The sequence below is a fragment of the Arachis hypogaea genome, chromosome 16 (genome assembly GCF_003086295.3).
Source record: "Arachis hypogaea cultivar Tifrunner chromosome 16, arahy.Tifrunner.gnm2.J5K5, whole genome shotgun sequence".
Classification (NCBI taxonomy): Eukaryota; Viridiplantae; Streptophyta; class Magnoliopsida; order Fabales; family Fabaceae; genus Arachis; species Arachis hypogaea.
In genome coordinates, this window is record NC_092051.1 from 17,041,869 (window position 1) to 17,113,957 (window position 72,089).

The 72,089-nt window shown below is 32.0% G+C and overlaps 4 protein-coding genes across 6 annotated transcripts; all 4 read right to left on the reverse strand.

Moving 5' to 3' along the window:
* Positions 1 to 1,228: 1,228 nt before the first annotated feature.
* On the reverse strand, positions 1,229 to 5,050 carry LOC112758111 (probable prefoldin subunit 4). Of its 2 annotated transcripts, XM_025806693.2 has the most exons (5): positions 4,571 to 5,050; positions 3,712 to 3,800; positions 2,877 to 2,972; positions 2,662 to 2,772; positions 1,229 to 1,640 (listed from the first exon to the last, which is right to left on the reverse strand). In XM_025806693.2, exons 3-5 carry the CDS (start codon positions 2,883 to 2,885, stop codon positions 1,380 to 1,382), a joined length of 381 nt encoding a protein of 126 aa, XP_025662478.1. In that variant the 5' UTR covers positions 2,886 to 2,972; positions 3,712 to 3,800; positions 4,571 to 5,050; the 3' UTR covers positions 1,229 to 1,379. The 2 variants fall into 2 exon arrangements, with proteins under 2 accessions (XP_025662478.1, XP_025662479.1); XM_025806694.2 differs by lacking the exon at positions 3,712 to 3,800 and having other exon boundaries at positions 4,571 to 5,023.
* A 2,858-nt stretch (positions 5,051 to 7,908) lies between these two features.
* On the reverse strand, positions 7,909 to 13,477 carry LOC112758112 (PWWP domain-containing protein 1). Its single transcript, XM_025806695.2, has 2 exons — positions 11,954 to 13,477; positions 7,909 to 10,687 (listed from the first exon to the last, which is right to left on the reverse strand). The coding sequence occupies exons 1-2, from the start codon at positions 13,095 to 13,097 to the stop codon at positions 8,373 to 8,375; spliced, it is 3,459 nt and encodes a 1,152-aa protein (XP_025662480.1). The 5' UTR covers positions 13,098 to 13,477; the 3' UTR covers positions 7,909 to 8,372.
* A 629-nt stretch (positions 13,478 to 14,106) lies between these two features.
* On the reverse strand, positions 14,107 to 21,761 carry LOC112758113 (acyl-CoA-binding domain-containing protein 4). Of its 2 annotated transcripts, none has more exons than XM_025806696.3 (18): positions 21,418 to 21,761; positions 20,816 to 20,886; positions 20,502 to 20,565; positions 20,338 to 20,409; positions 19,572 to 19,766; positions 19,373 to 19,450; positions 19,082 to 19,177; positions 18,903 to 18,969; positions 18,498 to 18,559; positions 18,140 to 18,279; positions 17,581 to 17,707; positions 17,386 to 17,500; positions 16,699 to 16,787; positions 16,515 to 16,598; positions 16,250 to 16,432; positions 15,607 to 15,747; positions 15,278 to 15,337; positions 14,107 to 14,836 (listed from the first exon to the last, which is right to left on the reverse strand). In XM_025806696.3, the coding sequence occupies exons 1-18, from the start codon at positions 21,574 to 21,576 to the stop codon at positions 14,654 to 14,656; spliced, it is 1,986 nt and encodes a 661-aa protein (XP_025662481.1). In that variant the 5' UTR covers positions 21,577 to 21,761; the 3' UTR covers positions 14,107 to 14,653. The 2 variants fall into 2 exon arrangements, with proteins under 2 accessions (XP_025662481.1, XP_072076018.1); XM_072219917.1 differs by having other exon boundaries at positions 20,816 to 20,876; positions 21,418 to 21,692.
* A 14,249-nt stretch (positions 21,762 to 36,010) lies between these two features.
* Positions 36,011 to 40,097, reverse strand: LOC112758114 (protein indeterminate-domain 7). The gene is made up of 3 exons (XM_025806699.3): positions 39,589 to 40,097; positions 37,685 to 38,081; positions 36,011 to 37,072 (listed from the first exon to the last, which is right to left on the reverse strand). Exons 1-3 carry the CDS (start codon positions 39,860 to 39,862, stop codon positions 36,175 to 36,177), a joined length of 1,569 nt encoding a protein of 522 aa, XP_025662484.1. The 5' UTR covers positions 39,863 to 40,097; the 3' UTR covers positions 36,011 to 36,174.
* Positions 40,098 to 72,089: the final 31,992 nt, after the last annotated feature.

Below are 72,089 nucleotides of genomic sequence, written 5' to 3' on the forward strand. Positions count from 1 at the left end.
AAAAATCGCACATTCAAAGAGTATAATATATGCACTCTCAATTGATAATGACAATAATGACTATTTTTACCGAATGCTAAAAAAAGATATATATCCCACTTACAATCCTAATAAATATACATGGCCATGAAATATGACTTGCTTATTATGTCTTAATGCAAAGTTATTAGAAATAAGAGATTAGCTAGTGTTCGGAAGCAGATACTAGGATGGGAACTGAAATTTAGTAATTTATTTAGAAATTAGAGACCGAAATTTATCGGACCACAATGCCAATTCCTTTATTAATACTGTTATTAGTACCTTTAATAAAAATAGAGTTACCAGGAATTAAAATTTTTGGGGACAAAAATTAAAATTTTATTAATATTTATTTTTAAAATTATTTTCATTTAATTTTTTAAATTTTAAATCTAGTCCAAGAGAAGTTAAATTTTAAATCTAGTCCAATTTTTTCTTTTCCAACAAGATACTGAGATTCCAAATCTAGTCCAAGAGAAGTTAAATTTTAAATCTAGTCCAATTTTTTCTTGAGATTCCAAATCTAGTCCAATTTTCTTTTTTCCAACAAGATACTGAGTCGTCTCAGTTCTGCACATTTTACACCCAAAACACTAAGACATAATTTTACATATTTTACACCAAACGCAATACAAAAATTTAATTTAGTCCTAGTCTTTATTTCTCAATCTTTTTTTTAAATACAACCTTAGTGACAATAAATTTAAATACTTTATACAAGGTCCTAACTGTCCCATGTTAACGGCGTACACAAAAGTAAGGTAAATTATTATTTTTAATCATGAAAAATTTAGTGCGAAGAATTCTAACAATGAAAAATATAAAATATATATCCACCAAAGATTGGAATAATTAGACAAAACTAACCCAATCTTTTGATAGTTGTGATGTTAATGGAAGAGTTCAAGTCCAATTGTTGAAGATATCAATCAACTGAATTACTGACATGAAACGCCAACTTATATTTGTCTAAAAAACGTACCATTCAATGCTCGACACAATTTTTTATTTTATTTTATTTTTCTAAATGACAGCCACTTCTATCTCAACAAGATTTAAGAGTAATGCAACTAAAACACATGCTGCACTCGCTGTTACTTATCCAAAGTGAGAGATTTTTTATAGTCATAATCAACAAAGGGGATTAAAAATTTTCTTTAGGATCAACTAGAGAAGAAAATGTTAGAGAATAATGAAACCAAAGACATGTAGAAAAAGAGGTCCATTTCCAATAGAGTTCAAGCAAGAAAATACTCTAAACATGAAATGAAATAAAACATGGGACAATCTGATTGAAAAATTCTCAAAGTCCAATAGAGTTCAAATCAACCCCAAAAGACCTATAAACAAGAAGGCTACTAATCCTCCTCGAGATTGATCGAGTCCTTGAACTTCCCATACAAAATCTTCTTCAGTTCAGCCATCTGAGCAACCACAGATTGTTTCTCCTCGTCAAGCTTTGTCAGTTTCTGGCTTGTCACCTCTTTCATGTTTTCTATTCTATTCTCGACTTCATCCTTTGGCACATGTGCAAAGACCTCACCTATTTGAAACCGAACCACATCTTCATCTGTGAGAATCAACTCATTGCTCGCATCTTCCAAATTATCATTTGTTTCCTGTAGAAGAAATCATCCCGTTGCATTTGTATCACGACATCAAAAACATGCCAACCAGGGGATTGCCTTTGCAAGAAGGTTGTATGGCTACAAAAATCAAACTAGGACAGGACTTGCAGAACAGAGGAGTTCATAAATTCCATATCTGATATACACAGTGTCACAACCAGTCGTCCACATACTTAATTTTAGAGGATATATAATGTAATAAGATTGAATATATTTTTCCTCTACCATTTCATATAATCTAATCGATTACTTAGGACTCTGTTGCTCTCAGTTTTGCATATTGGACAAACCGGCATGTTAGCCAATTGTTAATGAGTTTCAGGGGTAGGCAAAATGTTAAACCATTTCTCTTTTTTCTCTTTATTCAATTAGGCGCCTAGTTCTCCATAAAACTCATCACTAATGTATTCTCTGCAAGAGTGTACATTATCCAGGGATAGTATTGAATGTCAATATTGATACTGATCAATCCAGCTCTACTACGTCACTCATAACATTCTTGCCAAATGAAAACCAACACACTTGCAAGTAAACTGCATTTTGCCCATAATTACACTCCACCAGTACCCCTAGATGTTCCATTTTGGTAGAGTAAAAAACTATTCTGGCTGAGGAAATATTAGGTTGCCTACATACTGGTTCTTACTTTGGGTGGATTGATCAAGTGGAAGAATCTTTTAAGAATATTAGTCATTCAGGGACCATTTTTGTGAGCAAATTAATCAATCTTTAAAGATCAAAATTATGGTTTATTCTGCAAAGTCCTAGCTCCTAACTTATTATAGTGATGATTAAGGAATAAACTAAAACCCGGCCCTGTAAGTAAACAAGTAAATCAATGCATATCCTATGATTTCTTTTGTTCTTTCAATCCATTTCTACCATCAAGTTATAAACTATAAGGATGCATTTTAGTGCTTATTCTACTCATATACTAACAACTAAACTCAAAACGGAGCTAAATAAACAAAAATAAAAATGAAAAATGAAAAGAAACAAAAAATTTGGTTACCTTGGCAATTTTGATCTCATCCTCGAGCTCATGAAAGCGATTGTTCAATCTTCCGAACTTATTGATGTTCTGCTGGTCCTCCCATGTCACTTCCGTGTCGGATCCTCCTTCCTTCAACGACGAAAAATGGAATATCATAAATTAGGAGGGAAAATAATAGAAAGAAGATTGTGATTCCAAGGAACATTGATTCGAAGCTAGGGATTTTTTATTACCTGCTGCATGCTAATGACTCAATTTAGGGTTTCCTGATTCCGATCACAGTACGAGTTTCAGTACCACTGGGAGCTACTGTTGACAACTCTCGTTAACTAAAATTGGAGTGAAGATATATTAAACACAAAAATGAGATACTTTTTTTTAGTTAATTAAATGTTTATAACAGTAATAAACACAAGATTAATCGAGTATATTAGTATGTAATCGTTCTTTTTTGCTTGCTTTTGTTTAAAATGTCCAGAAACTAAAAGGTAAAATCAATAAAAGATCAAAAAAAGAAAAACACAATATTGAAAAAGTTCATTTGATAAAAGGTTATATATTATACTTCATATCCAAAGTGGGGTGGGGGTGGGCATGGTTTGGATTTTTAAAAATCTAAACTACATCCACTTTAAAACTAGTATTTTGGTTCGTGAAACCAAACTGGAACCGGATTAAAAAAGGAAATCGGTTCTAAATCGGTTTGGAAAAATTAAAACCGGTTTTTAATATTCAAATCCGTTTTTATATTCAAACCGGTTTTAAATCCGGTTTTTTTAACACTAAATTTAAAATCCAGTTTTTTTTTGGAAATCCAGTTTCAAAACCAAATTTTTTAAGGGAAAGTATTCCATTGTACAAATATTCCATTGGCTCCCTAGCAGGACTCTTATTAACCTCAAAACCAGATTTTTTAACCTCGAAACTAGATTTTTTAACCAAAAATCCAGTTTTAAAACTAGTTTTTAGAAATCCAATTTTCAAACTATATTTTTTTTAAAAGTAAAATTAATACTAAAGTTTTTTTAAACTGTATAGGTTCATTACAACTAGGATTTGGTTCTTTACCATAGTTATCCAAACCGAACCGGTAATTGATCCGTTCATATGACTGGGTTACTGGTTCAACCGGTGGGTTGCTAATTCACCTGGTTGACCTGGTCATAATTAAATAAAAATATAAAATTATAAAAATAAAATTAAAATCAAAAGTTAAAACTTAAAATGTATGTCTTCATAAATATATTAATAACAATCAAATATCAATTCTTAGACATAAATTATGCCAAAAAAAATAATAACTAGTCAATAGTGCAAAATACTTTCTCAATTTAAAGAACAAGAAAAACAAAAGATAACACAATTAGTAAATCAAATTCAAAAGGTGATCTGAAAGTCGGCATTTATATCTTCATAAAACAAATTTGAAGCTTGACCAACATTTCCTTCATTTTGATTTGCATCTATATCTACATTTGTGTATCTTTCACAAATCAATACCAAAAATAATTCATAATAATACAAACAGAAAGTATAGGACAACAGTTTAACTGAACAATTGCAGAGAGCATGAACCTCATTTTCAACAACAAATTCAACTATAATAATTTTTAGCAACAAATGATTTATCTCAAGAGATGGTTTACAGATTTACAACAACAAAAAATTTAGAAAAGTGATTATTTCTTCAGGACAACAATAGATTCAATCTTCAATGATGATAATAAGTAACAAATTCAACATGATTTACAGATTTACAACAACAACAAAAAAATTAATTAAGTGATTATTCAGTAAAACAACAATGATTTTCGGCAACGAACAAACTTAAGCTAAGTGATTATTTTGGCAGTCAACAGCAAATTCAAGGTTCATAATAATCACTAACAAATTTTAGCAACACATTCAACGAACAGGGGGAACTCACCAAATCGGGTTGCGCGAAGGAAGCTGATGGCGAAGGAGAAGCTGACGGCAAGGCTCGAAGCAAGAAGACGACAACGAAGACCAGCCTACCGGGATCTGTTGCCTCTGCTACCGGCGACGAAGAGCGCAGGGAAGGGAGAGATCGAGACCAGGTGCGAGACAGAGACCGTGAGAAGCAACAAGACGACCACCACCACCACCCGAGGGACCAGATGTGGTTCCGTCTGCTTCTGCCGCCGGCGAAGCGAGCGCAGTGAAGGGAGAGCTTGACCTGACGAGAGCTTGACAGACTGGAGACGAGAGGTGAGAGATCGGAGATGAGACAAGCTGACGAGAGCTTCAGCTCGTGTGAGAGAATGACGAGAAACTGAGAAAGAGAGTCGAGAGAGGAGATAGCGTTGGGGGCCGGGGGTGTCAGCAATTAGGGATTCAGAGAGGGAAAGGGGAAGGAGGGGGGGCAATGGAACGACGCCGTTCATTTAAAAAAAAATCATGACCAGGTCCGGGTCAAATAAACCGGTCGGATCACCGGTTTTTGCGGAAAGGGGAAGGGGATGGAACGACGCCGTTCATTTAAAAAAAAATCATGACCAGGTCCGGGTCAAATAAATCGGTCGGATTACCGGTTTTTTCTGAAAAACCGGCCAGGTAAATCCGGATTCCAGCAGATTTGATGCACCGGTCCAACGAGTGGCTCGGTCCGATCAGATGACTGGGTGACTGGATTTCTGGTCGAATTGATCAGGTCGAGCCAGGTTTGATAACTATGTTCTTTATAAATCTAATGACAATAACTAATTTATAATTCTATATAACATTTAATCATTCTCAAAATATCAAAAGGATGCCATCAGAAAATCTCTCTACAACAACAACCACAAAATATTAAAAGATGCCAACAAAATTATTGAACAATTACAACCTTTGAAAAAAATATATTTACAGATAACAAAATATATGTTTGTCATTTTAAAAGATAACAAAAGCTAAAAGTACAATATTTCCATGCTGAATCTTTTCTAGTTAAAACTGGAATGTGACCATTGGAAACATGGAAAATGACAATGTATTTAAGAATTAGAGTTTACAATATGACATACATTAGCCAGATATGAATTTAAATAGCTCCTCTGAGTACAAACAAAATCAACTATAACCTGAAGGATAGGATAGCACATAAGTTCACGCAAAAATTCTACAAGAAAATATGCAGTAACTATGTTTGCAGCACCTTCTTCAAAATGGAACCATATTCTTTATTTCTTTTCAAATGAAAACAGATTTCAAATAAACCATAAACCACAAGCAACTTCATATATAGTGCGCAATAAGTTTAACATGATCAATGAACATCTTACATACACCCTTTATGCCATCATATATAATCAAACAAAATTTTCAAAGGTTCCTGTTCTAATGTATTACAAAAAAATTTTCGTAGTGCTAAGATTAAGATCTCTAAATAGAGGAGCAAAAACCTCATCAAGTGAACTGAAATTATCAGCTATATAAGTGGGACTCTCAATTTGCTGAAAAGTTTCGCATTTGTTCTGCAGTCATAATTCTTCTATATATTTACCAAGAGGGAAGAGGCTGTGTTGTGTGTGTGAATTGGACTCGGTCTTTTTTTTTTTTTTTTTGGTCAAGTGGATTGGACAATCTCTAATTCTAGATCTTAGATGGGATTTGAATTCAGATGCTTATAAGAGGCATATAAATATGTCATTTATACTAGGCCTCTGTTACTATTCAAAGTCTCAAATTAGGAATTTTTGCAAGTTTGGATCATAATTTGGATCTAGATCTATATTCGGATTTGAATTATTTAAATAGTTGGATTAAAAAATCAAACCATAAAATAGATATAATTTGGTTTGGATTTTTTATTTAAAATTGGTTTTTTTTTTTTAAAATCCAAAATCTGAAATATTCTTTTGTACAGGCCTACCAACTAGTATGCTATTGTTTATATTTTGAATTTCTATAAAATATATGAAATTGACATTTTAAATATTTGAAATACTTTTAACAATGGTCTGTTTTTTTTGGCGGAGAGGGGGGAGGTTGGGTGGGGTTGTTCAAGCCTTTAGTACTGTAAAATTATTTAGGATTTTAAGTCCTAGGAAATATATAAATTTGGAGTTTTAAAACACTCAAGAAATGACTTGCTTTTATAGAAATTCCAAACCTTTAGAGCTATAAAATCACTTACGGCCTCAAATTCTAAAAAATTAAAGTATCTTTTTCGTTTCTAAATGTTTTTGAAAAATTTTAAAAATATTTTTAACGTTTTATTTGTTTTAATATTGTATCTAAGATTTCAAATATATTTTAATTTTAATTGTATTCTCTGTTAATAGTGATATAACAATTGAATGTTGATGTGTCACAAACACATGGCAACTATTGGCTAAAGACACATCAGCATAGAATTACAATGTTATATGTTATTTTACCCAGGAGTCTAATTAAAATCTATTGAAATATTAGTGGTAAAATTAAAACTAAATATTAAAGATAAAATTAAAATAAAAAGTAAACTTTTAGGAAAAAAAATAATATTTATTATGCAAAATTTTTTTCTAATGAAAATCACATTGACAATATCTTTAAAATATATAATTCTAATATAATAATATTTTTTATTAAAATTAAAAATTATGATATGTATCACATATACTTGTTAGTAAATTATATAAAAATATATTTTTGAAGCATATCATTTTTATTATATAAAAATAACTTGAATACTTTTAAACATGTAGAGTGGATGAAAAATATTAATGCCTAATGTCTGTATAGTCAATCATATTAACAATGAGGTAATGTCCAAAATGATCTTTAAAATTCTCAACATGCTTTAATTTGATTCCTAACTTTTTAAAATGATCAAATAAATCTCCCAAGTTGTAAAACGTTAATCTCTACTAATCTCTTTATCAACTAACGTCTAAAAAGTGCTGATGTAAACGGTCAACTATCAATTTTATGGACTGTTAAAACAAAAATAATATCATATAATATAAAAATATAACATTATATTAATAATTTCACTCTTAAATATATTTTTTAAAACATGAACTGAACCCGGGTCAAAAATCACAGCTAAAAAAAATAAACCCAAACTCAACAAAATAATGAAAATATATTTCTGGTCCAGGTTGAGTTTCAGACAAGGCTGAATCTTAAACAGCCCTACCTCCCTCTTCTCCCCGCCAACTTAAAGAATCCACATGCTGAGCAATATATGAACGGACTTGATTGATGTATAACAATCTTATAGTTGAATAACACTAACAGGTCTAGTTTGTCAAGTGAGGTTGCAGAGTTACACCGTCATTTAAGCATAATAATAGCATTGCAAATAAGAAACGTCATACAATCGTCATGTCAAACACAACGAGGACAGGGTGGGTAGGCAACACGAGTACATGAACATCTATATGCTGTTAGCGTTGTGATATAAACAAAATAACCTCAACCCTCCCAAATGATTTAGAAAAGTAAGAAAGCAAACAAAAAAGGAATCAAGTACTAAGACGGCTAATCTAAGAACAAGAAGATGCTACTTTCAATATGAGCGCATTTACAATTTAGAGCCCCTCAAAAACACCTCGCAAGTAAAACCAATCTTGGACAGCTCTCGGGCACCAACTCGGACTTCGCTAGTCCTCATTTCCATGGAGGAATGTTGTATTGTATTGTATTGTATTCTTTGCATTAACATGTCATCCACAATCCGATTCGCCCGAATTTTGCGGCATTGGCTATGGCTTAACGTTGAATATTGTAGCATTTTTGTTTCAAAGAGGATGGTAAGGCACATAGCCTAATAAACCGGTCACGTTAGTCACAACATCGCTGCACCTCGTCAAGAGGCTAATCATCTGCTGCGATATATCAACTGTTGTAGCAGGTGCCGGTGCGGTGTTGTTTATAAAATTGGAAGTATTTCTGGGGTCCTTTGCCAATTCAGAATTATTCAAATTATGTTGGGGGGTTTTCATAAACTGAGTAGTAGCAGGGGGAGTGGGCAATAGAGGTGGTTGAGACGAGACCTTTTTACTATTAAAATCCATGGTTGGTCCAGCACCATCAGCAAAACTAGCATTGTTGATGTTGTTTCTATTACTTGTCACTAATTGCTCTCCCCTACTACTTTCCTCCCCACCTAACATGAATTTTACACGTGGGTTTCCTTTACTACTACCTCCATTACCGGATACCTGCCCTGACTCCTCTCCAGTTGGTTTCTTCAGGCAGGACTTGAGCTGGATTACTGGCTGTGGAAGAGGTTGCTGCTGTCCCTGAGATGATATTGATGCTGGACGATGAACCACTGATGGATCCTTGACCCGAGGTATTTCATCGGCACCATCATCTGCCCTAGCTTTTGCAGCTTCAGAGACTTCGGGAGCAGAATCCCCATATTCCCGGAGAAAGCACCTCACACCCACATTTCCAAATAACGACTGGTTTGCCACAGAATATTTATAGGCAGCTTGAGCATCAGCCTTATGCAGAAATACAACACGGCATGTTGAGGACTTCCAAAATACACGGAAACCTGATTGATCCATTGGGCCAAAGCGGGCAAACCTTGCCTTCAACTCTGCAACAGACGGAAGAGATGTTTGTGGAGGAAACTTCATCACCAGTATGGTGGGCTCGACTGCCTTAGCAGCACGCTCCACTTTTCTGGCAAAATCTGATTTCGCTACCTTGGCTGGAGCCTGGGGTATGGATTCTTTTACTTCTCGTCGGGTTTCAGAAGTTTTCTGACTGGCCACTCCCTTCTCTGCAGCTAGTGTCTTTAAATGCTTGATTTTCTTCAACCTCTTTGCAGCAATTTCCTCCTGACGATCAGAGGGGCCCCTTTTCCGCCCAGATTTTGTAGGATCATCAGACCGAACAATTTGTTTTACAGGTTTTACAGGTGGTGAGGCTCTGACATGATCGTCAGGGCTGACAGATGCCCCAGCACTCAAAGGAGACTTAGAAGCACGAGCTTCAGGCGCTTCATTCTCTGCTGGTGGTGATAAAATCAAGCTTTTTTGGTAAACAAGAGACCTGAACCGCAAAAAGAACTGTCGAACAGCCGCAGGGATCTTTCTTTCGGCACCGTGAAAAGGATCCAAAGCAAGAGCTTGCAGATCACCCAAAAGTTGTGGCAATTCGAAACTAACATCTCCTGTGGTATCTATGGGGGGCAAATTGTTGGTACTATCACCTATCTGCATCTGTTCCTGAAAATCCTCTCTCTTAGTCACGATTGGGACAGATTTTCCAGAAGTAGAATGCTTCTCCAAGTATCCTGACGTAGGTTTTAAGTTGACATCCTTTTTCTTTTTCTTCTTTTTCTCCCCAATAGCAGAAGTCTTCAAGTCATCAGCAGGTCGCTTATGACCTTTCAGCTTCTTTGCTTTACCAACTTCGAGATGCTTTGCTCCAGCTGTCAAACTCACATTATTTTCACTTTTAACTTGATGTGTACCATTTCCTCCATCAGCAAGAGTCGGAAGACCTTTCTCTTTTTGCTTATGATCTTCACTTTGTCCCAACAGTTCTACATTCCCATCATGTTTGACCTCAACAGGAATTTGGCTCCCCAGATGACAATTCTGAGATTTTTCATCAACTGTGCTTGGCAATACCATGTCTCCCGACCTACCCATGCTTTTACTCGAAATATTTTCTTGTTCAAAGTTGTGTGCCACTCCTTCAGAAGATCCCTTCATCTTGTCAAGATGAGACTTTGGATCTGATGAAATGACTTGGGATGCAAGAGAAACCCCATCTGTTTGGGCCTGACTTATCACAGCTTCTTTGGCATCTGAAGTTACAATTGCACCATCATGGCTAAACAATCCTGTGCCTTCTCGCTTCTCTAAATTATGAGGCACTGGAGGCAAAGCTGGAGCCCTTTTCTGCAACACATAACGACTGGCTACATCAGGTGTTTCTTCAGTGTATGCCAACTGCGGAGAGTTACTTGAATCATCCCGCCGCTTAAAAAGGTACCTATCCTTTTTAGAAGTGTCCTTAACTTTTACAGATTTGCCAGTGGTCTTCCCACCACCCAGAGCTTCTGCTATCACCATTGGACCACTTAAAGGAGCTGCAGAACAGAACAAAAAGCCATAAATAAAAGAAGACATCGTACCACTCACATATGAGATGGATACAAACTTGATAGGCAAAACCAGTATGATATTTTATGCATTGACATGTATATAATATGAAGGAGATAAATTACAATAACCAATCATGTAAATATAAATTGAAGTCAAATTAAAAAACCTGCAAAATGCAATCATCCACATTACCATGATGTTAGGTAGAAAAATAGGAAGATGTAACTTTTGCAAGGATGCCAAAAATTTTTAATCATATTACGAATATTCTCTGATCCCAAGACAGTTGCATCAAAGTGATAAGGGACAACAAAGGCAACCAAATACGATCAACAGTTTGGATCAGGTGACACCATTAAACTATATAAAAACCATATTAAATAAAACCTTGTAGAGTCACTGAGTGAGGTATAGCATAATAGTCTCCAAGAGTCTCTTCTTCCTTCATCCCCTTTAGTTGGACTATATTCTATTCTCTCCATTTTCCCTTGGAAGTCTCACAAGGTCAAAATACCTCGCCTTTGTGAGAATTTTCATCATCCTTTTATGTCATCTAGAGGAGCTACCAACTGTCCCAAATGCATTCTTCATAAATCTCTGCCTTGGGCATTCACTCATCCACCTCAATTTTCTTCCTAACTTTATCATCCCTATAATGGGGTGTATCAAGTACCATAAATGGTCATATGATCTATATTTTACGATTATACAACTAAATAGATCTATAAAAATATTAAAATTAAAAAATTAAATTCTCATCTTTTATAGTTTCTCGTACTTATCCAACAAACACAACAACTACTGAGCATACATATCATAATAACTCAAAACGTTTATCATAGTTAACCTTTGGCCTCTACTCCCAATTGCGAAAATTCAACCAAACGAAAACTTAATAGTTAATACACAATTTAAGGAACTCAATAATGCACAAACACTCATGGCTTCAATTCAGAGTCTAGTTCAAATCTATTATATAAGGAGAAGGACGATGACCCCAGATTTCTACCTCTGAACCACACTACTTCTATAGTCTATAGACATAGATCCACAAGGAAATTCCCGTCAATTTCATGTCAATAGTGAGCACAAGTTATATCTGAAGCTAATTAAAATCTTAGATACATCCTGTGAAATAACACTTGCTCATTGTCCAAGAAAATCTTCACATATGCAATTTTTCACAAGCACAAACATGTAAGTTCCATAACTATAAGAAATAAACATGATTAAATCAGTAAGACATATACCTCTAGGAGGCTGCCTCCCGGACTGATCAGTTTTATTACTCTGAGAATGAGAAGGGCGCAATGGCTGCACTCCAAAAGCCTGAGCATAAGTCTCATCATATTGTTCAAACACTGCCTTCCGATAAGCAAAAACCGTAGCCTTGTTCTTAGAGAAGCCAATGCTCTCTTGCTCACCATCACAAGGAGCCAGGGCCAACTGCTTCACGAAAGCCAGAGTGTCGCTAGGCTTGAAACTATTCCTTGCCTTCCTTATCTGACTAGTGGAATACAACCCTCCTGGCTCATAATCAGGCACGTCAACAGAAAAGTACCCTTGAACATTCGTGGGGAGAAAATTATTAGTGTTCCTACACCTACAAGCCAAACCAAGAGCACGTCTTCTACTGGCTTCATCGACGGCCTCTTCCACAGCCTTAATGAATGTTCTAGAATATGTCTGCTGCGATTTCTCTGCGAAATTTTCATCAAATGGGATAAGTTCGGCGGGTTCAAACCACCCATAACTGCTATCCCCGAAGAAAGCCACTAGCACATGGCCTTCCCTCTTGGTTCGACGAACTGTGGGGGATGCAAATGCTTCATTGAATATGTGCCCAGGCCACCATGGGTGAGATTTCACCTTTCCCCAAACCATGTCACCAACTTCAAAACCAAACCCTAAATCCCTGGAGGCTCCACCTCTTGCTCTGCCATTTCCCTCGGCAGCTACGAACTCATCGAATTCCGATAGAAGAGACTTGCTATCTGAACCAGGAAACTTTGCGTCTGATTCAGGCTGAACATGACGATTATGCCTATCTATTTGACCGGGAAACGATGCATTTTCGTCACCAATTTTATGGTTTCGATCATCAAATCGAACAACGGTTGATGCGTCACCTGCGCGTACGCCATCTTCCTCCGAAGAAACCCTAACCCTAATATCTTCGGTCGAACCAGCCGCTACTTCCTCAGATTTGGCATTCTGCGAAACCCTATCATCGAGCTCAGTCACCGCCTGAGCTCCCGAGGCGAGCTCCGACAGAGCACCGTTAGCTCCCTCGGCGGTGGAACACTTGTCATCGGGTTTCCCGTCGCGGGGCTCCGTAACAGCAGGATTCTCTTCCTTGGAATCAGGTGCGTGAAATTCGGAACCGTCGCTCATGACTGGTATTGTCGAAGGAAAATAGACGATTCTGGAGATACCGTAGGAGCACAAGGATATTTAAGGGTTCTTCCACTCGATACCCAGTAAGTGTTCCATTTCTACAGCCTCATTGGGAAAGGCGCGAGCTTGTTGATTGTCATAAAACCCTAAAGGGACACTGCGGGGGAGAGAGAGAGAGAGAGAGAGAGAGAGAGAGTGCGAGAGAGGATATGCGATTGGACTGCGACAAACGCCGGGATCGTGATTTGCGTTTTCTTTTTTAAAAAAAATCTTATTATCTACTTTGGAGACTTAAAAAAGGTTGAAAATGTATATATTATGAGAACGTGGACGCTTCCGGATTACAGTTTTTTTATTTTTTCATCTTGGACGGTTGTAATTAACGTGGGGCATTACATGTCTTTCTTATGTTGAAGCCACGTCACGTTATCATTTCGAAGTCGTAATCGGACATACCCTTTCTCTTATCAAAGGATCCATTCCCAACCAGGATTAATTAAAAAAAATGAGAATCCATTCCCATCAATCCATAATCCACACTTTAGTTTAATGCAACCAAGATATATATAAATCAGCTCCATGGTAAACATAAAGGGGGTTTTATTCTTATTATTGTTGTGATTGTGGTTATAATCAATTAAAGCACTATTTTTACAATTGGAATCTTGTTTATACTTCGAGTTATTTTAAAATTTTGTTATTATCTTCGTCGTAGATCCTCTTTCACAACCTAATTATCTGCAAAATTTGCATATTGCAATCGTATTTCAGTATTTCTTCAAAATCCTAGAAAGTGGCTTTAAAATTTCAGAGGAGAAATAGATACTGAAAACACTGATTATAGAGAAATTGATTACATTCCGATCACACACAGAGAACTACTCTTTTTCTTTTTCTTTTTTTTTTTTTTTTTTTTTTTTTTTTGCCATTACACAATAGCTTTAACCAAACTTGGAGTCTTGATCGAACTAGAATTCTATTATATAAGGCAAATAGCGTACAGCTCTTGCAAAAGAAAAGAATTTCTATACTTTCATTACATAATGCAATTAACTTTAAATACAATCTTCGGCAAAAATGGCGACAAAAGATAACATTCAATCTACCAAAACTATCAACCAATACTATCATGATGATAGTATTGGTAAACATAAGCTAAAAGCTATTTACATCACACTAGAAAGGAACTGAAATGATACAAAAATATGAAAATTAAATTGGCTAAACGAAACCAAAACATAAATTTTTCTATTCAGTTGAGATAAATGGTACGCCTCCTGTCTGATAATATAGGTCATTTTTTATCCAACAACATAAGTCGTTGGATTAGTTTAAAGATGTGTTTTTTCAACTTATGCCTCTATTTATTAACTCAATTTGTCTTAAATAATATAGAATATGTGCATTAAGCATTTAATTCAGGGTGAGAAAGAAAAATTCCATGGTTAATTTAGCTAAATATTTTCAACTTTTTTTTTTTTTGGTGTTTTCTTAACATGGGTGTTCTGTCAAAACTTTGACCTATATTTTTTGGATAGAGGGAGTATTAAAGTTTAGACATCATCTTCTCTCTGGTTAGGTGGAGGTGCAAGCCAACCCCACACACCTGAGCCCTGTCTCTTCTTTGCGTTCAGGGCAGCTTGTTCCGATGCGGCTTTCTGCCGCTGTAGGAGTTCGAGCTCTCTCTGTAAGGTTCCAATGGTTTGGAGCTTCTGACTTAATTCTGCAACCTCCACCTGCAATATCAAACAAATAATCTTCCTAGATTACAAGGGGGACAAAAATCAACTTTGTTATTCTGAAGGAGACAAATGGCACATTCTATAAGAGCCTCAAATAGATGGAAGGTGCTGGTAGACATGGTTCATGCCATTCCAACACCTAATTGGTCATGTAGCTAAAATATCATTTCATTTGTGTCATTAAGCAATTATACAGCCACTTGAAAGCAAGTATTGAAAAGAACTTTAAAAGAAAAAATTTGAAAATCTGATTCTTATTACATGGATGAATTGTTATTGTTCATTTCTTACTCTATGGATAGCTTCATGATCAGATGAATGATGCTGATGGCCTATGTGTAACCTGTATTTTTACTTCAATCCTCGATGGAAAACTAGATCTAACATATAATCTCAGAAAAACTGAAAGCTAGAAAGGAGATCTCTAATTCATACCTCAAGTTTGAAACACCTAGACTGCTCAGCAGCAAGTTGACCACGTACTGATTGGAGCTCCTATATTATTATTGCAGAAAGTGAGAGGATCATTAAGAGACTATGCAATTCATCATGAAGAATACAAAGCATTCAAGTTATGTATATAGACCTAATTGTATTCTACTGAAATCCCAACAAACTACCCAAGTAATCCAAAAGAGTGAGAGGCAAAAGAAAGCAGTTTACACACCTGACTTGAAGCTCTGTAACCAAACAGAGCAATGTAATAGTTTACACACCTGACTAATTCCAAAATTTAGTAGAGACATCAACTATAAAACATATACCGTGTATAGCTCAGAGTTACGAGTCTCTGCATCTGCCAACTCTTGCTTTAGCTGAAGAGCATTTAGTCTCTCTTTGCTTAGTGATTGTTCCAACTCATGTTTCTCGGTCTTTAGGACCGATATAAGATCACCTTTGGGTTTCTGTATGACACCCAAAATAAGAAGTTTGAAGCCAGTGACTGACATGAATTAAAATGAAATGGAAACTAATACAAGATAAAATTTATGCATGGGACTTAAAACGATTTGTTGCAGGTATAGTTAGGGGAGTGATAAGTTGCAAGTACTAGGAAGATGATAAGTGTTCAATCCTCTTTTTCTTTTTTTTTCTTTTTTCTTGTTGGGGGTGGGAGATTTGTGTTCTATCAAAAGCGGTTGAAAATTACATTTAGTGTTTCAATGGCAGAAGAGAACATAAAGTGAAAGAGAAGAAAATGCCGTTTCCATATCCAGGTCACTGAGCCAATTCATGGAACCAATAAATAGATCTCTTGCTAAATGTTAACTAAAGCACTATGAACTGATATTTTTTCTAAAATAAATAAGTATCCACCTAGTTCATAAATAATTTCAGACACAATTGCAGGGACAAGAGCCTTTCTAAAATCATACAGAAGTGTACATGCTATGTAATAATACTTACTGCTGGATCATGATTATCCATGACAATTTCCCTAATTTTCCCTTCTTGGCTAGCTTCCAATTCAGATTCGACTTCTGGGGCAGTCTTTGTGGCATTTTGGGTAGCAGAAACACTCTCTGGAATGGAATTTTTAATTATTTTGCGTTGCAAGGTTGACTTGTGGCTTGGTTTAAGAACATAGACCTGTATGCAGAAACCCCAATCAAATGAGGGAGAAAGATAAAACAAAGGCAAACGAAGAACAAATGGCAATCGTTCTCTTTACTTCATTGTTGTAGTGTCCATTATATCCTCCAAAAGACACTAGGACATCTTCACCATTGTAGGAGGTTACAATCAAACTTAAGCCCTGCATTGAAAAATGTCAACTGCATTAAGCAAATGGCATAGGTTTCAAGCTAGGTTTCATGGCACATGCAACCTTTTTAAAATATATAGATAAAGTGTACCTCACTCGCAACTGGAATAGGCCTTTCAACAGAAGTTAACACTGACCAAGCCAGTGTAGACATATTCAACACAACTGTCTCTGAGACACCTGCAGCATGAGATGCAATATAACTTGAAATGGGATATATGGCAACAGCTAGACAGGATAAAACAATATCCTCAAGTTTAGAAAAACATTGCAACCCCATTTTCCTATTTATAGGTGACACAGGACGATGAGCATTGTGAAACTTTGAAGTTCAACAATATTTAAAACGAAAAGGGGGTGGGGAGAGTTTTCCAAAAGCACCTCTATCAACTTGAGCCTTGCACCATACTAAATCATTAACAGTACACAACTTATTTTTCTACAATTTTAGGAGAAAGAGATATTATCGAGTACACCGAAGCTTCTGACAATCAACAAAGGTTTCTGATTCGCATTTTGTTAAGGGGGGAAAAAAATACAACCAACTTCAGTTAGCAATAGTATCAGTATTAAAACCAAGATGGTTTGGTCTGACCTACCCTACAACATGGACATGTAAGCTCCAAGAGTTCAAATACTACTTACTCAAGATATCAAGAAATATTTTACATGTCATTAAGTCTTGGCTAGGTTTGCCATTAACTACATCAAGCATTTTATGCAGTAAACATTCATTCCACATTTGCATTCAAGTATCAAGGCAGTAAAAAAGGCATACCACTTTTAGTATCACCACCACCAACAATGAACCAATACTCCCCTATTGCCACACCAGCATGTCCAGCTCGTGGTGTTGGTATTGCACCCAGTTGTGTGGGTCGAGACCATTCCATCTGTAGAGTTTACGCAAACAATAAGATGGAGATGATTTTCTAGTTCACGTACAGCATAGCAGAAGAAGTGATGGCCTTACAGTTTGCAAGTCGAGAACATGTAAATCGTTGTAGCAAGTTGTATGTGAAGCCCCACCAAAGATAAGCAAGTATCGCTCAACATGTATAGCAGCAGTATGATCAGACCTTGGAGAAGGAGGTGTTCCACTGCCAATTACAACTAGTTAGCACCAAACATAAACACATTTCTTTTACATTTCCCCCTCTTGATATTGGTACCAAAAGAAAATTGCATTTTCATCACTGGAATTAGTAACATAAGACACCGACCACGTATCAAAACCAGATTATGGCTTTTATGAAACTTCAATATGCTTTTATGAAAAATTTTCTGTTTTCTAAAACCATTGAATAACCTCATCTAGGAAAACCTTATTTTTTGGGGGGCCATACAAAAGAAGAAATTATTATGCAGATTAAAAAGAAATACTTGGGACAGAATAATTAGTTACACCAAACAGAGGCCAAATTCCTGAAGAAAACAACATCAACCTCCCTTCCCCCAGAATCCAAACACCCCCCCCCCAACACCAAAAAAAAAAAGAGGAAAAAGAAGAGTTTCGTCAGAAAACTTCTTACATGGCATCAATTTCATCCCATGTCATGGTCTCCAGGTCAAGAATATACAGATCATTTAAAAGAGTCCCCTTTGCATCTTGTCCACCAAAAATTACTAAGCTTGTTCCAACAAGGTTAGCTGATTGCCCTCCACGTGACACCTAGGAAACCAACATGATAAAAGGGCACTTAACAAGCCGTTATTGAATTTCTATAAAAATAGAGGGACATTCATTGCTAAAACTCACAAATTTATTTTTCTATTTTGTTAGAGTCTTAGAGAAATGCCGATGTGAAATGTCACATACTTCTAGTACAAGTTCTGAGATTTTACAAGGATTCTTAGGATAAAAACTATAAAAGAATAAGGGATACATACTGGAGCTTTGCCAGAAGTCTTCAAAGTTGACCAAGTTGAAGTTTGTATATCAAACATTTTCACTGTCGAAATAATAAATGTCAATATTAATAGTAATACAGATACTTGCAACCATGATATAAAAGGCAACAACAACAAAAAATAGAGAAGTAAGTAGGACAATATTCACAAAATAGCGGAGAACATCATAATGGACATACCAAATTAAATAAAGTATGTATGTGACACTGGCATGCTTTTAGTTTATTAAAATAAATAGAAACCATAAATTTATAAAGGATCCTTGTCTGGCTACTTAAATCCAAATGATACTTTCATCTATTTATGTTACGCTATGCACAGAAACAAAGTCAGCCGCAAGAATGACAGTGCATTAAAACATTAACACTGTAATTAATAGTATACCTTGGATAAATTCAGAAGGGTCCTTTGAATGCCCAGCAACCGAAAGAAGCTTGTTACCCCATGGAATCTGCAGTGAAAATGTATTACGTGACCAAAATCCAAAATATTCTACAAGCAGTTAACAGCAAATAAGTTGAACATAGCAGTTGATTATGCAGAGGTTTATGTTCAATACAAACCAAAGAATTGCCAGCACAGCGTGTTGAAATTGATGAAGACTCTACTTCAGCCTTAGCATTAATCTTTGACCAAGTCCAACTTCTCAAATCCAGAACCTGAATTTGTTTCCAAGGAGATGAAAGTGAACAACAAATGATATAGGCATATAGCCAACTTAAGCAGAGATTAACAAAGTTTAGTCATCAAATCACAACGTATAGAAAATAGTTAACCAAAAATGGTGGTTTCAATAACCTCAAGACATACTTTCACTTAAAAATGCATTACTTCATGCAGTGTATAATGCTTACGTGAAGGTCACCAAGGTGGCGGCCATTGTGGTTTCCACCATATATGTACAATTTATCTTGCACGACCGCTGCTCCATGCTAAACATATAAATACACTTGCTTTAGGGGAGAAACTAATAGAAAAGAAAATAATGAAACGAAAATAGAAACAAGTTAAAGAGAATGAACATTATAATTGTAACCTTTTGCAAGAGCATACCTCATATCGGGGCCTAGGACGCTGACCGGATATTTGTGGTGCGATCCATTGATCATAGACTCCAACCGGAACAATGCTCTCCATGACGACATCTTTATCTTGTGTTCCAACTTGATTTCCATTTTCAGTGGAAATAGTCTTTGTCTCTGGATAAGAATTTCCATTCTCTCTTACGAGTTCAATTTTGGAATCGTGCTGTTATACGAGTAAGACAAGATTGGAAAGCACAAAAGAAAAATTAAAAGAAAAGAAGTTACAATGTTGATAACAGCAAAATATGCAGAAGAATATAAAGGAAAATGCTCTTATTACAATTTGGCAGACATAACTTCAAGTCGACATGTCTCCTAGACTAAATTTATTCAAACAATTTAGTCCTAAATTCTAAATTCCATATCCTTAAATTTATACCTAGATTAAAATGAGAGCACTAAAATATCTGAGTTGCATAATTGCATGTGTGCCTTGTAGGTGACAGGTAGTAAAACAACAATGTCATATAATAACATAAATTATCTCAAATTCTATTCATCAAACAAAATATTTCTTACTCATTTGACCATGAAAACAGGCCAAATTTTGACTGCACAATAACAAAGTAGCTTTTAAGTTTTTATTTTCATTGTTTTTTCAATGACAAACTTATTCTAAATTTACCTGAATATAACAGAATAACATGACAAATTAACAATTAAAGTTTATTGCAGGCAATGGTGTAAGCAGAGATGAAAGTTATTTCTGTCAAAAATGATAAAAAATGGCTCACATTCATTTGCACATCTATAACAGGTTCTACAACAGAGCTTGATGCTCTTGAATACCAACCAGGATCTTCTTCCTACACAATAGGAAAAAATAACAGCAAAAGTAATCAGGTAACATTCTGCATTTTACCATTAATCATTGGCTAAATAAAATTATTTCATTAACCTCCAATATTTTCACAAAAAGACGCATGGCTTCTGTGGAAGACATGTTTCCAAGCTGGTTCCAACTGCATCAATAATTACTTCCCTTAACAACATTCTCCACAATTTTATCAAGAAAAATAAAAGTAATGCATGAAGCAAGTATAACATCAACCTAAGCACTACTAACTTAAAGAACACAACACTCCAAAGAAAATACGAATGGATAAGCACAGTAAATTCAGATTCGCACATAAAGAATATATAGAATACAAGTTTCACGGAGAGAGTTTATCAACACAATAGCATACAGAGCATAGATATTAGCAGACAAACCTTGCCCATTTGCTATGCTCCACAATTTTCCAGGTACTGGGTTCTGGGATGTTACATGGTCCTACAGTAGCCTGACATAACAAATTAAGCATGGATCCATTGAATTAAGCAACAAATTAATGAAACCTTTTTTTCCCACAGAAATATCGACAAAATGGGCCTAAAAATTAATTCGAAAGCTACAATAATAGGAGAGGAGTCACTAATAATCTAAAATTTCATTGTGGCAAATTGGCAATCCTTTTTGTTCCAATTATGAATCTCTTGGTTTCGTAAAGTATTAGCATCACAGACATAAGCAAATTAACAATAACAACCAAGGTCAGTTAAAAGAATCCGAAAATGCAATTCTGCTTGAATCAAAAGTCGAAAAAACTCTGAGAAGCTTTATAGATTATAGATTATATATATATAAAGCGAATCTGTCATCAACCACAATAAAAACACTATCGAATCTTTATAACAGGAAAAATAAATCTAATTGATTCGGCAGGAGGAAAGAAAATCAGCAAGGACAATGTGGATCGAAGCACAATGAAGCAAAGTAGGAACGAATCAAAGAACTGAAAAGCAGATCTATGGGAGAAAAGGGGAAATTGAACCTGGTTATACAAGCTGTAGAGGAGAAGAGCGGTGGACTTGGCGAACTTGGAGGTGAGAGCTTTGGTTGGAGAGTTTGATCCCTCAAACCCAACATACGACGCCGCAGAATAGAATTTATCTGGATATTGCAGACTCGAGCTTCCTCTCATCATTGCCATCTGATTCTTCAATTTTCAACTACAATCAATTAAGCTGCTGCTGCTTCTTCTTCGCGGGAGGGACGGACGTGCTGTTTTATTTTATCACTTTTTTTTTTTTTTTGCCTCTGCTCTTCACTTCGTCGCAGATCCACTGTATTAGCATTATCGCCCCTATTGTTTTGAAAATTACACACTGCCCCGACCTCTCTTTTTCTCTGTAAACTGTTGGATTTACAGCTTCCAAAAACGAAGAAAGGCTTCCTCTGTAGCTTTTGGACAGAAAACAAAAAGGCTTCTTGGCTTCTCCTAATAAGTAGGTTTGGATTTGGGTCGGGGAAGCTCAAGCCCACATTTGTAAATTTTAATCTCTCTTGCGCCTTTATTTTCCCACTGAATTTAAAGTAGAGAAGCTCACACTAATGAGTCTTAGTTCACATAGCATATCTCCTCTCTCTATTTTAAAGGTGTAGGGTTCAAACTCTAAAAATTGTAATTGAAAAAAAAAATATAGTAAAAGTGTAAGAAATGTGTAGGTGTATTATGTACAAGATTGGAGGTTGTCCAATCCATTAGGCACAAAAAAAAAAAAAAAAGGTAGAAAAGCTCACATATATGCACCAAAAGTAGAGAAGCTCACATATATGCACCATCAGTGTTCGGCTGTTTGCAGGTAGTTTCTATTCTATTGGTTTTTAGTTAAAAATTTATCTTATTTAAATATTAATTTTATTTATGATGCATTTTTAGATTGGATTTTTTATATTTGATTTATGATTTTGTAAATTAAAAACATAAATAAACATGTATAATAAATTTTAATATCAAATTTTAAATAACCAATAATATCATAACAAGTTTTAACAATATCTTAAAAAACCAACAATAATATAACTATAAAAATAAAATTATAAATTAGTTAAAATAAATAAATCTCATTTCGATTTCATAAAATGTTCACTAAAAAAAATTAATAATAATAATAATAATAATAACATAAAAATAAATTGAATATATTATTAGCTCAAATGACATAGTTTTTCATACTCATCTACGAGGTCGTAAGTTCGAGTCTCTCTATCTTTGGTAAATAAAAAAATAAAAATTTACAATAAATTGAATATATTATTAGTAAAATTTTTAAAATATAATTATTAATACATTGTGCGGTTTAAGTTGGATTGAATTGATTTTGACAAATAGATATGAAATTCGATTCCGATCCAATCTATGCGGTTTACCAAAAGTAGAATCCAATTAAATCTAAGTTAATGCAATTTAAATCAGTTTTCAGTTTGAATTGAATTGAATGAACAGTTTAATTTGGATTGGTTTAAATTTATTGGACACCCTTATATACCATGCATTGCTTATTTTGTTTAGAGAAACAATTGCTCTTAACATTTTTTCTCCTATATTTCTCACTTTTAGGTAAGTTACATGATGATTTCTATGGTTCTTAAGGTTATGTTTGGAAGAAAGACTAAAACAGAGAAACAGTAATTAGGAGATAGAAACTGAGAGATAGAGACTAAATCAAGTCTCTATATTGTGTTTAGTATAGGCACGGACCCATGCATAGTAACGAGAGGACACTTGCTCCCGCTCTCATTTCATTTTTATATATATGCCCCATTTTAAATTTTAAATGACCCCTTACAAATAAATTACAAATAAATTAAGTCTAATTATTAAAAGTCCCAAACCTACTTTATCTTTCTATCATTTTGACTATTAGTTAACTTAATTAAATTTAGTCTTCTTCTATTTTCAAATCCTAGCCGTCACTCATTTATTTTCTTAAATCCTTTTCTTAGTTTCATATTTTCAATCTTCTTTTTCTATTCCTTGTCTAGTGGTCATCTTCTCTTCATCAAAAGGTAAATTTTAAATTCTCTACTTTGTTTTATATAGCTTTATATGACTATATGTATCTTTCAATTTCATTGTTTCTCTTTTTAATATTTTTAATTGCAAATTTTAATTCAAACAATTATACTTTAGGTATTAATCTATTTTTTTATTATCTTCATAAATTTATATATTTTATTTTATTCTCAATTTGATGATTCTTATTATTTATTTGTTTATCTTTCGTTCTATTATATTATATGTAATTATGTTGCATATAAGTTTTTAAAGTGAATTGATTAATTTACTAATTTAGAATATATATTTTTATTTTTAGAAATAGTAATGAAAAATATTTCAAAAGAAAGCTACCACTAGAATCTGAAGTCACTCCATTAGTCTCTTCTAATAAAAAGTTCTTAGAATTTAATGTGAAAAGTATGGTAGTTGATCTTGAATAACAACCCAAAATTTTAAATTATGATCCAGATGACAGAGATGAAATGTGTACTTTTATATTTTTAAATTTAAATTAATATATATTTTAATAGTAATGTGTATTATTTTTGTCCCTCCAACATAAATTTTTTGGGTCCGTCACTGTTTCAATATCATATTTATTTTAAGATAAATATGACACTAACGAATAAATTTAAAATTTGAAAATTAAATAAAAATATTTTTAAAACAAAAATAAAGAAAATTTATGGCAAATGCTAATAATGCTCTTGATAAAGTAAGAAGTATATTAACAGATATTTGACAAGAAGACAAAGAGTAGTAAAAATGTATGTCTTTATTTCTTATTCTAAAATAAAAAAAGATGATTATGCTATATATACACAATAGCAAATTCTACAACTCATCAAATCTTCTAAAATCTGTATGAGATTCTTATATGCTAACAGACTAATAGGATTTGAATTTATGTGATAAGTCATTATCTTCTAGAAAAATATATTTAGAAGAAAAGACAAAGATTGTATTTTTTGGAGTTTGTTTTGGGTATGTGAAGATTGATTATTTAATGTGCCCCGCAAATTAGAGGATGGTAGATATCAAGAATTTCTAGCTTGAAAAGATTAGCATAAAACGATTAAGTAGGTAGAGGTTTGTAAAAATGTCTGCCAATTACTGTGAGAAATGAACAAGAAATAATTTCATGATCCCAACTTGAATTTTTTATTGAACAAGGTGACCATCGACCTGTAGATATTTGGTCCTCTCATGGAACATCAGATTGGCAGCGATATGCAACGCACTCTGGTTATCGCAAAATAGAACCGGAGGTTGTTCACAAGAAATGCGAAGGAAATACAGCAAGTTTAATATCCATAAAAGCTCACAAGTTGTATTAGACAAGGCACGATACTCAACTTCCATTGAGGAATGAGCAAGGTCTGCTTCTTAGTCTTCCAAGACACTAAATGATTTCCCCAAAAAAAAAAAAAGCAATAGCTAGTTAAAGAACTGTGAGTATCAGAACATCCAGCCCAATTAGAATCACTAAATCCACATATCTAAAAAGTAGTCTCTAGAAAAAAATAACTCTCTACCTGGACTACCTTTGAGATATCGAAGAACCCGCATTACAGCTTTGTAGTGAACCTGAGAAGGAGAGACCATGAACTGGCTAAGCTGCTGGGTGGCATACATAATATCCGACCAAGTAGTGGTCAAGTAAATTAGCCGGCCAACAAGACGGCGATAAACAGAGAGATATGAAAGAGGAGGACCATCATCCTGGTAATACAAAATCAAGGCAATAAATCAAGGCAGTATTTATGTTGAGAAAGAGAAATACCCTTTGAAAAGTGAGCAACTTCAATGCCTAGAAAATACTTTAGTGAACCAAAATCCTTAATCCTAAAATTGTAGCCTAGAATCTTCTTAATAGAAGTAATTTCAGCAGCAAAATTTTTAGTAACAACGATATCATCGACATAAACTAACAGAATGCATATCTCATTGCCCAGAATTTTGACAAATAAACTATAATAAAAAGTGGTCTGCTGATAGTCACAAGAAAAGAGAAGAGAAGAAAGTTTTTCATACCACATTCTGCTTGACAGTCACAATCCATAAAAAGATTTAAGGAGCTTGCTTGCAACACTGATTGGGACGAGATGGAGTAATGCCAGGAGGAAGAGCCATATAATTGGTTTCCATCAAATCACATATAAAAGTGCATTATTGACATCCAGCTACTGAATAGGTCATCTCTTCATTGATGTTAAAGCCAGAACAATTCTGATTGTTGCAGGTTTCACCACCGGTGAAAAGTCTCTAGAAAATCAAACTGTTTATGTGAAATCTTTCGCTAGGAGCCAAGCCTTGTATCGCTCAACAAAATCGTTCGTCCGGAGTTTAATCTTGTAAATTCATTTACAACCGATGGGTCACACTTTCGAATGGCAATCAATCAACTCTCAATTCCTGTTCAACAACAGGGCACCAATTTCTTTATTCATGGCAGCTCGACAATGAGGGGCCTTATTGGCTTCCTAAGAATTTCTTGGCTCATACTCAGAATGTAAAGATGAGACATATTTACTGTGTGAAGAAGAAAGTGAAACAAAAGAAAAGATAGGATAGCTAGAACCTAAGGAGGAATAGGTATGAAAAGTAAGAGAAGAATTAGAAATAAAGTCAAAGAGATAAGAAGGTGGTCGTGACTGGCATTGGCTCTGGCAAACGGAAGGGATCGATGTTGATGGAGGGAAAAGAGAGGCTGGGGAAGTGGGTTGGCCAGAAAACAAGGAAGAAAAAAGAACAGGAGATGAGGGGGTGATTGAAGAGGTTGTAGTGGCATCAAGGTGGAAGTTGGGGGGGAAGGGGTGCTATGTGGTAATGAAGAGGGTGAAAGTGAGGACACGTTAGGTGAGGAAGGGGGATCATCTAAGTGAGGTGGCGTAGAAGAAGATGGATTAGTGGAAAAGGTTGGGGAAGGTTGCTGGACATGTGTTGGATCATGTGATATGGTATTAGGTCCAATAGGAAGTGAGAAAGTGTTTGGTCTATGGGCATTATTCTTGGGTGTAAGAATCAGAATAACCGCTTTAATAAAATAAGAATTTCAACTGCCTAAAATAGGTTCGAAAATATAAAATGATATTTTGAAAATAAAAAGATGAAATTTGAATTCAATGAATTTTTTCTGAGTGGGAAAATGTATCTTTTATGAAAAGTTTTTGTAAAAAACACGTATTGGCACTTAAGCCGGCAGTACTGGCTCTAGTCTATCCGGTATTGCGTATTGAGAAAAATAATATTTTGAAAATTGAATTTATTGTTTTGGAAATGTAAAAATAATTTAGAATCGAAAACCGGACGCTAATCTTAAAGATTTTTGCCTAAAGTGAGTCAAACGAACCTAAAACACTAACCGGTTAGATCGGATCTAAGTTGGACCCAAATCCAACATATATAAACACAACTAATGAGCATTTCAGTTTATTTCTAGCCCTAAAACAAGAAAAGGGCCCTGCTAAAGTGAGAAGAGTGGAGGTAAGGGTTTGCACTATTCACCTTCTTCTTCTTTTAGCCATATCTTGAGCTACGGAGCTCCGATTGACGAACGGTTTGTGGCCACGCGAAGCTCTTATCGAGCTCTTCCTTTCTAACCCATCAAAGTTGGTAAAAAAAACTCTGATTCCAAGCTCCTTTTCTCTGCTCTATATCATTTTCAAAAATGGCTTTTGGGATTGTTAAGTTTCTTTGTGTTCTTGTTGTTTAGGTTAATCTAGCTTGGGTGAGTAGTGGATTTTATCCCAAAACTCATTGGATAAGGTAAAATATCACTAAAACCTTGTGTTTAGTTGAATGTCATAAACTCTAGCTTTGATTCCTGTTGTTTTTCATGATAAAGAGTGTTCTTGGTGTTGTTTGGTGTTGAGTGAAGGCTTGAAAGCTTGTGATGAAGTGGTTTTGTGCGTGGAGAATAATCGGCTAAGGTATGATTTCGGTTTCCTTTATGTAGTATATAATGTTTCGTGAACCTTAGGCTAGTGAACCTTAGGATAGGATTGAAATAGTTGTTGATGATTGTGGATTTGAAGATGTATGATGAATTTTATGATTGTGATGATTTTGATGATTGATATTGATTAATGATGTTATTGAGATTTGTTGATGATCGTTGAGTTTTGATGAGTATTAAGAAGATATATATGTTTGTTGGTAAATAATGCTTGTGAGGAATTGAAATTATGGAAATTGTTGGAGTTGTATGTTTGAAATTGAGATTTTTGGATATATGAATTTATTGAGTGGAGAGGATGAAACATTGAGTGAAATGGTTAGAAAGTGATTGAGGGACATTCGGTTTGGTTTTAGTATGTTTTGGTATTGAATTGGTTGAATTTGGAATGTTTGGATGGGTTTTGGATTGGTATGGTTTTGAAAGTTTTGGAAATACTAGATGATTGTCACTTTGGTAAAAGTCTGTTTTTCGTGAATTTTGGCGGATCATAACTTGAGCTTCAGACATTGAAATTCAATGAATTTTATTTCAAATTAAAGATTATTTCAAGATCTTTAAAATGATATAAAGTTTGAGAAAAATAGAATTTTTTTAGAAGAAGTTATGAGCATTTGAAGTTCGGTATGAAAATCTAGTTTTTTGTAGCTTTACAATTTTTCTGATTCTGATATAGCATGCGTACGCGACACAGTGCACGTGACGCAAGCATTCTCCACTGCCTGGGGTCTCGCGTACGTGGGCACTAGCATACGTACGCGAGCATATAATTTCAAGGCATGCGCACGTGAGAATTTAACACGCGACATGAGCGGGGGGTCACATACGCGACCACCCATTTTTAACCTTGTACGTATGCACGGTAGGGGTGTGCATATGCATAGCCCTTGTTTTGGTGAAAAATGATTTTTCTCCATTTTCAAAGGTTTTATAGCTTTCTAAACTTCCTTAACTTCTCCTTAAGACTTGTGGCTAGTAATTATTAGGCCCTAAGACTAATATAGATGGGTTTATGTTTCAGATTAATAGGTTTATTTTCGGGTTTTAGAAGACGGAGATTTAGGCTAGGTATGTCAGTTAGGTCGTTTTGTCTTGTGGACTAATGGAGAGTGAGGTTGATGATGAACTTGATATATTGATGATGGATGAGTTGGAACTTGAAATGGTGGATTATGGTGAATGCAACATGTATAAACAGAATTGTACTATGAGCTGTGTTGTAACATCCCAACTTTTTGAATCAAGTCATTATTCAATAACTAATTAATTAATTAAAATTGTAATAATTTAAAATTTAAATTCAAAATGAAAAATTAGGAAATAATGCATCTGAAAAACTAACATATCTAGGTTAAAATTCAAATATATGAAAGCACTAGTGGTAGTAAATCTCTAACCGACAATAAACAACATTTTAAGATATAGTCACAATTAATTCTATATTTATTGGATTTGAATAATATTCAGTTACATGAAAAGATAAGAAAACTAGCTTTATTCTTTAAGTTAAGTATAAAATCAAATTCAAATTAAATTAGGTAGATAAATATGTTACAAGTCCATGGTAGAAAATCGTGCTCTTATCAGCCAGCCTGATATACTAATAGTATTTCAAGAATATCTCAAGATGTGAATATGCGATTGACTTCGTTTAAGATTAATTTTAAAGCTAACTCAATTATCTATAAATTTATGTCTAATAGTTATTTTCAAATTCCAAACTTAGAAAATGTTATAGGACTTGCAAAGCGACGATTCAAATTGGAGATTTTACATAAGCGCGAAGTAGATTCTCCTAACACAATCTGTACATACCTAAGAGCTATTTGAGTCCTTCCTTTCCCATTTTATTCTCTTTTTTCCATACAAAATATTTTAGTCAAACAAAATCCACTCATATATTGTTCAAGAATATATCCTTTCGAATTATGCGAACTACGGAATATGGAAATTCTTTCTACCTAGTCAAGGATTCATACTTACATCAAAATATACACAAAGACTAGTCATGGAACAAGTTTCTCTTCACTAAAAAATCACATCTATTTGCATCGGAATACATATAGGAACTTCATTCGAGGTAGGGGATTTTATGCTAATTTTTATGTCATATATTAAATGATTTTGGATATAGATGTTAGCATTACATGTCATGATATAATGTCTCTTTTCTTCATACGCATTATGCATTATAATAACAATCTTATGTGCATTAAAGAACTGAGGGAATGATCCTTCGGTAAGGGAAAGTGACCCACAAAGACAAGATGATCGAGATGATCTTTCGGTAAGAGAAGGTGATCGGCAAACTTTTGGAAACCTTCGGTAAGGAAAGCTAAGGAGACTCTTATCAATTTTATAATAATATATCTTGGTTGCCATAACTTTCTTCTTGTGTATGTCTAAATAACCTTGATTGTAATTGAACTAAGGGAATGAACCTTTAGTAAGGGAAGGTGACCCCCAAAGACAAGATATCGATATGATCCTTCAGTAAGGAAAGGTGATCGCCAAAATGTTTGGGATAAGAACCTTCGGTAAGGAAAGGGGACTCCCACCTTTTATACCAGTTAGAGCTCAATACCTTCCAAAAAAGCTATGAGGAAATGTAATGAAAAGTGTGATCATGATTGTTCTTCTTTTATCCTTTTTCAATTTATGATTATGTTTATTATTTCATTCAAAGATCCTTCTTTTATCCAAAGTTCCTTTTTATTTGATGGATGATATTGTTTAAGATCTTTATTTTATTTAGATCTATTCTATTTGACTTATTTATGCCAATATTAGTATTCTTCTCTTATTTATTATTTATTTTGCCTTGCTTTACGGACTATGAAAATACCAAATCAAGATTTATGAGTTTGCATTTTATATGTTCTAATACTATAGGCATTTTGTATATGTCATACATATCATAACATAAGTAAATAAGAAGCATCTAAAAATTACACAACTCCGACTAACAAGGACTTTTAGAAATAATAATTGAACAACATTGCATCATAACTGGTTTTATTTTAAAACTCGGAGTGGCTGGGGATAGATACGATGACACCATATAGATAAACTATTGAGAAACTTTTGTTTCTCACCCCTCTCTCCGTACCATCTTCAAGAACAATGCAGTACAAAGCAATACACTGCTCAATTGAGGTGAAAAGACAAGTGCGCTATTAGGAGTAAGCTATCGAGGACGTAGATACAAAACATTAAGCGTTTACCTTAAGAAGGAAGAATACGCGATTGTTTTAGCCATAGTTATACAAATTAAGAGAATTAGGATTTTTTGTGTGTCTTGTTTTATTTTTATTGAGTGATTGCAATTGTAACTATGATGTTTCTTTTTATGATTATTTGGTATGAATAAAGCTTGTCATTGTTGTGCCTTCATAGTTTAGCACGCCCGTTTTTCATGTTAGTATTTTCAGATCCACTCATTTTTTAATTAGTAACTATTCTAATAAAAACTAGTTATTCAATATTTTTATATATAAATTATTTTATATAAATATTTCATATTTTTTTTAAAAAAAATTCTGCAAGATTTTGAATATCAACTACTAAATATAATCCAAATAAAGCTTAACTCAGTTTAAAAGCATTGCATAAGGGTGTTACATTTTGGTTTCCATAGGGCCATATTCTATGCTTCCAAGATTAATTTATTATCATTTAGTTATAATTAGTGTCATACAATAAAATCTTTTCTATGTGATGAAATTAGATTAGAAATATGTGATCATCTAATAATAAAAGTTATTGTGCTCCTGAATGTTTTATTTGAGACTTATTGCCGTAATTGTTTGATCAAAATGTGCATGTGTTAATATCAAAATATAGATCACCTAGGAACACTCTACTCATAGTTAAAGATGTAGACAAATACACATGAGATTTTTTTTTAAAGTTAGAAAATTATATTTTTGTTACTTTATATGCTTGGCATTTGTTATGTTTAATTTCTTATTTTCATGTTGTTGTATGATGCCCTTGTTAAGTCTTTATAAAACCCATCATTGTTAAGTCTTTGTAATCGAAAGTACATGCACGTTCTTATATTTTTTTTTTGTATAAATGCTATTTTTATAATTATTACTATTACTTTGCAAGCCATTTAAGTCAAGAATACATTCATTTTTATAAATTCTATGTGATTATTTAGTATGTCCCATTATCATGAAATTCTCTTAAACATGTGATATTACACGATTTTTTTTTATGTATGTCATTTATGTTACTATTACTACCTCTCTGATCAACATGTGATATTACATGATATTTTTTATATATGTCATTTATGTTACTATTACTACCTCTCTGATCAGAGGGAAGGAGAAAATGTGAAGCAATTGACTTGCATGTTAAAGAAAAGTAATTACCTTTAACTTCTCTGAACTCTATTTATCATGTTTTTGCTTAACTTGATTTGACATTAACTTCCTTGATTAACTTTTCTTTTCTTCCTCTTTGGTGTTTGAATAAAAAAAATGAATGATATTATCTATCATGTGAATCTATCTTATATAATTATATTAGACTTGAATATTTAATTCACATTTAGTGCACTTAGTTAGCTCATGATGAGGATAGAACTGTTTTGTAGCTTTACTTATTTTGCTTGAATGTATGGATTGATTGAACTTACTTATGTTAGGGCTATCATATATCCTGTAAAAAAAAGTAGATAAAACCTACTAGGACAAGATAAGGTTGATTAGTATGTTCTTAGTAGACACGAATTTTAAGGACAAAATTCTTTTTTTAAGAGGGTGAGAATGTAACATCCCAACTTTTTGAATCAAGTCATTATTCAATAACTAATTAATTAATTAAAATGGTAATAATTTAAAATTTAAATTCAAAATAAAAAATTAAGAAATAATGCATTTGAAAAACTAACATATCTAGGTTAAAATTCAAATATATGAAAGCACTAGTGGTAGTAAATCTTTAACCGACAATAAACAACCTTTTAAGATATAGTCATAATTAGTTCTATATTTATTAGATTTGAATGATATTTAGTTACATAAAAAGATAAGAAAACTAGCTTTATTCTTTAAGTTCAGTACAAAACTAAATTCAAATTAAATTAGGTAGATAAATCTGTTACAAGTACATGGTAGAAATCGCGCTCTTATCAGCCAGCCTGATATACTAAAAGTATTTCGAGAATATCTCAAGTTGTGGTTATTCAATTGACTTAATTTAAAATTCTTTTTAAAGCTAACTCAATTATCTATAAATTTGTGTCTAATAGTTATTTCCAAATTCCAAACTTAAAAAATGTTATAGGGCTTGCAAAGTGACAATTCAGATTGGAGATTTCACATAAACGCGAAGTAGATTCTCCTAACACAATCTGTACATGCCTAAGAGCTATTTGAGTCCTTCCTTTCCCATTCTGTTCCCTTTTTCCATACAAAATATTCTAGCCAAAGTATTCACAAAGTCCACTTATATATTGTTCAAGAATATATCCTTTCGAATTATGCGAACTACGGAATATGGAAATTCTTTTTATCCAGTCAATGATTCATACTTATATCAAAATATACACAAAGACTAGTCATGGAACACGTTTCTCTTCACTAAAAAATCATGTCTATTTGCATCAGAATACATATAGGAACTTCACTCGAGGTAGGGATTTTATGCTAATTTTTATATGTCATATGTTAAATATTTTTGGATATAGATGTTAGCATTACATGTCATAATATAATATCTCTTTCCTTCATACGTATTATGCATTATAATAACAATCATATGTGCATTAAAGAACTGAGGGAATGATTCTTTGATAAGGGAAGGTGTCCCCCAAAGACAAGATGATCTAGATGATCCTTCGGTAAGGGAAGGTGATCGAATCGAGATGATCCTTCGGTAAGGGAAAGTGATCGACAAACTTTTGGGCACTTTCGGTAAGGAAAGAAGACTCTCATCAATTTTATAATAATATATCTTGGTTACCATAACTTCCTTCTTGGTATGTCTAAATAACCTTGATTGTAAATTGAACTGAGAGAATGATTCTTCAGTAAGGGAAGGTGACCCCCAAAAACAAGCTATCGATATGATCCTTCGGTAAGGGAAGGTAATTACCAAAATGTTTGGGATAAGAACCTTCGGTAAGGGAAGGGAACTCCTACCTTTTAGACCGATTTGAGCTCAATACCTTCCATATAAAAGCTATGAGAAAAAGTAATGAAAAGTATGATCATGATTGTTCTTCTTTTATCCTTTTTTAATTTATGATTATGTTTATTATTTCATTCAAAGATCCTTCTTTTATCCAAAGTTCCTTTTTATTTGATGGATGATATTGTTTAAGATCTTTATTTTATTTAGATCTATTCTATTTGACTTATTTATGCCAATGTTAGTGTTCTTCTCTTATTTATTATTTATTTTGCCTTACTTTACGGCCTATGAAAACATAAATCAAGATTTATGAGTCTGCATTCTATATATTTTAATGCTATAGGCATTTTGTATGTGTCACACATGTCATAACATAAGTAAATAACAAGCATCTAAAAATCACACCACTCCGACTAACAAAGACTTTTAGAAATAATAATTGAACAACATTGCATCATCACTGTTTTTATTTTAAAACTCGGAGTGGCTGGGGATGGATACGATGACACCATATAGATAAACTACTAAGAAACTTTTGTTTCTCACCCCTCTCTCCGTACCATCTTCAGGAATGATGCTGTACAAAGCAATACACAGCTCAGTTGAGGTGAAAGGACAAGTGCACTATTAGGAGCAAGCTATCGAGGACGTAGATACAAAACATTAAGCGTTTACCTTAAGAAGGAAGAATACGCGATTGTTTTAGCCATAGTTTTACAAATTAAGAGAATTAGAAATTTTTTTGTGTCTTGTTTTATTTTTATTGAGTGATTGCAATTGTAACTATGATGTTTCTTTTTATGATTATTTGGTATGAATAAAGCTTGTCATTGTTGTGCTTTCATAGTTTAGCATGCCCGTTTTTCATGTTAGTATTTTCAGATCTACTCATATTTTTCAACTAGTAACTATTCTAATAAAAACTAGTTATTCAATATTTTTATATATAAATTATTTTATATAAATATTTCATATTTATTTTTAAAATTTTTTTTGCAATGTTTTGAATATCAACTACTAAATATAATCCAAATAAAGCTAAACTCAGTTTAAAAGCATTAGGGTGTTACATGTGCTGTTTTACTGAATTGTTATGATTGGTAAGTCGCTATGCACCTCGAACAAGGGCTGTGGCAGTCTCCCGCTTGTCGAGGTAGCGGTACTGGCGTAGGGGTCGAGGTAGTTTTCCGCCTACGTTGAGATGTGAGGGCTATAGTAGTCTTCCGCTCACATAACCTTTCTGCTGCCAGAGTGAACTCGGGTACTATAACCCGAAAGAGTGTGTCTGACACTATAACTCGCGAGGCGCAAGATAAAGTAAGAGTGAGTATGGCACTATATCCCTGGTTGTGGCAGAAAGGCAACACCATCGGAGGTGTGTCAGATTGGCATTTTGAACCGACAAGTGATATCACGAGCCAAAATAGGATAGACATTTGTCATATGCATCTTCTATCTACTTGTTTGTTTTGATTATTTGGGTTATGCCTATTTGATTAATATGTCTAAATGCTAATTGACTTATCTGTTATACATGAATATTATTTGTGCTTTATTTGTTGGCATTAAATGTGTTTTCTGGCGTTAAAGAGGATCAGGATGCAGTGGTGATGGGATCGCATGGAGGTTAGGTTGGCGAAGGCCGTGGAATACAGCGGTATGATTAGTATTAGTTAAAAATTTCCTAAGTTTAGATAACCCTATTTATGGTTTATGGTTTAAGTTATTTATTTTCGTTAAGGCTTGAATATCTGTTTTTGATGTGAAGTTTTAGAATTGCCTTTGGCATCTCGGAACGTTATATCTTACATATTGGGCATTGTTACCATACTGAGAACCCCCGATTACCATATTGAGAACCTCCGGTTCTCATACCATATGTTGTTGTTATTTTTTAGATGTAGATCGCAACTCATCTCAGTGAGTTTGCGGATGATAACAGAGTGGAGGATCTTTTGTTATCTTTGTATTTTGGTTATTTTGTTGTAATACTCTCTCCCACCCTTTTTATTATAAAATCCAAAATAATAAACTTTATTTAATTACAAGAGTGCAATACTTCTTAGTTTTTACTTAATAAAAAGTATTTAAAAATAATTTGGCTACTTAGATTTTTTCATATTATTTTATGGCGAAGATATTTTTAAAAAGAAAAAGTCTAGGTGGCTAGTAGATTATGTGATTTTTAGTCATCAATTAGTCATCAATTATGTTTTTAATGGTCCGAGATTGCATCTAATGATGTAGAATCATTCAATTTCTTTTTGATGGTTAAGTGCCGACCAGAATTTAATAAAAGTGCTGGCCCTAGCACTCCTCTTTTAAAAAAATTTAAATTATTAACATGCGGTATGTGTTTAGGTTTTGTTGCATTGTGTTACCATTAGTTCTGCAATTATATTCATCAGGACATAAGAACTTTATTAGACGCGCGCATTTTAATCTGTACCAACATCATCTAATGAGGCGGCAATAATATATGTCAACAAAGGGAATGAATTAAGGACTGAAAATAATGTTACAATAATATCGAAGTGTACACAATTGAACTAATTAACCGTGGACAAGTAATTATTCCTAAAATTAAGAAGAAATTATGGCGCAGACATAATACACATACATTATTGATGAACACTAACGTCTTACGCTAAGGGACCAATACCAAAGTATCCATGGGCACCACCATCTCCGGCGCCGCCACCACCACCAGCACCTCCCGCTCCGATTCCCAGAAAGTCGAGAGTCATTACATCCTCACTTCCCTTAGCTCCACCAATATTAATGGTGCTACTACTCCTACCACTCACCGGGGGGATACTGAATCCACTGCTTCTGTTGTTCTGATCAATGATCTTGGCTAAGGCCTTACTTTGATCCAATATAGCATTAAACATTTCCACACCGTTCATTCCAACGCTCCCGTTGAAATTATTGTTATTATTAAACTGAGACGATGAAATATTATCGTGTTGAGGATGAGCATTGTGCATGAAGTGTTCCATGATGATCCCATTATTGGAAGAAGCAAATGACGGGGGTGCCATGCTAGTGTTATTGTTATTATTGCTCACGCTTGTTGCACCCATTTGTGCAGCTTTTTGAAGCAATGCCGTGGCGGACATGTGAGGTAACCCTGCAGCTAAATGGACCCCACCACTCTCATCGAACATGTTTAGCGGAGAATGTGGTGAGTTCAGTTGAAGAGAGGGCAGTGATGAAGGGTTTATTAGGTGGTTGTTGGTGGTTGTGGTGGTGTTGATGAAGGGTTTCTGTTCAGGCATTGACATTGGCACGAGTTCATGAGGGAATGATGGATGCTGCTTGAATTCGGAAGTAGAAATAATGTGTGGGTTACTATTATTACTACTACTGTTATTGCGAGTGATTGGTAATGATGCAACTAGGTTTGGGATTAATGGTTGCAATAAGTTGGAACCTATCTTTGGAAAATGTCCTAGTACTCCTCCTTCATTGTTCACTTTGTTATTCTCATCAGCCAGTGCGTCACAGAAAGCTCTGTGGGTTATGAAGCTATCTCTTCTGCACACACAAATCAAAATAATTAAATAATTTCATATCATGGACTAGTGTTTGGATGTTATTTGATTATAAAACCAAAAAATAAAAAAATAAAAAAATTTTAACATTTCAGTCTGCTTTTGGCATTTTTTTTAAGTAAAAAATGCTTTAAGCAATAAATAAATGAAAAATATTTTTATATTATATTATTATATCTAAAACATAATAGATAAATAAAAATTAAAAAATAATTTTAATTTTTAAAAGAATATTTTTTTAAAGCTTACCCAAATAATAAATTCATAATAAGCATTGATGTGTAAACTATTATTTTTACATATATCTACATTTTTGTATAAGTAGTTGTCTTCGTATGTATTGGTTAAAAATATATTATTTGCATATTAAAAATCAACTATCAAAATATAAATAAATTATATATTTGTTTTTTATATTTATTTTATATTTTAATATATATTTTATAGATAATTAAATTGGTTAGAAGGATTAGTATAATGGAATAATACTTTTATATTTTACCATAAAATGTGACCATAATTCAATAAAAATATAATATAAAGTGCTATTTTAAAATAAATCACACTCCGAAAAGATGAAATTTAATTTAAATACCTGGAAAAGACGGTGCCGCAGTCACATTTGTATTCTTTGGTACCACAGATTTTGGAATGAGCTTTCCAGTCAGATTGAACGGCGTATTTCTTGTTGCATTTGTCACATTTCCACTTCTTGTCGCCGTGCTTTCTGCTGAAGTGCTTCTTGATTCCGGTGAGGTCTCCCAGTGCTCGAGCAGGATTGTGGTGGACACACGACGCTTCGGGACACACGTACACCCTTTTCCGCACTTCGCTGCTGCTTCTCTGTTTCAGCTTCCATGGCAGGTTATGCCCTCTCCGGTGAAGTTGAAGGTTCTGATCCCTTTGGAAACCTTTGTTGCAGATCTCACATATGAACCGGTTTGTAGTCACCAGCGTGTTTGGCGATAGAGCTATCACTTCAGCACTTGGATCTGCATGTGAACAATGCACTTACTTAACCCTGCTTTTGGATAATCTTTATGCATAAATATCTAAAAGTAAAAATTCAGATACACTTAATTTTATATGAAGTAAATAATTAAGAACTATTAAATAATAATTTAGTTAAATATGTAAAATTATTTAATAATTATCAGCTATCAACTTCAAATGAGTTAGTTAACTGAACTTTAAAGTTTTCACCCGAAAACTTTTTAAATATTTTTCAGAAATTTTTTGTTCCACGGGTGTGTATATATATATGATTTTTTATTTTTTAGGATTGATTTTGGTTTACATATAACCTTTTTTTAATTTATTTATAACTCGTGATATATCAACAATTTTGGAAATATATAGATGGGTGGATTTTTTTTAATTTGAAATTTTAATTTTGAAAGTAAAAATAATTGGCATAGCTGATGTTTACAATTTAAATAGAATGAAATAAGATTATTTTTTTAGATTATCTAAAAAAATTTCGAATTGTGATATTGATGATTTTCGTGTGCCTTAAAAATAATTAATTTGTATTTTATAATATTAAAAATTATTAAGAAATTTTAAATAGTAAAAAAAAAAATTTAATATACCACATAAAAATTATTATTTTTCTATTTCAAATTGCTTCAATAATATTAAATATGGAGTATCTTTACAACAGAAGAAAATGACAAGATTTTGAAAATAAAAAATAAGCATATTTTTGTATTGAATACATTTCAAAATAAAAATAAAATTATTGTATATTGTGTCTCTCTTAATTCTTTGTTCACATGAATAAGTAAAAAATTAAAATTAAAATAAATCTAAATATTTATGTGTGTTCATAAAAAATGATGACATGAAGAACATATACACATAAAGAGCCTAAGACAAAAAACTGGGTATTTAATAGTACTTCGTGGAGACAGTTTCTCTTTTTTAAAAAAAAAAAAGAAAAAAATGAAAAAGATGAGGTAGAGCTAGAAGTCAATAAAAGTCAACAGTGAGCAGTAGCAATGATTGTGAATCCCTGCAGGCAATAATTGAGGTCCTTCGACTAGTTACGCCCACCAATAATTCATCAATTTTTAGGAGTATACAAATAATTAAAAAGTGGTTAAATTAAAGAGATAATAACCCAGATCCTTTTGTCCCCGATTAGGATTATTTAAGAGATCCAACACATATATCTTCTTATGCTAGATACCAACTTAATTAATAGTTAATAGTATATTATGCAGCTGCCCATATTTGACTGATTAATTAACTAACCTTAATTATTTAAGCTAATGCTTTTATTAAAGAACTATAATGATGAATTAATCACGAATAATATGCAGCAGACCATGAAGAAACTAAACTATATAAAACCAGTAGTCAGGAAGCTAAGCAAACTTAATTACTGTATGTCTAAAACAAGAAAAATAATAATAATAATAATCTTGTAATGATGATGATGAAGATGGGGGTTTATTTATTTTGTTAGAAAAGAAAAGAAAAGAAAAGAAAAAAAACCTGGATTTCCTGGTAGGCTTCTTTTCTTCTTAGGAGGCGGTGGTGGTTGTGGTTGTGAATTTGCGTTGGAAGCATTGCTGCTGCTGTTATTAGTAGTGATGGTTGAAGAATGAGAATTTGGACTATGGAAGTTACCACCACCAAGTATCTCTGACTCTGATTGCTGTTTATTTTTATTAAGTAACAATAGTGATGCATCTCCTCCTTCTACTACTCTGCTGTTAGTGTTATCTGTGGAGAAGCTCCCACTATCACAACTTGTGATGTTTGACATTATTATTATGATTATTGAATAGCTCCTTCGAGTCAAGGTAGGGAAATAAAAAGAATAATCTATTATTTGGTTATGGAAAATGTGGGAGAGAATAGAGGATAATAGTTTAGTTGAAAGGAAGAAGCTAAGATGGGAGGACAAAACCCACGAAACTCTCCTCCTTTTATTTCTATTCACACCAGAGTTCTACCAGCTTAATTGGAATACCTGTGGGCCACATAGAGATTAATATTTCAATAGAAAAAATATAAGTAGACAATCAGAATATTAAATAATATGAACAATAAATATGTTGAATATTTAATTTAATAGGTATGTAGATGATTATGTTCATTATTTTTAATTGGATTGTTATTTTTTTTATTTGATTTACTCATACACAGTTAACAATATGACTGAATGTTCAATTCACTAGATGTTATCTTAATATTAAAGTTTAAGAGATAATTTGAGAGTAAAGTGTATTTTTATTTTATTGGGTCAATTCTAAATCTCATTGTTCACGTTACTTATAAAAATTATTGTCTACCTAACAAAATTTATTGTATTATTATTATTATTATTATTATTATTATTATTATGAGAATATTCACTCCATCTTCCCATAAAAATTGCATTCTTAATCATTAGATAGTTTGATATATTTTTTTCGGTATCTCTCAATTTACATATTAAATACTAATTCATCGCGAATTAAAATTTTATTTAAGAATTTATTATTAGTTAATAAATTATTATATACACAACACAAATTTTAAATATCTAACATTTATTTAAATAAATTAATAAACTAATCACTAAACTAACCTAACTTAATTAGACTGTTTGATATATTTGATCAACTATATTTATATAAAAATGTTTTCATGAAAATATCTACCTTATTATTGTTGTCATAATAAATTTTATTTCTACTTTTCTATGTAATTAGTTATTAAGCCATCACTACTACTACTGTACGTACGTCCTTAATTATTGTGTATGCCCATGTGAATTGCTTTATATTGATAAGAAAACACCGTATCCTTAAACTTAAACTTAGCTATTCACCAAGTACTTTTCTAAGTATAATTATAGTAGTAAAGCTAGCCACTGTATATTCAATCTCCTAATAATAGTTAGTTAAAGAGAATAACTGAGAAGCCAAATCATTATTAGAGAATCGGGTAGGTGTAATAGGGTACAAATAATTTTTAAAAAAATTCAACTAATAATTATCGGTTAATAATATTGGTTCATTTTTTTTTTTTTTTAATTCATACTAATATTCAAATTAAATGAACACATGAAATTACATATTAAAACAATATTCAAAATATAATAAAATATTCAAATAAAGTCAATAATGATTTTATTAAAAATCACAAGAGAAATGAGCAATATATGTTTGAAATTAAAGTTAAATATTGATATTTAAGTTAATTATTTTAAGAAAAATATTAAAATCAGTTACAAAAAGGTTAATCATCCTTTATATTTTTCTAATATAAATTATAATATTATCACTTAATTAGTTATAAGAGTACGTAATATAGGTGAAAATTTTCTCTTTTTTGTTAATTATTTAACATATAAAGTTTGAATAAGAATATTGAGTTAAGTGTTTTACAAGTTTAGCCTTATCCGTCACGGGATCTAAGTAAGTCTTACGTAGAAAATGACCGGACAGAAGTACAAAAATTCCTCTATTCACGTGTGCCTGGGGTAATTTCCATGTGCCATAATTAAAGCATGGCAATGGTTATTATTTGATGCTTAAATGACAAAATGTGTGCCTTCTTTTGTGTCTTCTGTTATTCATTTAACCTTAGCATAGCATTAGTACTATACTTCATTTCTTTAGTATTATTAGCCCCACTTTTATTTGTCCTTTTTATACATATATATTAAAAAATTAATCCTTTCTCACCCATAAAAAGATGATAATATATATATAATGTTTATCGCCACTGATTATTTTTCATATGGACCATATTTTTATATATATTATCACCTGATCACAATTTGTAATTGTTTTATTTTCGAAAAAAGACTATTCACATTTTCTGATTTATGAAAATTGTTATATATATATATATATATATATATATATATAATATATATTAAAAATTTTGTGAGTAACTAACATCGAAGTATTGGTGTGATGTACACATATTTCTTGACATATGTATGTTTTTAAAAAACGATCCTGCTAAAAAAAAATACAGAAATCAATTCATAATTAGTGAACAAAAATTGAATTAAATTGTACATTTAAAACTTAAAAATTATATATCTAAAAATTATATTATCTGTATATAAAAAAATTAATCGCTAAATCAACTATTTATATATATTTATACACAACTATAATGACTAGTTTTTTTATACATATAATTTTTTTATATCTAAAATGCAAGTGTATGCTAATTATTAATTAGCTAGTAGTGTTTATCGTTTTCCATATTTATTATCCTTATCAATCCTCCCATCATGTCATCTGATCGAATAACACCATCCATCTCAAGGCTAATTATATATACTAGTATATTAAGTATTTATTAATCTATTTTTTATAAATTAAATATAGATAGTAATGATAATAATAAGAAAATTAAATCTAGTCAAAATAGTAAATATGTTACCTAAAATTAAGAAGTTATGGTTTGAATACAACTCTTGAAATTAACAAAATATTTTTTTATAAATTATATATAATAAAAAATATTTTGAAAAGTAAAATATATACACCAACTATTTTTTATATTTTCATTATTTATAATATAGATATTCAAGCTTTTCATCCAATCATATCAACAGTAGTGACATGCTCAAGATATTTATTTTTAACCAATTATACTATTTAATGTATAGTTTAGCTAACTTTTTAAACAACGGGCAAAAGAGTTAAATTTAGAATTTATAGTTTATAATTTAAAGTTTAAGATTGAAAGTTCATGATTTAAGATCTAATAATTTAATATAAATAAAAAATTTTAAAAATAAAATATATATTGACTAACAAAAATTCACTCTCTGACATTTTTCTTTTATATTTTCTTCCAAAATATTAATATGACATTAATTCTATTGATCACTCAGCTACTCCACTACTGCACGTAGAAGCATGTATGTAATGTATTTTGGTTTTTCACTCTAAATAATGCACATTGATATATATTAGGGCTTTTCAGTACATTCACAATGATGAACATACATGATTTGATCACGCTTTTGTGATCATAGGCACACTACATATATATTTTTGTCTCTTCTGAAACACTCCATCATTTAAATTTTGAAATACATAGCATATTCTTCTCTAATTCATCTTAAATAAGAAAATTTGGAATAGGGAAAAAAATAAAAAGCAACTATCATATCCAGTGCGCTGTGTTTCCCGTCATTTACGTTCTTTTGCATCTGCGTTTGTCCCCTACATACTGCTCATAATAAAACAAACATAATTAAATTCAAGGCACAAGTAAAAAATTAAATAATTTTTCTTATTAATCGCTGTAATTTGCTAAGTTGTTTTCTAAACTTACTTGGATTTATTTGGCCTCAAATAGCTAGCCAGCCATGCATGACTAAACATTTTTAAATTTCCCCCCTTAAATAGTAGCAATTCAGAGCTAATTTAAGTTGGTCAAATTTTCAGTTTATTCGTCCGCTTAAATAAGTATTGGAGATTCGAATTTTACTTTGGGCATGTAGTAATTTATTGGTCAGCGGCAGATTCTTAAATAAAACTCAAATTCGTGACAAATTAGTTCTTGATCTATCAGAGATGCCGTGAAAAAATAAAAAAATAATAGCAATTCAAAAACTTTAGAAGACTAATCATTTTTAATAATTTTGACTATAATTTATTAACATAAATATTAAATTATTTTTAATAAATAAATTTTATTAACTTATATATACAAATTATATTAACTCATGCGTGTAAATTTTGTTAAATATAAATATAAATTATATGTTTATTATATACAAATATATGTAAATATAAATACAAATTTTTACTAACTAAATACTAATCTAAAATAATAATATTTACAGATCAAATAGCATTGTTAATAGTAATTAATTAATTAATTATGCCTAATTACCTTGCTTGTTAAAATTTAAGTTTAATTAAAAGATGGATAAAGTGAGATATCTCTATCAATCATCAATAGTTTGAGGATTGTTTTCCACCGCCATGTGTTGACAAATGTAAAACGTTATCGCTATCCAACTCACTTTTCTATGGCGCATGTTTCTTACATGCTCCTTCAATTAATTTGAATCAACTACCAAAGACTGATCTCATCAACCACGATATAAATTTAACGAACTGTTTCATCTTACAATCTAAACGAAATATATATGTTTATACAAAAATATTTGATAATAAAAAATTATTAAAATTTATTATTTTTAATTTTATTTAATATATTTTATAATAAATAAATATTAAATAAGATAAATTTATATTTTTCTCTTATAACTCCTAGAATTACCGATATTTATAAGTGTTTTTCTTTTTTTTAAAAAATATTTTATTATATATATAGCAGCTCTATTCAAAGGTTGCTTTCAAGAGCTCATTCAAACTTCAAAGAGCTTGCTGCTTATAGTGAAGAGACTACTCAGCTTCCACTTGGTAGATTCGGAAAATTATGACGAGTAGAATAAATTAAAATTTAATGAAATTAAATAATTAATGAGAGGAAGTATCTCGATTATTTGATTGAAAAGCCCTTTTATTAATTAAATAAAAAAATATAGAAATGTTTAATTTTAAATATATGTCTCCGTTCATCCCTTTTTTACTTAGCCTTCATTTAAATTCCCTTTTAATTGTTTTTTGGTGGCTAAGGCGAAAACATTTTAATATGTGACCAGAATGTGGAATCTTCAAGTATATTACCTTTTTTTTGCTTTTTCTTCTAAACTATGAAGACCGTTTGACAAAAAAAAAATTAAAAGGTTCAATTTTAATTTAATTTTTTAAAAAAAACATCCTATTGCAATTAAAAAAAATTAAAATATTTTAATTTTAAAAATAGAAATTAGAGGTTCGATTTTAATTTTAAAACTTTTAACTTTTCCAAAACAAAAATCGAAGGGGAGGGTCCCATTTTAATTTTTAAAATTATTTAATTTTGTGAAAAGTGAAATTGAAGTGCTCGATTTCAGTTCTAAAAATATCTTAAAATTGTTTATTATTTGAAAATAAAAATTGAATGATTCAATTTTAATTTAACTACATCATATTTTTGAAAATACACTATTTTTCTTGTATTACAGTATATCACATATGCATGTATAATATGAAAATTAATTTGTGCCTAACTTATCTTAGCTTTGAAGTGGCAATTAATTTATATTAATTAACCAAGTTCTAACCTCATCTATCGAGTATTAAAAAAAAAAAACAACCTCAAATCTATCGGGCTTCAGCCGTTATTATAAAAGCTACACTGAAATAATAATGTGATACAAAAACCAATAATGACATTTGCCAATGTAATCATTCTAACTACCATTCGATCTTTTTTCAAAGGAGATTACGTATAACCATTGGTTTGATCTTTCTAAAATCATCCCACACATGAACCCATGTAAACTTAATAAATTCACACTTATAATGTATAAAAAATTATATATATATATATGCGCGGGCGCAGCGACGCTGGTCGCGTCCAATAAAATTTATATATTAAAATGGCTTTATAAGTAATAAATTAAAAAAATAATTATTTTACTAGTATAATAATATACAATTAGTAATTATTTATGTAAAATTTTTTTACACCAAATTTAATTTATATATATGAGAAAATAATATAAATAGTTCATAATCAATCAACGTAAAAAAAATCAACGTAAATTTTGTTAGATATATAACTTACAAATTTTTAAATGTACAAACTTTTTGAGGAGTGCTACACATACAAGCCATTTAGTTTACAAGTCATACAAGTTGAAAGAAACTTAACAAAATGCACGTTAACCCATATACGATTTTCATGGCGTGCTTCGCGTTCTTCCTTCTCCTCCTCCTTTTTCCTTCTTCTTCTCCTTCTTCTTCTTCTCCTACTATTCTTCTTCTTCCTCCATGAAAACGAGTTTCTTGTCAAATTTGATCTCCTTCGTGCGTTTTCTCTTTGTCTTTTCATTCATTGTTTTATCTGCGTTTATCACTGGTATTTTTGCTTCGTTTTTTTTTTCGATTTTCATGGTTTCTGAAATCAAGCTTTGAAATCGTTTTGAAGATAATGGAACTTCAGAAATACACCCAAACGGTTACAGGAATTCACCCAAACGATTATAGAAATACACCCAAAGGATTACAGAAATACACTCAAAGAATTACAAAATTACACCCAAAGGATTTAAAAAATACACCCAAAATCCGTTGACGTACACCTTATGCATAATTCAGAACTCTTCATTTTTCTCCTCCTCATCTTCTGCTTCTTCTTCTTCTTCATTTTCTTATTTCATATTCCCATAATTCTTTTTGGGAGGAAAAAATCAAACAATTTTTCTTATTTCATATTCTCATAATTCTTTTTGGGAGGAAAAAATCAAATAAAGAAGAAAAAATACATAATGTTGCAAAATCAAAAGAAAAACGAGGAGAAACACGACGATGAAGATGAAACACTTAAAAAACGAAGAAGAAGAAGGAAAAGAAAAAGAGGAGGCATGAAAAAAAAAAAAAGAAGAAGAAATAAATGACTTATATGACTTGTATGGGAAAATGCTTGTACGTGGAGAATTTCTCAAACTGTTTATTGGTGATTGCTTATTAGTTAACGAGAAATAATGTCAGATGATGATTATTAAATTTATTATTTTTGGTCATTAATTAGTCATTAATATTTATAAATATTGGCTAAATTATATTGTTAGATTACTAAACTAAAGAAATTGAGTTAATGATGATTAAAAATAATTATCAAAAATAATAAATTTTAGTGATTTTGTAGCATTTTTTCTAGTTAATTTCTATTGGAAAGCGGTATTTTGCACACGTTGTGTATTATTATATATGTATTATTAAGAAAATGCAGAAATAGTAGGAAAGGAGTCTATAAGAAACTAGAAAGAGTTAAAACTATAAGATCTACAAGATGTTGAAGTTTAGGTTCCTCTACCTACGACACACTAATAACGACTTGTTTTGTAGTTTCATTGTTCTCATACTTTGTCATTATTTCCAAATCTTAAAATTGTTATCGTCTATGATGATAATTGTCTTGTTGCGAAGGCAGACACATGGAAAAATTAAATAGCATGCTTGATCTAGCTATACATGCTATGCATACAAACAATGATACAAGGTTCCAAGAAACGTACCAAACCGAAACTTCTGTTCATGTACAGCATAATGACATGTATAATTCATCATACACTTATACAAGCTAAGACGACATTCAATAATCAATTCCATCCTTTCTTTTTCTTTTGAGAAAGTATAGAGAGCCAATGAAATATTTGTACAATGTGTATAATGGAGATATAGGGATGTTCGATTTATTATTAGAGATATAACTATTAGTGTTATCTTTTTTCATCAGTTAAAGTTTTTGGGATGAGTAGTATCATGACATGGTATTAGAGTTTTAGATCTAAAAAATCAAGAGTTCGATCTTTGGTGAACCCCAAAATTAGCCCTAGCAAGACTCTTTTCTTTTTCTTTTATAAGGATGATTATTTTTGTACATCTAATAAAAAAAATAATAATGTTGTTAATTAGAAAAAATTACATTATAAATTTTAATTAGAAACAATTTTATTAATTAAAGATTTCATAAGAGTGATGTATATGAATTTTCCAATATAATAACCTACTCGGCTCAAACTCAAAATGATTGGTGTAAGAAGAATAAGTTTTTTGTCACCCTAGCTAAGTAGTTGTATATTATTGGTATAAATTAAAGGCAATATAAATGTCTTATATATTGTTAATTAAATAAGGCTGAATGCTCCTCATCAATCATCTCACCCTAGCATTATATCCCAATAATGAAGCAGATTCCAATATATAAGTAGGAAGCTGCACTTAGCACATGTGGGACATGCAATGTTATGTGTGGGGACAAACTTGAGATTTGTCTTTTTTGATAAGTAGAAAAGCTTTTGTTTAAAGCCACACAACAATGCAGTACTCTATATATATAAATATGATTAATCCCTCTCTAGCAATGTTATCTGTGGCTCCTTCCTCTGGATCTATATCATTCCATTATTATTAAGAGCAATATTTTGAGTCGGCAATTTTTAATATTTTTAATTATTATTTAATTAATATATATTAAATTATTTTTAATAAATAAATTTATTAATTTATATATATAAATTTTAAAAAAATATGAATATAAACTGTATTAATTTATGTGTGTAAATTCTGATAAATATATGTATAATTTATATATTTTTTATGTGTAAAATCTTTGTAAATATAAATATAAATTATTATTAGTTAAATAATAATAATAATAATAATAATAATAATAATAATAATAATAATATCTTGTTTAAGTAAAATTTGAACTATCTAAATAGTTTCCACAATGTGTTTATTGGAGCTTAAATTACTATTAAAATTTACGCATATATGAGCGATGTTAATTTTTCTGTTACCATGAAAAAAGCCAATAAACACATATAATGTCCATACACACCAAACACCACCCTTTGGTGCTTTGAATGTCTGAAATATTATTCGCCTCAAAGAGGGAAATGATCTGGTTTACAGTACTGTCATTTATGAAGTTACATAAAGAAATAGATAACAAAAGTTCGAATTAATTCACAGGAAAAAGTAAAATTGGCTTATATGTTCACATCAATGGCTTACAGCCGTTTTACAATTATTAAGTTGTGCATCTTTTTCTTTCCTTTAGATATGATATGATATGATATGATGAAGAATTATATTGAACCTTATGAATCAATGCAACACGCAATACATGACTATAAAAATAGAAACCATGGCATGATATGATTTCTAGTTTAAATGGCTTAATTATTTGCCGACAAGAACTAATTAACAAATTAATGATCGTTAATTAAAATCACACATTAATTGAGACACTATGCAGAGAAAAACTTACGCTACAATAAATATATATGGACTTTAGCAATACTAAATTTTACGATGCACGTTTTAAAATTGTTTTTTTAGAGATTTTTAAACAATAGCTTTTATAATGTTGTTATTGAAATTCAATTTTTTATTATTTTGGGTAAAGCATATTTTTTGTCTTTAAAGTTTGACAAAAGTTTTAAAAATATCTCTAAGTTCTATTTTGTTTCAATTTTGTCCCAAAATTTTTTTATTTGCATCAAATATATCCTCGAATGCTAAATTTTTAAAAAACTTAGGACCAATATAACAATAATACATAAAAATTATACTTGATTTGCTTGTGTTGAGGGGTTGTTCTTATAAAATTATTGTTGAATCGATCTCAAATTTTTTCAAAAATTAGCCATCAGGGTATGTATATTTGATGCAAATCGAAAATTTTTGGGACAAAATTGAAACAAAATAAAATTTTGGGATATTTTTAAAACTTTTATCAAACTTCAGGGACAAAAAATATACTTTACCCTATTATTTTATAGCAACAAACTAAAACCGTTCTCTTTAACTATTTTAAAGAACGGTTTTATAACCACGATTTTTTAATGTTGTTTAAATAATTGTACAAAAGACATGCATAAAAATCGTTGTCAAAATGCTATACTTTAAACCGTTTTATTAGATGGTCTTAGACAACAGTTTTTACAGTATTGTCGTTGAAGTTTAATTTTGCATTACGTTATACCAACAAAATAAAATTGCTCTCTTTGAGTATTTTAAAGAACAATTTTATAACCATTGCAACAATTTTTTTTATCAAACAATAATTTTCTAATATTATTTAAATAATTATACAAAATAAAAATTACATATAAAAATAATTATAAATAATCATACAAATTTAAACAAATTTTTTTATAAATACTAAATTTGTAGAACACTAAAAAATTATTGTTATAAATATATAACAAATATTATTTATAAGAAAAATAAATTTATAACAAATATTATATATTTTTGGTCTCATTCCCGCTCTAAAATTTAACATAATATTTTTTAACACTTCAAAAATATTTAAACAAACTCCTTCCGAACAAAACGCAGAGACTTGCCAAGTTGCCCTCCATCTACTAGCCCTAATCTACCATAACCCACACCACTCATCATCATCAAAGTCATCATCGAAACAATGCCAAACTTCACCCAGCCCTCACCATTGAAGGAAGCTGTGTCTCTGCTTTCCTAGCCGCGTCAGAATCGTTGCTGCTTCTCCCCCTCCGCGCTGTTGTTGCTTCTCCGGGCCATTTCTCTCCTCTCCCCGCTGTCGCTGCTTGTCCTGGCCGTCGCTGCTTCTGCCCTCTCCTAATAACTGCTTCTGATTTTGGTATAATGTTGTTCTGATTTTCATTTAGTATAACGCTGTTCTGATTTTAATTTGGTAACTGGTTTTGATTTTGGTATAATGTTGTTCTGATTTTGATTTGATATAATGTTGTTCTTATTTTGATTTGGTAACTGGTTCTGATTTTGGTATAATGATGTTTTGATTTTGATTTGATATAATGATGTTCTTATTTTGATTAGAGATGGCAATGAGTCCTATGTCCCCGTCCCCGCCCCCGCCCTCGCCCTCGCCCCCGCCTCCATTATCTATCCCAGTCCCCGCCCCGTTCCCGTGACGAGTAACGGAGACCCCGTATCCGCCGGAGACTTGGGTATCCACGAATATCCGTGGATTTTTTTATAAAGAAAAAAAATTGATAAAAAACCAAATACCATAGCAGAAATTGAAGGTAATTCCCAGAGCCAAATCACAGAGCTAGTGACAGTCTATTGATTAGTAACAGTTCAAGAGTGGAGTTAAATCAAAATTAGTAAATAACATTCATTGATTTTTGGTAAATCAAAATTAAAGGTATTACTTCACAGAACTAGTCAAAGAAATTGCAAAAAAATTGAAGTATTATGTCAACCCCCCATTAATCACTAACAGAGGCACATATATGAAATAATAATGACAGAAATGACAGAAAATCACAGATATTATAGAAAATAAATTAATAAATACTTCAAGGTAGATCACAGAAATTGCAAAAAATGAGATTGCAGAAACGACGAAGAAAAACGAAGATGCTCACTAAACAGAGACGGCGCGACGCTCCTGCTGCAACAAGAACGGTGACAGTGCGATGCTCCTGCTGTGACGAAGAAGGCGACGGCGCGACGCTCCTAACGCGACAAAGAAGGCGATGGCGCGACGCTCCTCACGCAACGAAGAAGACGATGGCGTTTCCTGTTTTGAGAGAGGGAATCTGCGAGAGTGAGGGAGTTTAAGGGGAGTGCGATAGTAAGGAGATTTTGGGGGCGGCAGCCAGCGGTGAGAAATGGAAGAAGAGAGGTGGACAGTGGACTGGAGTAGTGGATATAGATTGTAGTGGTCTAGCAGAGTCTGAAGAGAAAACAGGTTAGGGTTTCATATTTTTATGTACGCAGAAATGAAATGGAATGGAGGCTAGGATATATATATATATATATATATATATATATATATATATATATATATATATATATATATATATATATATATGAAGGACATTTTGGTAATTTCTTATAACGGGATTATACGGGTCTCAACGGGGCCTCTATCCCCGCCCCGGCCCTGTATAATAAATGGGTTCTTGTCCCCATCACCCGCTGGGAGATTTCGCCCCCAAATCCGTCATCTGGTAGGTAATTTCCGTTGATACCCACCCTGTCGGAGAAAATCGTCAAGCCTAATTTTGATTTGGTAACTGGTTCTGATTTTAGTATAATGCTATTCTGATTTTGATTTGATACTAAATATAAATAATTTGACTTTGAAGTCATTATAACTCATTTGAATTTTGAAGTGTGTGTAATTTTTTTAGTGTCACTTTTCTCAATATGTTTTGTTTAAGTTTGGAGTTTTTATGTTTTTATGAGCTCGTAAAGTTTTTTCTTTTCATTTTGTGTTGTACTTTAGCAGTTGAGAATAATATATAAAATGTATTTTATTCGTAAAACGTGGGTTTTATACATTAAAGATATAAATTCGGATCAAGAGAATATGTCATCAAAAAAATGAGGAGAATATTCGAATGTCATAACTTGATTTGAAAATGGATGAAATGGATTTAAGAACTTACTCTAAGTTTTTTTCTTTGGTAGTTTGGTACTCAAATTTTTTTCTCTCATGTTTGGTTTTATGTAGCCGAAGCAAATTCATGAGATTAAGGACTTCCTCCTCACAACCCGTAGGAATGATGCGCACTCTATGAAAATCAAGCAGAGCAGAGATGTAGTCAAGTTCAAGGTTCGTTGCTCCAAGTACTTGTACACCCTCTGTGTTTTTAACCTTGAGAAGGCTGATAAGTTGAAGCAATCACTCTCTCTAGGTTAGTTTTAAGAAATTTTATTGTTCATATATTATGAATTATCTTTTTCTCTCTCTCACAAATCTAAAACTCTATAATTGTTCAATGTAAATAAAATTGATTTTGTTGTTAATTTTTAGATGTCATAAATCAGAAAAAATTTATCAAGGTTCACTAAGTATATAATTGTTGATTTCTTTATTGGCTTCTTAAGAGATAGCAAATTTGTTAATTTGTGCCAGTAGACAGGTTGAAGATGCTTTTGTTATGTGGTAACTAATATTTTTGGTGGTTTTGTTTGATTTATAGGTGTTAGTGCTAGTGTGTAGTCGTAGAAGTCATAGTAACATTAGTATTAGGATTATGGTTATGAATTGCTTATATTTTTAGTGATTGATTAATTGTTTAAGATTCTTTACATAGTTTGTTAGATACGAATTGTTAGTTTTATGATTGGTTGAGATGTTATCTTTTGAACATTAGTGGTTGACTTCTAGAAATCCTTTAGAAGTAATAAGCTCTTGATTGGATAATGATTGATTTATGTTGATGTTGATTTAATTGTTTTGTGTATCTAAATAGAAGAATGTTATTATATATATATATGTTTGTCCTCTTTCTCTATCTCAAACATTTTTAGTAAACATTATTAGTATTAGAGATGTGTAGTTTTATATTTGATTTACTATTTTTTGTTTTGTTTACAGGAAAATCATGTTGAAGGGGAAAACAAACTTAATTAAGGTCACAAATTTTTAAGAGTAAATGTTAAAGAGTAAAAGTCATGAACTTGTGGACATGATAATAAACCTATTTGCTACTTACATATTTCAGCTCTCTTTTGTTATTGTATTTTTTGCAAAATTAAATGATATAGTTCGAGGTTACTATGACTTAGGATATAGTACTATAGTATTTTGAAAAATGATGATGATATAATTAGAAGTAGTTATGACTTAGACTAGTATTATATTATTTTGTAATGATGATATAATTGATTGTGGATCTTACATAATACTTTAAAAATCAAATTTGATGGTACATATTCAATTAGTTTTCTTTAGTAATTTGATTCAAATAGTTAAGGTTATTTATTGATACTAAATTAAAAAAATAGAACTAATTTCAATTATGAGAAAACTATTGTAAGTAAAAAATTATATAATTATAAAAAATCGTTGTCAAAAGTCACAAAAAGCAATGGTGTTAAAATCATTCTCAAAAGTAGCTACAAAATGGGAATGGTATTAAAACCATTGCCAAAAAAAAAAAAAACAACAACAACACCACCACCACCAAAAGGCATTGCTCTTAAAAACACCATATTTGTGAAAAACAAAACTACAACAGCTTAAAACTGTTGCCTATCCAGTTATGGTTTTAATCCATTATGTCATGAAAGAGAATGGTTCTAAACCGTTGTCTATCCAGTAACGATTCTAAACTGTTTTTTAAAAATTATTGTCAAAACCGTTGTCTATGTTAGTAACTATGGCAATGATTTTTTGGTTGCCGTCGCCGTAGGTAAAAAACTGTTACCTATGAGCATTGGTAACAACTGTATATACCATAGGTCAAAAACCGTCACTACAAGAAAGTCGTCGAAAACCATCGAATTTACCGTTAGATTTTCTAGATAAATCTAACGGTAACAAGTTTACCGTCGGATTTACCGACGACAGTAATGCAACGATATAAACCTCGCCAGAAAACCCTTACCGTCGAATTTTTGTAGTCCGACGCCAATTTTCGTTGGAATTAGTGGCGGAATATAGGGGTAGGATGATGAAATCTATAGAAAGTTACCATCAAATTAATCCAACGATAATGTTGGCGCCATGTTGCATACATTCATGCCATTTTTACCATCAGATCTCTCCGACGGTAATTCCGACAGAACATTTTTTGGAGATTTTTAAAAAATCTTTGGTTGATACCGTCGGTAAATTGCGATGAAAATAATTTTTTTTAAAAAAAAATAATTATTTTCCGTCCATTTAAAACGTAACCTGTTGACAAACATAATTAAAATAGTGCTTTAAACCTGAAGTGAAATATCAAATAAACAACGTAAAAGTATAGAATGATATATGGTAATTGATATATCTGAAATAATGTTAATTATAATATGTTCTTCTCAATGTTTGGTAAAGAATTGCACATATCATAGAACTATATTTACATTAACCCTATTCAAATTCATCACCATCTTCCTCTAGTTCACCATCCACCTCTTCTGAGATAGTTTCCTGATCATCGAACTTGTCTTCCTCTTCTTCGTCCACATCGACCCCGTATTTTTCTTCGAGATCGTCGTCCTGTTGTGGTAGTACATTGTCCTGTAATCCAAGGTCAATGATATCATCATTCGTAATAGCAGAGCTAAGAGTAATCGGCTCACCATTGTCACCAATATCAACCACCATTTTTGAAGGGGTTGGATCATTAATCTGGTAAGGTTTCTGACCCTCTGTTCTATCATCAGACTTGATGCGGCCTCTTGCCTTAGTCTTAACCACAACCACTCAATTATACTTGCATGAACTCGGATAAGGCAAAAAGTATACATGTTGTGCATTTTGAGGTAGAATAAAAGGATCGTAGTGCCTATATTTCCTAGTTTATATTAACTTCAGCGATATCATAGTCCTTGTGCTTTCGTGTTTCTTGTCGCGAACTTAGATCATACCATTCACATTTAAACACGCACAACTTTTACGTAGAGCGACATAAATACTCTAACTCAATTATGTTGTGCAACACACCAAACCAATCAGAGTGACCCTCGCCTGAATCCCCATGAACCCAAACTCCGGTGTTATCAATTTTCTTTCCTATCGACCACTGTAAGGTATGCAACCGATATCCATTAATATTGTACATCGGGTAGTTAGTTTTGTTATTCATTAGGCCCCAACTATGTGCAACTAGTATCGGATTTGTTGTGTCACGTAGCTGCACGCTGACATATTCTCTAAATCAATGAGAAAAGTTGTTCAATGAGGTATCAGGTTTTGCCTCTTGAAACAACCAATATGATAAAATAGGATAAATAAGTTTTGATTACATTAAGAAGTTAGAATGTTATTGATTGCAATATTTACGAGGACTTAATAAACTCACATGAGGTACAGTGAAATCCAGTCACAATTAAGCAACACATGCAGATTCGCAGCATCATTTTTCTTCTGCTCTAACCAGTAGTCACTGCCCGCACCTATTGCAGCTCCTTCTGGGGGAAAAGATTGTATATGTTATTCCACCTGACGATGATTCTCCCTTCTCATCATTCCTTGAAACCCTTGTTCTACGTGACTCAACATGAGGATGAAAACAGAATGAGCAAAATGCGGCTGTTTTCTTAGCTAGGAATGCTTTGCACATGCTGCCCTCAATCCGAGCCCTGTTCGTCACTTTGTGCTTGAATGAACCAATCATCATCTCAAATAGGTACATCCACTAAAATTGTACCGGCCCACACAATATTGCTTCATACGGTAGGTGGACTGTTAAGTACTCCATAAGGTCAAAAAAAGGATGGAAGGAATATCCTCTCTAGCTTATAAAATATGATGGGAATGTTCCTATCCATGACTGTAAGATCATTAATGCTAAGTTTGTTAGCAAATAACTCCCAAAATAACTCACTTAGTTCTGTGAGGGATTTTCAGATGTTGGTTGAAAATTCTCTAAATGCGATCGGAAGCAAAGACTCCATGAAAACATGACAATCATGGCTATTCAACCCAGCAAGCCTACCCTATGAAACGTTTGCATACCTGCTCAAGTTAGAGGCATAACCATCAAAAAATTTCAATCCCCTAATCCACCTACAAACATTTTGCCTTTGCTCCTTTGTTAGAGCGAACACCACCTTCGGTTTAGCCCACCGTCCATTATCAAGTCTCCATAAGTTCAGATCTGGCCGCCTGCAAATGTCCATTAATTCTAACCGTGCCTTATCGTTATCATTTGTTTTCTTATCATCCATTACTGTGTGCATGATATTATCGAGCATGTTTTTCTCAATGTGCATCACATCAAGACAATATCGAACTAAGTTGTCTCTCCAATATGAAAACTCCCAGAATATACTATGTTTAGTCCAATTATGCTCCTTATCATATTCCGGAGGTCTCAAAACTGCCCCGTTTTTGATGATCTTTGGGATTCTACTGATACGATGCCAAACTTGCCTACTACTCAACTTTCTGGGTGCCTCTTTGTGTTCATTTGTATTCTTTTTGAACGAGTTTCTGTTGTGCTGAAAAGGATGATTATAATCGAGGAATCTTCGATGACAATCAAACCACGAATTCTTACCGCCATTCGGCAACCAAAATGCCTTCATATCCTTCATACAAATGGGGCATGCTATTCAGGCTTGGATGGACCAACCTGACAACATGCCGTATGTAGAAAAGTCATTAATGGTCCACATCAAAGCAGCCCATAGTTGAAAGTTTGTCTTCGTTGAAATATCATACATTTTTACACCATCAATCCACAACTCATTTAACTCATCCACCAAGAACTACAAGAAGACATCTATTTTGGCCTTTGGATTGTTGGGATTAGGTATGATGCAAGTTAGGAACATGTATGGGTCCTTCATGCATATTTCGGGACTCAGGTTATAAGGTGTCATGACTATAAGCCAACGCAAGTACGCGTTACCAAAATTGGAGTTTGGTGCGAAACTAGCTTCTTTGCTTCGTAGTGGTTTCGTGGGATGCCAGAGGTCTCGACAGGTACAAGCTCGTTTCAAAGAGTGGTCTACTTATCAAAAAACTCTTGCATATGATTTGACTCTGACTTAGTAGTCATCATTCTAACACATGCAGAAAACTCTAAATGAACACTTTCCTTAAACCATGATCTTGCAGTAGATTCTAATAGATGATAAAAATCTTTTCCTCTAGGTTAAGCTCTTGTTCATCTTCTTCCTCCTCTGTAACACCTGTTGCATCAAATACTATCTCGTTTCATCTCTATTGACTCCCCTCCCAAGTCATGTCTTCGATGTTTAGTTCTCTTTCGACCTGAACCCTTGTTGATCGACAGTCAGACGTATTGAAATTCAAGCAAAACTTGTTAACTCCCTGTTTGTCCACTTTTTCGTGCTCCGTCCACATTCAATACCCATATTTGAACCTGTTACGGTAAAGGTGAAGCATTATATCCGCATGTCCTAACCACTTAGTTAGCCGACACTTTTCACACAGACACCTAGATACCCTTTTAGACCTAAATGGTTTCGTGCTGAACACATGTCCAACAAACACGTCAACCCCCTCAAAGAATTCAGGTTTTAATCCCTCCCCTCCCTCCCCCCCTCCCCCGTCCACCGTTTTTTCTATCATACATCCATAGACGATGACTTGGAATCATTTTGAATTGCATACCCTAGAATTCAATGAACAAGACAAAATTATTAAAGCTTTTACAAAACCTGGCATAACATACCCTATAATTGGAATCTTCTGCAAACCAAACAAGTTTTAAAACAAATTGCATGAAATTTCGGCAGAACTTCTCCTTAACTCAGAGACATCTATAAAAAAAATATAACAATTTTCACAAAGGAAAAAACTACAAGCATGTGTTAAAACAAACATAAATTCAATAACATATCAAATCCTAACCGTTCTAGGGCGCAACCCCTTATAATTCCATAATTTTTCTGCAAACAAGGGGTTTCGAGAAAGCGCCTCTACGCGATCTTCTCCCACTTCCGTTGTAAAACGCTATCCTAGGAAAAGTAAGTCGAACATAAAACTTAAACAATTGATTATAATTTGAGATAGAAAATCTACCTGAAACACGGATGCATAGAATATGGAAGAAGCAAAATCTAATTATTCTCAAAGAAATAACACCGTTCTAATGAAAAAGAAAACTTATTAAACTCACAACGTGAAACTAATAAATTCAAAAAACTACACAGAGTCAAACACTGTTAATCTCACCCTATTTAACCTATATTAACTTAATTATAATTTCTATATACGTTAAATTAACATAAGAAATTCTAATAAAAAACTGCATTATCCTATTTTAATCAATAATTTGATAATAAAGTACATAACAAAACCAAACCCTAACCACAAACTCCATTGCCATAATTTAATCAATAATTTGGTAAAATGCCTAACAAAATTCTAAAGTCACAAAAAAATCTAGAAAACAATAAACAAAACTATACCAAGTTCTAATCACAAACTGCATTACACTAATTTAATCAATAATTTCATAAACTATTTACCAAAAAACTCTAAACTCACATAAAAATGTTAATAAAATTAAAAAATTATGCAAAACTTACCTTTGATCATGGCTGTAGGACCCTGGAGCAGTGGTGGTACCATTAGTGACGGTGACACCGACGATAGTGGCCACCAAGAACAGCGGCAGCATTCCCAACCTCCCCAGCCGTGACAGCCAGCTCCAAAGGCGACAACGTCTAGCGACGGCGGCGCACGAGAGGAGAGAGAGAGAGAGAGAGAGAGTGATGAGAGAGAGTGAACTCGGACAAGTAAGGGAGGAAGGGTTCGAGTTTGAATCTTATACCACTTTACCATCGGATTTACCGTCAGATTAATCTGACGATAAATTGGTGCAACGCAGCGTTTCATTAAGCTAAAATTGACGGTAAATTCTCCGGTAATTGTGATGCCAACAAAATTATATTTTGTGCCACTAATCATAGTCGGAATTAGCGTCGGAATGTAAAATCCGATGGTAAATATTTTCGAGAAATCTAATCTACCCTGTATCTGACCCAAAATCTGCCAGTAAATTCGCTACTAAATCCGACAATATTCAGCATTTTTCTTGTAGTGCGTTGCCAAAACGTTGCCTAAAATTTTAGGAACGGTTCTCCATCAAAACCGTTGCCAAAACTCTTATTTGTTGTAGTGTTATAAACAAAAGGATGCTCCTTAACACTATTTCAAGTATTTTTATCAACCAAGTCTAATTAAATTATCCCAAATATAACAAAAACTACTCACAGATATATACGTGAAATCACATACTTCTTCTTCACGTGAAAAATAGCACCAAAATTTCTTTATTATGATGCAAAAATATTTTAATTTTGACATAGAAATTTCTTAAAGTTCTGAACTTGATGTTGTAGTTTTTTTCATTTTTCTTATTCTTCTTCTTTCTTCTTTATTCGTGCAAAATTTTTGTATTTTTTTTATAAATTTACATATTTTTTCTTTAAAAATTTGTGTGTTTATTGTCAAAAAAGATAAATAAAAAATGAAACAAAAAGTTATGTAATTCCTTCTTTTTATTTTTTTCTTTTTTTTTGTTTTTATTCTTTTTAATGGTGAAACAATAAGAATTATGATATTGTGAAACAAGAAAAATTATGAAAACAAGAAGAAAAAGAAGGAGGAGGAGTTGTTTGAGAAAAATATTAAAAAAATATTGAAATTTCTTAACCGTTACATGAAAATTTCTTAATTTTGATACTGAAAATTCTTAAACGTGACACATAAAATAGGATATTGCTGTTTTTTTATTCTTTTTTGGAAGAAGAAGAAGAAGAAGACGATAATGATGACGACATTAAAGAATAATTGCGCAAAAGCATAAAACATAATGATGCAATTTTTTCTTATTCTTTTTTGGCAGAAGAAGAAGACTATGACGAAAACTACGTTGAAAAAAAAGTAGAAAGAGGATGATGAGTGATGGTGATGGTGGTAGTATAATGGAGGAGGAGGAGGAGGAGGAGGAGGAGGAGGAGGAGGAGGAGGTAATGATAATGAAAGAAAAGGAGAAGAAAGAAAAAGAACTAACATAGAAAGAATAAATATGCATACGTAATTTTTGACTTGATTGGATTTGGTTAAAAAAAAAACTTGATTGTCTAATATTTATATTTTATATATTGTTTAGAAAAAAGAATAAAAGTCTTAATTCTTTTTTTAATTATTTAAAAATTAAATTTTAGTAGATCTAACTCAATTTCAAAAGTTAGTATATACAGTAATGGATGACATACAATTATAAATTATCTAGAGACTTGTAATACACTTTTTCACACTTAAGAACGATTGCTTCGAGTATGAACATTTACATGTGGGTGTTCCAACAACATTAAATTAGGTAGACTTTGATATCATATTAGAATTGAGATTAGGTAGGCCTAACTTAATCCATAAGCTAATTCATGGGGTGATGAAGCGTGTTAGAAATAAATCATTCGCGTCTCTCATTTTATTGAGTTAACTTTTGGAATAAGTTATTTTCTAACATGGTATCAGAGATTTTATGACTTAAGGTCTAGAGTTCAATTATTGTTGACCGCAAAAGAAAAAATTTTAACATAAGATAAACAAAAAGTAAAAGAAGGCATATACAAAAAATCACATAAATTCAAAAAGAATTATAGTGTGAGGAGCGTATCAGGAGTTAAGCCTCAAAGTAGTCCCTGAACTTGCACTCGAGCCTCAAAGTGATCCCTAAACTTAATAATTTCTCAAATTCGTCCCCGAAATTGCACTCCGGGACTCATAGTAGTCCCTGAGACATTTTTCGTTCATCAGAATCTTAAAACAACGTCGTTTTGAACAAAAAAAATTAAAAAAAAAAGGTGCAGTGTAGAGCCCCAATTCGAACAAAAAAAAAAAGAAAAAAAAAAGTGTAGCGTAGAACCACCCCCTCCCCTCTCAATTCCCAATCTGTTCCATCCCATCCCCATCCCCAACCGTCCCCTTCCCCTTCCCCTTCCCCTTCCCCTTCTCCATCCCCTTCCCCATCCCCATCCCCATCCCCTTCCCCTTCCTCTTCCCCTTCTAATTAAATGGGTCATGCAACTAGTTTTATTCCAAAACATTCAACTCATCTGTCTCAAAAAATCCTTTCAAAATTTCTTACTATCAACGACCACCACTACAAACCAAAAAGAAATGGCAAATTTAATAACAAAATCCCTGAAATCAATAAAATTCTGATCATTATTCTTTCCACTCTCATCATCACTCTCACACTGTCCGCCGCTCAACCTCTGCCGCGCAGCACCAACAACCACCCGCTTCTAACCCCTCCTCCTCTTTCATCTTCACCTTTTTATCTAGCGGCGATAACAACAACAACCAGAACATATATGTGAAAGAAAAAGTAGAAGGTTGGAAAAGCAGAAGGGGAAGGGGAAGGGGAAGGGAAAGGTTGGGGATGGGGATGGGGATGGAACAGATTGAAAATTGGAAGGGGGTGGTTCTACGCTAAGGGGAAGGAGAAGGAGAAAGGGTTGGGGATGGGGAAGGGGAAGGGGAAGGGGAAGGGGAAGGGAAAAGGAAAGGGGATGGAGATGGAGAAGGAGAAGGGGAAGGGGAAGGGGAAGGAGAAGGTGGGATGGATCAGATTGGGAATTGGGAGGGAGAAGGGAGGGGGGAGGGGTTTCTACGGGGGAGGGGGGTTTCTACGCTACACTTTCTTTTTTTTTTTTTTTTGGTTCGAATTGGGGGTCTACGTTGGGCCTTTTTTTTTTATTTTTTGGTTCAAAACGACGTAGTTTTAAGGTTCTGATGAACGGAAAATGTCTCAGGGACTACTATGAGTTCCGGAGTGCAATTTCGGAGACGAATTTGAGGAATTATTAAGTTTAGATATCAGTTTGAGGCTCGAGTGCAAGTTTAGGAACTACTTTGAGGCTTAACTTGCGTATCAGAGATAAAAATGTGCTTAAATTTGAGTATGCAAATAAGAGTTTATTCTAACTTAATTTTGTAGAATTAAGTTTGGTTAAAAAATTTGGATCGATATAAACGTGATTTATATTTGTCAATTTGATATTAGAATTGATTATGACAAAACAAATTTTGTTTGGATGATTTTTATTAAAATCACTTTTATGTACACAATAACTAAAAATAATATAGAAGTATATACTGAATCATTACTCTTTATTTTTTTTAATATTTATATTTTTTTACTAAAATTATATGTTATTTAAAGATAAATAAAAAAGTCTTATAAAATAACAATAAAGTACGTAAAAGAGAATTTATAAATCTTACACAAATTTCAATACTAATACTACTTATTCTATATGTATTCTACAATAAATTAGGTAAAAGAAAAATTAACTATAACAATAAATAAATATTTTTTAGCAGGTAAAAAGGATAATGTTGATAAAAAAAATAATTGCAACCATAATTTTTTAACGGATTATTTTGAATACAAAAGCAAGAAACTTTAGTTGAACGTGAATTTGGGAAGAAAAATTTATTCATATCCACTGAATATAAAAATATCAAATAAAACTTGACCTGTGTTCAAAGCATTCTAACCGATGTTTACAATGCATAATGTGTATAAACAAACACACACATAATTATTCATGTGTTTTTTTAATCAGTTTAAATTTTTGAAAGAAGTGACTTCATGATATTAATTATTCTCTTAATTTTAAAATAAATAAATTTTAAATTTGTATCATTTTAATATTTTCAAAAAAAGATAATATATATGTTTAAAATTTTTACTCATTTAAGTGTTAAGAATATAATTGTGAGGATGAATTAAGACTCTCAATTATTATTTGTTTGTTTATTCAGTTAGACATATAAATGTCATCATATATGGTAACATCATTTGTATATGTTAAGATTTTGTAATGAAAAGAATTTTTTTTTTTTTTTGTGCAATACTTATCCTCACTTAAACACACTACTCATCACTAAAGACGGTAATGTTTGATTAAGGGATTAGAATATATTCTCTCAATTTTTTTATGTTGATATTGTTAGGTATAATCTTTTTTATATAATATCTTTTTTTCTCATTATTTTTGGTTTAACTTAAAGAGTGTATAATAAAAAATTACGATTAAAAAAAATTAAGAAGATATAATTGATAGATATGTTCATTCAAGACTTAGATATAGTGACACATGTCGACTAATTGATTATGAGATGCTACACTGTTTTAAAACAAAAACATAAATTATGAAAAGGGGAGTGCTAGGTAAACAATGATTATCTTGAATAACATGAACAACCACCAATCAAATAAAAATATACTATACCCTAATTTAATGCTACTAATTAAATTTATTCTTTTAACCTTATTAATTCATATTGTTTACACATTGTCCAAAAATGTTGTTAGTTACCTATACTTTTCCTTATGAAAATATTCTTGATAATTTTGCCTTTATTTTATTTTGAATTTTCTATTCTACCTCTCTTTTCTTCATTTGGTTTATCTTCATCTTTCTCTCTTTGCATCCATTTCTGTGTCACTTTTTGTCTATCTCTACATTGCTTTATAATTTATCATCGCGTTGCTATTTCTGTCTCTGTTTTTGAGTCGTCTTTTGAATTTGACACCGCATCGCCTTATTTGCTTCATTGTCATCATCGTCGTCATTATTATTGTTATCATTATCTTTTTTTTTCTTAGACTCTTTTTACTTTTACTCCTCCTCTCCACTTTTATTATCTTTATCTTTCTCTTTCTAAATCTGTGTCATCGCGTTTCTATTATGTTGTTGATATATTTTTTTTTTTGGAAAAATAGACAAAAGTACATCTGAATTTTCACACGGAGTACAGATGTACTCCTGAATTTTTTAATGAGTCATTTGCACACATGAATATAAAATTTCGTTGTCAATTCTACCCTTCCGTGACCTGAGTAAATTTTCCGGCGGTGGTGGAGGTCAGGTGGCACGGTATTGGTATGATGTGGCCAATTTGAGGTGACACTGTGGAAAATAGAAATATTTATTATGAAATTTGTTGATTTTTTTTTAAAAAAGGAAAAAAATTTACAAATCTCTTCATTATCTTCGTTTTCATATTTTAGTGTTGAATGAAAACATGCCCTAGCAGAGAGTAAGCATAGTGAATTTCTGAGCACTTCGCAGTTCGTTCATTGCAGTTCGTCATTTGCGTTACATTCTGAAGGCAAAAGCGGTAGGGCAAGAAGCGTGGAAGTCCAAACACAAGCTTGTGCGAAGGAGGAGAGTTCAGAATCAGACGCGATCAAAAGGTAATGCTTCCGTCCTTCACATGTATCTGTGTTATGATATGAAAATGCATCAATTTAGTTATTCTATAGTTTGATAGAGGAATTTTTTATAAACAGATGGCAAATCATATAACCTTTGTGTATCATCACAAGGGAAGATTTGAGAGAAATATGAATGGGGTTCTAAAATATGTTGGAGGGGAGGTTGCTGTAATTCCTAGGGTGAATGTGAAAACTCTGAATACATTTTTTATAGTGGGGTTATTTAAGGATTTGGGGTATGTCTTGTTCAAAGATTTTTACTGGGCTGAGAATGAGGTATCGAATGGTTTGCATTTAATTAGGTTTGACAGTGATGTAGTCCGAATGTATAAATTTGGTATTCAGAATGGAAGAATATGCCATGTTTATTGGGATTATATTGTTGATGTACCTGAGGAAGTTGAAGTGGTAGACGTTGTAGATGATGAGCCATGCCCAACTACAAATACCGTTGAACAATCTACACCACAAGAAACCCTAAGAAGAAGAAATAAGAAGGCAGTCCACAAAAAGCCTACCCCAAAAAAGTTGTATGTTAAGAAGGCCAATAAGGAAAACAAAATCAACCAAAGTTGCAATGAAACTCAAAACCCAGCATCTCCCAATCCTTCTCCTACAACCCAACCAACGTCACATTCCGAAATCCCAAACGTCAACCGAAACACGACCCAGCAGCAAAGTGAAGCAGAAGTTCCACCTCCTAATAATTCATAGCAAGAAGGTCAGAATGAAGTGCCCAACCAACAATCTAAGAACATTCAGAAGAATAGAAGAGCATCGTATAAGAGGCCAGCACCGACTGGTCAAAGGTTTGTTTAAGGAGGAAGGAATGAGGCACCAAAGATATTTATTCCTCATGTGGAGCCTGATTCCTCAAATTCAGATGATGATAGTGACTCCGATCCTGACTACTATCAGTATGAATCTGAAGATTTACACAGTCCAATGTCATCTGATTGTGAGGATGATTATGATAGTGAACAAGGTGTATGGCCTCAGGAAAATCCAACAGCACCATTTGGCCAAGTTCATCTGGAGCTTGGGATGGAGTTTGCTACCATGGATGAGTTTAAGAGATCCGTGAGGAAGTACAATATTCAAATAGGATGAAGCATCAAGTTCAGCAGGGTTGAGCCAACCAAATGTAAGGCGATTTGTTGGGATGAGAATTGTAGAAGACATTTGTCGAGACAGCACGTCTGTGCTAGAAGATATAATAATAAATCTGCAGATAAGGTGTGGGTTACTGAGATGCTAGAAGAAAAAATTAGAGACCAAAGAAAAATCACTTGTGCAGAAAAAGGGTGTAACCAGTACATAACCAATAGGTGAAAAAAAATCAGCAAGTAGAACTGGAACAATGGCTGCAACTCAAATGTAGTTACTTTGGACAAAGGAGTTTTTTGGCTTTGGTATTCTCATTTGGACCTGCAGATTTCTGATTGGAGTTTAAAAGATTGTTGTTATCATTTAGGGCTATGTTTATGGTATTGTAATTTAGACATGTGCTCCTGTGGTTTGGATTTAGCTGATTAATATTTTGATGTAGACATCTGTTTTGATACCTATAGGCATAGACATGTTTGCTATTTTGCAAGGTGAAATTGTAGTTTGCTGTTTAAGCCTCTGGCTTCATGACTTGTGTTTCAATTTGTTGTTAATAATAGATTATCATAGTTATGCTTACTTATTGTTCATAATGAATTATATCTTCAGTTTGTTTTGTTGCCGAAATTGTACTAGAAATAAAATTGAACCAACCATTTGTATTAATAACCTTGAAAAAACCCTTTGTATTCAGATACTAGTGAAAATGAAATTGACAACACAGCCTTCTACTTAGAGGGAATTACAACTTCTGATTAAATGTCTTAATGAACAAACACAGAATACATATACTTATCCCTAAGCATACATACTGCATCCATTTTCTAATGTTCTGTAACTCTTGATTAATTCCATCAATTGTCTACAACATCTTCTTCATTTCTTCTTCTACCTTCCAGTTGCTTTCTTCTGCAAACCTCCATTTGCTTTCTTCACTCTGCTCCTGAATTCCACAATCTCTTCCAGCATCAACAACTTCATCAGCCCAAATGAAATAGTCACAGCTCAATTCAACCTTCTGCATCATGAATTCGACGACAAATTTTAACCATTTTGCAGAAAATTAACATTTGTCATCATAAACAAAATCAGAATTCACATACCTCCCATAATGGACAACGAAGAAACAATCTTCCAGGGTTCCACTCTGTAGCAGACTCAAGCATCACTGCGTCAAGTCCATGCAGGCACTTGCCATTGTTGTAGTCAAACTTCTTCTTCTTCCTATTTTTTGGCGTAAAAGACGAGCCACCGCAACCACTGGTACAAGCATGAGGTATATTCTTCCTTCGTTGACACTGTGACATTTTCATACATTAGAGTTGACAAACCCTTGTTACAACAGAAAGGACGAAGATGTACAAAGGAAAATGAAGAGAGTGAAGGAAGATTTTTTTTTCCACCCTGTGTTAGGGTTCATATGGTTCGAAGAAATTAGAGAAGGAAGAGGATGAACAATGATTTAATTATTCCCTTTTTTTATATTTATTTCAACAAATTTCATATGAATATTTCTATTTTCCACAGTGTCACCTCAAATTGGCCACATCATATAATACCGTGCCACTGGCCTCTACTACCGCCAAAAAATTTACTCAGGTCACGGAAGGGTAGAATTGACAACGAAATTTTATATTCATATGTACAAATGACTCATTAAAAAATTGACGAGTACATTTGTACTCCGTATAAAAATTCGGGTGTACTTTTATCTATTTTTTTTTAAGTCTGTATTTTCATCACTTTTATCTTGATAATAATAAACCTTTTTTTGGTCAATTTTTTTAGTTGATATATGGTGATAGAGGTTGTAAAGCTAATTATTGTTTATTTGAGTAGTATAGATTTTTTATTATTTTGTTATGTATTTTTTTATTGCATGTTTTGTCAAATACAACATATAAATATTAATATTTTGTGTTCATATTTTTAATGTCTATATTCTCATTTTTGTGTCATAGAGTATACACAAAACATACGTAGCTTAACATCATATTGTTGTCAGAAAAAAAAGGGTACTTACGTGGCACACAATTATGCCTACATTGGCTACAAAATGGTCTCAAAATCCTTATTATTGCTATAAATAATTTTGGGTCCAGTCATATTTATTTACAATATAAATAAAATTAGTAATATAATATCTAAATTAAAACAATTATACGTGTGGGGGAGAATCTTTTTGGTAAAGAATGGGACCAAGGTAGGGATCGTAGCAAAATGATACGAAGCTGCTCAGTGGTGTGTTCCCCAGCATGTGCAACTTTTGAAACCCTATTTAAAAGTAACGCATTCAATTCAATCTCATTCCTCTTTTCCTTTACATAATTGCCAATAATATCCTCTCCTTTTTCTAAATATATTTTCTTTTGCATGTATACACAAAAACTTAAAATGACACAATGTTTAGATCTTTATGGAGATTATGGCGTTCTTTTTGTTGATGTTTGGTAAATAATGATAAAAAGAAAAGCCATAAGGCTGAAGGCTGAGTTTGAGCATGCAATGATGATTAAGCCTTTTAGAACGAATGAATGAATGAATAAGAAAAAAGGGCATAAACTTTTGCACGGAGCCCCTCCAGATTCAATTGTCGCCTCCCAATATAAATCATTTGGGGACCATTATTAAGTGCTTTTAAAAGGTTTACACTGCAATTATTAGTTACTTTGCCTACACTCATAATTTCTTCATAATCCCTATTTGTATGTATAATATATATTTCAATCGGAAATTCAACCTTCTTTTTTTCTCACGGTATTTTCCAACAGGTCAAAGACTTTGAACAAGCGGACGAGTGAACTAACTACTCGACCAATTCAAATTGATTAATTCGATTTTTTTATTATTGCGTGTAATATAGTTTTTTTTTGTTTGTTAATTATTGTGGATAGTTATTTATTATTTAACTAGTTAGTTAGTTGGTAATTATTATTTAACCAAAATATGAGTTTTTCAAATCATTACTCTAAATGGACAATGCTACGTAGCCAAAATATTATAGATAATAAATAAAGATATATGATTAATAACATTTACGTTTATAAGAGAGTATAAATCACTCTCCTAATTTAATTAATACAATTAATTTCTTTCTATAATTAATTATCTTTTCTCATTTAATTATACTAAAAGTTAATGTTAAATTTAATGTGAATCAAATTCCAAAAATTTCTCTCTCGTTATTACTATATGCATTTATAATTCTATAACTTTTTTTCTTCCAAATAAAAATCTCAAATTTTTATATTTTTAATTTTTTAAAAATTTCAAATCACCTCAACACATTTTAAAAAAATATAAATATTATACGTATAAAATATAAATATTAAATTAGAGAATTTAACAACTTTTTTTATACAACTCATATTTTACATATAGATTATTATAAAATAAAAAATAAAAAATAAAAAATAAACAAAAATTAAGAAATAACATTTTAAAAATAATTATTAACTCGTCATATTAAAATCAATAAATAAGAATACGTATAAATAGTAAATAAAAAATATTAAAATTATGATTCTTTAGTGTACATATAAGATAATTTGAAATATATAATAAGACACATGGTTTAAAATTTAGTAATATTAATTATAAAAATTTATTAATTATGGATGTTATGAGTATGAAATTATGGATGTTATTAATATAAAATTTTGGATGTTATTAATATGAAATTTTGGATGTTATGTGTACTTTATCTAACTATGAATGTTATGTGTATGAACTTATGGATGTTATGAGTAAATTTGCTAATGGAATAAATTAATTTAAGTATTTGATATTCCTTTTTCAAATCTAATTATAGTAAAATTTGAAAATATATGTAAATCAAAATAAATGATTTCACTTTGAAAAATATGAAACAAAATTTTAAATTATCAATGATTTAAAAAATTATACGTTAATTTAAATGTATACTATCTTAAAAAAAAATTAAAACATGAATCATAATTATTAGTGTATATATGAAATAATTTGAAATATATAATAAAATATAGTTTAAAATTGCATAATATTAATTGTAAAAATATATTAATTATAAAAATTATGTGTATAAATATATATATATATAGATTTTACATAATAAATAAAAAATGTACTTTTGTTATTATTATAATATAAATTAAAAATCATAAATATAAATTATGTATATTGAAGGGCCAAAAATTGATAAGAGTATGAATTGATAAGAATATAAATTATGTATATTGAAGGCTCTTCTATATTCATTTAATAAGAATATAAATTGATAAGGTATGTATTTATAATATACTATTAAATATATATAATTAATGTTTTTATATATAATAAATGTTGCAATAAAAACGGTAGCGCGTGAAAGAATTTTAATTAAATTTAGTTCATCTAATTAAATAAAGTTAAAAATAGAAGGTTTTGGCTGATTTTAGTTCCCTAAGTTTGGTTACCAAATTTTTCTCCCCTAAATTAACAGATTATTATATATAGATAAACTGAAATAGTAATGCGTGAATTATTCGGTCTTCTTATATATACAAAAAATTATTTCATCTTTAATTTCAATGAATTATTATTTAATTTATCACCAGACATTCAATCAACCTATCATATTGACATTTTTGTCAAAAATTGAAAAGCTGTATATATGTGTTCCTTTAAAAAAGAAGTCAAACTCTGACTATTAGTAATCTTTAATGCTTCAGAAATAATCTTGAAACCTAAAATCTCTAAACACATCGATTTTGAAGCTGATGAGTCATGAACAACAATATTAATGTGATAATGTACTATTATTCAACCAAGAAGCAAGCGAGTAAAAAAATAGTGATAACATAATTATACATAGATTTAATAATCCATGTAGGTTTTTGTTAAAGGCAGAATGATGTGTTAGAATAGATCGTTGGTGGAGCATTGAATTGAGGTGAGTGAGAAGGTACGGTCGCAGATATTGAAAGGGGGTTTAATGTGCTTATTAGTTAATGATAATTAATAATAATAATTATGAAGGTGAAGGTGCAGTGTGGTTTCCAGTGAAAGGGACAAGATAGAGATGTTGGACCCGTGAGTGTGACTGAGAGCAATAAGGGACAATTGGGGGCCCAAACGAAACTGCATCTGTGGAGCCCATTTTTGCATTCTTCACACTTCACACTATGCAGCGCCAAATGCGGATTAGGACCTACTCTCTCTCTCTCTCTTTCTCTCTCTCTCTATTATTACTTACCACTTTCCCCCGCCCTCAGAAATTTCCTCCAAAGTGTTTTCAATTTTGTTGTTTCTCATTTCCGAAAATGATGCCTTCAATATGCACACTCAAAAGACTCCATTCAATTCATGCCTTCGCGCTTTGCTTCTATCTCATTTATTACAAAATAATATCCTAATACCTAAGAAATTATCACTCATATTTATCTCCATAAAAATATTAGTGCCACTCATTTTAGAAATCGGACATACAAGTAAAGATCGCTATTATATAACAATATTCCTTCGTTTTTAAGGTATCTAAGATAGAGCTTGAAAGTTAGAATAAAAGAATTAAAATTTAGTATTGTATTTAATAGTTAAATATTAAAATTTTAATTTTAATTTTAGTATTAAAATACAAAATTTTAATTTTTTAATATTTTTAGAAAGTAAAAATATAAGAGATTAAAATTTTAAAGGTAGAGACTAAATTTTTTTTTATTTGTTTTTAAAATACTCTCATTTAATTTTTAAAATTTTAAATTTACTCTTGAATTTTTATATTTTTTTTAAATCAAATATGATATTGAATCATAACTGAATCCAGTATATTTTATACCAAATATAATATATAAACTTAATTTAGTTTGTGTTTGTCAGTCTCAATTTTTCTTCTAAATACAGTATAGTTAACAAATTAATATGCCCGTTCTGTTTCGCTACTAAAAAGAATTATCAAAAAATTTTATATCATGTCTCGCTTAAAAAATTTTTATTTGAAAAATTTAAAAAACATATTGTCATCAAGTTAATTAAAATAAAAAATAAAATCTATAATTTGATAACCAATAAATCATAAAAAAGAGGAATTAAAGGTAAGAGAAATTACTCAACTAAAAATTTGGCTATTTAGGATTAGAATTATTCTCCACGTTGGAGCAATTTTAACATTTAAGTTTGTCCAAGTGATTTAGAGTCACGCGCTTTTTTTTTTTCCGCTTTCTTCACCCCTGATGCTACGTCTTCTTCTTCTTCTCCTCATTTTTTATTATTTTTTACTTTTGTTACCATCATCACCTCCACTTCCTCTTTTTCCTCCTTTTCTTATTGGAATTTCTTCTTCTCCTTCTTTTTCCTCCTTTTCCTCCATCATCATCATCATCATCATCATCATCATCAACGTTATTGTCATTGTTGTCTTATTCTTATACATATCGTCATTATCGTTATCGTCGTTATTGTTATTGTTATTGTTGAATTTTTGCCATGTTGATGATGTTGTTTGATCAAAAATTGATTTTGGATGTGTTTTTTGTTCATGATTCAGTCTTGTTTGTATGCTTATTTTTTAATTGAGTTTATGTGTCGCAATCATTATGTAATTTCGGTTCATTTCTGAGTTAATTATGTCGCAATTGTCATGTAATTTCGGTTCATTTCTAAGTTA

What these genes read in the sequence shown, in the direction of transcription:
- LOC112758111 (XM_025806693.2), bottom strand. An exon ending in ATGAGATCAAAATTGCCAAG is followed by an intron (nt 1,641 to 2,661) that starts GTAACCAAATTT and finishes TTTCTTCTACAG; the next exon opens with GAAACAAATGATAATTTGGA.
- LOC112758112 (XM_025806695.2), bottom strand. Translation starts at nt 13,097, where the DNA reads ATGAGCGACGGTTCCGAATTTCACGCACCTGATTCCAAGGAAGAGAAT. An exon ending in CGGGAGGCAGCCTCCTAGAG is followed by an intron (nt 10,688 to 11,953) that starts GTATATGTCTTA and finishes TCTGTTCTGCAG; the next exon opens with CTCCTTTAAGTGGTCCAATG.
- LOC112758113 (XM_025806696.3), bottom strand. Translation starts at nt 21,576, where the DNA reads ATGGCAATGATGAGAGGAAGCTCGAGTCTGCAATATCCAGATAAATTC. An exon ending in GTCCTAGGCCCCGATATGAG is followed by an intron (nt 19,451 to 19,571) that starts GTATGCTCTTGC and finishes TTATATGTTTAG; the next exon opens with CATGGAGCAGCGGTCGTGCA. An exon ending in GCTGTGCTGGCAATTCTTTG is followed by an intron (nt 18,970 to 19,081) that starts GTTTGTATTGAA and finishes TTTTCACTGCAG; the next exon opens with ATTCCATGGGGTAACAAGCT.
- LOC112758114 (XM_025806699.3), bottom strand. Translation starts at nt 39,862, where the DNA reads ATGTCAAACATCACAAGTTGTGATAGTGGGAGCTTCTCCACAGATAAC. An exon ending in AAGCCTACCAGGAAATCCAG is followed by an intron (nt 38,082 to 39,588) that starts GTTTTTTTTCTT and finishes GTTCACATGCAG; the next exon opens with ATCCAAGTGCTGAAGTGATA. An exon ending in TGCGGCACCGTCTTTTCCAG is followed by an intron (nt 37,073 to 37,684) that starts GTATTTAAATTA and finishes TTGTGTGTGCAG; the next exon opens with AAGAGATAGCTTCATAACCC.